The sequence below is a fragment of the Accipiter gentilis genome, chromosome 22, assembly GCF_929443795.1.
Source record: "Accipiter gentilis chromosome 22, bAccGen1.1, whole genome shotgun sequence".
NCBI lineage: Eukaryota > Metazoa > Chordata > Aves > Accipitriformes > Accipitridae > Astur > Astur gentilis.
The window spans coordinates 14,765,567-14,837,655 of record NC_064901.1 but is presented as its reverse complement, the minus strand read 5'-3'; the positions used below and the strand labels follow the sequence as shown (position 1 = coordinate 14,837,655).

At 41.9% G+C, this 72,089-nt stretch overlaps 1 protein-coding gene across 1 annotated transcript; it reads left to right on the top strand.

Annotated features, from left to right (window-relative positions):
* Window positions 1–26,836: 26,836 nt before the first annotated feature.
* On the top strand, window positions 26,837–71,637 carry PLEKHH1 (pleckstrin homology, MyTH4 and FERM domain containing H1). Its single transcript, XM_049825880.1, has 28 exons — window positions 26,837–26,977; window positions 32,640–32,702; window positions 35,780–35,929; window positions 39,078–39,161; window positions 40,760–40,841; window positions 43,610–44,619; window positions 47,006–47,084; window positions 47,713–47,801; window positions 48,341–48,491; window positions 49,431–49,570; window positions 50,338–50,448; window positions 51,966–52,052; window positions 53,038–53,199; window positions 54,158–54,238; window positions 55,250–55,429; window positions 55,562–55,670; window positions 56,608–56,720; window positions 57,400–57,576; window positions 58,402–58,499; window positions 61,031–61,208; window positions 61,615–61,770; window positions 64,441–64,541; window positions 66,354–66,495; window positions 67,414–67,556; window positions 68,648–68,777; window positions 70,348–70,434; window positions 70,966–71,112; window positions 71,424–71,637. Exons 1-28 carry the CDS (start codon window positions 26,837–26,839, stop codon window positions 71,598–71,600), a joined length of 4,368 nt encoding a protein of 1,455 aa, XP_049681837.1. The 3' UTR covers window positions 71,601–71,637.
* The last annotated feature ends 452 nt before the right edge of the window (window positions 71,638–72,089 follow it).

The following is a 72,089-nucleotide window of genomic DNA, read 5'->3' as shown; positions in this document are numbered from 1 at the left end:
ACCTTTGTTCATTAACTGTACATGCACCAGTCTCTGCTAGTAAGGTGCTGTCCTTAGGATCAGCCTCAAAAGGTTAAAGGCTGGGCAGCAATCACCAAGGTACCCAGAGCTATTTTTGGGAACTCTGGCCTTTCTCTCCGGGATTGCTGAAATCATTCCCTTGCTCAGAGCATATTCTTTCCTCTAGATATGAATTGTAATAGTAAATTTTGCAGGAGAATTTACCTTTGCGCTATCTGCTTTCCTTCAAGACATTTTCTGGAATAGATACCTGCCATACCTTATAGCTTGGTGGGGACTTGGCTCTGAAACTAAATATGGCAGATAGATAGGAAAGATTTATTCCTGAGAGGTGCTACTGAAGTGCCATGCAGCATCTCTTACTGTCAGGGCAGCCTGTTTAGGAAAGCCTTGTCCAGGGGTGTTCCTGTTGAAGGTATCCATGGGAATGAATGTTAGCAAGACATTTTCACAGGGACTGCCGAAGCTGTTGAGTTTCCTCTGGGACGTTGTTCAGGGATCATATCTTTGGACTGACAGATAAATTGCTCAGCAGAGCACTAGCGTCCTCCACTACCTCCTGCCACCTTTGCCTTCACGTGGATTAGGTGCCAGATGGGTCCTTCAGAACAGAGCAGCCTGAGACTTCTAGAACAAGCGGCAGGCAAGATTTGCCAGAGGCATGACTGATGTCTGACTAAGTAAGCCTGTATTTGCTTGAATTTTTAATAAAAATAAATAAAAGAATCCCTCATGTTTTCTATTCTGGATTCGGGGCAGAAGAAAAGCAAATACCATATATGTGGACATTACAGATCCTGAAGGGTTTGGAGGCAACTCTGTTTTCTTTTCTTTTGCCAGGTTTAACAAAATGCAAACGTTGTTTTGGGGAGGGGCAAGCCACTATACAAACCTGGACATGTGCAGTCCAACTTGATCCAATAATATATTTTGTGGAGAAGCATTGCCCATTAAAAATGCCAGGAGACTGGAGCCATGGAGACTTGGGTTGTGTTCACAGACGTGCTTCAGGCCTTCTCACTGCCCTCAAATTCACCTCTGTTTTTCTGTTTCCCCAGCTGTAGAAGAGGGAACACATTTCCTTTGCTAGAAGGCTTTGAGACGTGCCACTAGAAAGCAGGATAAGCAAAGAGGTGTTACATTTGAAAGGTTTCTAGAATGCCAAACAACCCAATGCTAGTATTTCACTGACACATCTTGTAACTCTGAGCTAGCTAAGAAACTGAGACAGAAAAGAGAGAAGGCACATGATTTACCTAAAATGCTTTTGAATGTCAGTACCAGAAATGGGATAATTATAATAAATAATTCTATTTCATATAGTGTCTCTGGTACACATTATACTGCAAAATATAATTGAGAGATTAAATATTTCTGGAGCTGTAGTTTTTATTTATACAACATGCCATGTATGCAGAGTGCTCTGCACAACAGTAACATGACAAGTCACTTACAATACAGTTCTCAAACATTAGTCACGTAGTGATAAACCAGGGAGAGGAGGGGAGTGGATAAGGGGAAATGATGGAAAAGACAAGGGTTACAATATAAAAAAGATAAATGAAGAAGGTTGGGAGCAATTAAATAGTATGAATGAAATTGAAAAAGTGTTCCTCTGAGATTTGAAATGATGTGGAAAGTGGATGAGTCAAAGGAATACATAAAAGCAATTCAGAGCTAAAAATCACGGTTTGACTCTCTACTTCCATATATCAAATATTCACAACAAGGTGCTCGAGAACATTCCACAGGCCAAGAGCTTTTCGAATAACAAAAACATGTGAGATGAACAAAAGCTGTTCACAAACAGTGCTGATGCAGCAAGAGAAGTGGCTAAATCTGTCAGATAAACTGTCTACTATAAATACAAGTTATCTACCCTGCCCTTCTGCATTCTTCATTCCCTGAATTTCCCCTGAAGTTGCATTAGTGATGAGATTCTTCAGTTTTTTTCTTAAACTGTTGTTTTGAAAGACTGCGCTATCAGTAGCACCCATGTTTGCCCTAGAGCTATGGAGGCCTCCAAAGTGCTTTGGGATTATACAGGATGAAAGTTCTCACGGGCCCCATTTTTAAAAAGATTTAGGCACCCAGATATGCAGGTCTCTACTACAGGGATTCTCAAGATCAAATTAGCAGCAATTCATGCTGATTCGTTTTGGTGATCCAAACATCAAATACCACTTTGGCAAAGGAGGTTCTGATATTCAAGCATGGAAATAATGTTAAAAATATTGCCTCCTATAGCAATGTTTGGGGAGGGGGGTTACTTTTCTGGGTAAGAACCTGTTTGTGGTATCTCCACTTCCAGTCATGTCTTCCAAAAATACTTTGGCTGTTTTTGTTAATACGATGTGCACATGAGGCTAGGTTACTTACTTACCATACATGCATGTCACAGCCAAAGAAAGAAGTTTCTAGACAGAGGAACAAAGAAGGGGAAAGGAAGTCACCCAGCAACTTATATTTCCCATCTATTATGCCAGTCCAACTGGTAAAGTGACCATCTACTGGAATTTCTAAAGAGAGAAAATCAGTCATGGACTTTTACAGTCCTCCGGTTTCTTTCATTAGTTATCTTGACAACCTTAATTCATCTTGTTATCATTAAATGACAGCAGTTAAAGGGCAGAACAGAGGGGAAGTTGCATGTTTAGCTACCACTTATTGACATAATAATAATTAATAAATATCTCTCTCTCTTACAGCATAATGGATCTCAGAGATCACTATCACCTAGAATGACCTCCAAGATATCATAGACCATTAATTTTCATGGATATATTCCAGTATTAAATGCTATAACTCATGCTTGACAATTTGTAGTAGGCTGTAGGCTGATAAGAAAAACATCTAGTCTTGATATGAAGACATAAGGAGATGCAGAATTCACCACATTAGCATGTTCTAGTGGTTAATCATTTTCTGTGTCTCATTCTTCACTTGAATTTTTCTGGCTTTATAATTCCTGCACTCAGTCCTCAGACAGTATAACTTAGTCTGCTCAGAGCTCTTTCCTGCTAGTGTTTTATGCCTCCAACATTACCAATTCATTAATCAAACCATAAATCAAGTTATCTCTTTTTCAGTAAGTCAGATAGGTTGAACACTGTAAGTCTTCTACAATAAGGCATTTTCTTTAGATCTTGAATAATTACCAAGGTTCTTTTGCGCCTTCCCCAGCTTTTCAACAACCTTTGAAAATAAATATCCTGCATATGATTAGTCTCATGAGTACCACAAAGGGAAGAAAAGCAACCTGGTACTTCTACTCACTATTCCCATGTTTATGCATTCAAGGATTGATTTCACCCTTTTTGCCACAGTATCTCACTGGAATGAAACTGCTCCATACTCTGACGACCCTGATCCTTTTCAGAGCACTGTTTTCCAGGGTAGAGTTTCTGATTACATATCTCCTAATCTCCTATCTGGTTCCCACATGCATAACTTTGCATTTGGCTGTAGTAAAAGGCTTTTTGCTTGAACGTGTCTGATCTGCTAGGTGATCCAGCCTGCTCTATATAAATGCTTTGCCCTTATCATTGCCATTCCACCAGGCTTCCTAATACCTGCATATTTTATCAGCAGTGAGTTTATATTTACTTCTAGGACAATGATGAAAGTGTTGAATAGCATTGAATCTAAAATTCATCCTAATACTACTTCCATGGCTTTTGCAAAGCACAGGTGACATGGGTTTATTCTGTTCTGCTTTATGGTCAGCAGACAAACTTGGCTGGACTGTTTTTCCTATACTTCAACCATCCCATCTCCTATGTTTCTCTCAGTGAATGAGAGTGATCCAGATACAAAGGTCCAGCACTGCCCCTGAGCTGAATGCCGTACACAAAGAAGCATTCAGTGAGAAAACAATTTAAGAAATAAAGTCAAGCAGAATTCACATCCCATACATAAATTCACTCCTGTCCAGTGAGGAATCTCTGTTGGTAACCATGTCATCTCTTCATGGAACCACAGCGGGTAGGGCTAGAAAAAGCATAAAGTAGAAAGGCTACTTTGAGAGTATCTCTAGTCATCTTCCTGCTCATGGCAGGGATGCTTAAATTATTCTTGACCTTTTTTTTTCTCCAAGATTATTTTGATGCTGGAAAATACATTCCTAGATTTTCTCATTCTTTGTCAGAGGATTCTCTATCAGTTAATTTATGTTTTTTTCCCTGAACTGCTGTTAGCGTTACTGGTGCTCATCTATTGGGATTATTGACTTTGCCATTTTTTAATATTGGCATAGAACAGACACTCCTCTAGTATGCTGATATTTCCTCACTATTACAGGATTTATGAAATATCAATATCAGCAGGCTAGAGATCAGTTAAATAAGCTCTATTAGTATTCCCATGTAAGCTATCCGGACCTGCTGATTTTAAAATATTTACCCCCAGTACATACTTTACATTCCTCCCAGTCACTAATGGAGTGGAAAATTTTTCATCAGCCCATGTGATATAAATGCATCATCTTTCTTCTTTCCAAATGCAGAACAGAAATATTTATTGAATATTTGTCTTTTCTGCAACATTATCATTTCACCATCATCATCAAGCAGCAGCATGTGCCCTTGTTAAGACTTCTGTTGTTCTTAATATACTCTTAACTCATTTTATTGTCTTAAGGCCTGCCAGCCAATGATTTTCCTCTGTTGTCTTTTTTTTGTCCATTTTACATTATGTAACTTCTAATTTATATTGATTGTTATATATTTCCCGTTTTATCTCTTTGCTATGTAGGCTTTTTATTTTCTAACTGTGCCTTCACTTCATACCTTGACTCAGGATGGCATTTTAAAAAACATTGTTCTCTATTATGCTTATGAAATTGAGACTTTTTTTTTAAATCCAGTGACTCTTAAACAGCTTCCGGTTATCTTCCATATTTTTCTGTCTGAGCTTCTCTTCCTCAGCTTTGCTGTGTTTTGTTCTGTTCTCTAATCTGATTCAGTGGTCTCTGAGGGACTTTTCTTCCCCAGTGGTATCTTATGATTTATTATTATTTAGTACATTGAGCCACTATGCAAAGCACCTGTGGATCTGAGTTAAAATAATTCCAAACTACTCAATGGTTGCCCTTAAGAGAGAGCAGATCCTCGTTACACTGTCTCCTTCCATACTCCTTTTTTACTCTCTCATTAGAGACAAACTAAACCAAGAGATTTTTACAGTATAAATTATTGCAGCAGGTTTCAGAATGCTGGTTAAATTAATTTTCTTCTTAACAATGAAAATCTCTAATTTTGTGCTGCTACCTCCATTCTTAGCAGCAGTATATAAACAGCTGAGGAATTCCTCCTTTCTTTGATCTTTGTGACATTGGTTCAGTTTGTCCATAAGCCTGAGTTATACAACAGTTCCACTAGAAATAGGGTCCTTTTGCTTTGTTCATTGAATATCTTTGCTGATATTTCACTGTTACCTTCTTTTTGTTATGTCACTTTCAGACTACATTACCTATGAATATTTTTACTGTTCAAGCAGATAGCCTCAAGCACAGAGAAGTTTGTCTGAAATTCATCACACAGGGCTGAAGATAATACCCAGAAGCCTGGATGAACAGCTACCTAACCTCATCATCTATTTCAGCTGCCATATACATCCATATGATGAAGAACACATCAAAGTGATACACAGGGAGATTACTGCACTTTTTTAAAAAAGTAGCTTTTCCCTTTCCTTCCTTTCCTTTCAGATCTTGTCACTGTCCTGGTAGCAGTCCCACAACAAACACGTGATCTCAACAAATGTCAGCAGGTCAGGTGGAGTAGGAGCCAAATGGTCCCAAATCTTTTTGATGACTAAGAAGAGTCACATGAAAAAGACTTTCTGTCTCTACAGATAACACTAAATAAATAACTACTTCATCAAATATTCATCTGTATCTTATACAGCAAAGCTCCCCATCAGTAGGCATCACCCTAGCATAGACTGCATACGGATGGCGATGATAGTGTCTAAAGAGTAAGTTTTCATTTTGAAAAGTTATTAAGGAGACTTTTTGTGGAGAATTTAATGGGATTAAGTAAGTACATAGCCCTGAAGAATGTTTAGTTCATGACATGTCCAAAAGAAATGAGACTTTCAGTCACATTGTAATCTATAATTAGGTATTTTACACTGGCTACAAACACCAGCTTAACAATATCCAGCCCGGTGAACTTTTAAACCATAATTTGTAGGACTTTCTGTTCTTGAAGACACCAGAAATTATGCTCCAGATACCAAGTAATACCAGTCATCCTGCAAAACTTATAGTTACAACTAATATAACTGGTGCTGGTAATGAGAAATCAACCTCAGAAATATAAGCACAAAAATAGATCAAGTGAACTGGAACTTGAGCAAAGGTCCTGATGCACTTTTCAGCTCCACAGCTGTGAAAGTCATCTGCACAGTTAGTTGTAACTCTTCATCTACAGACTGATCCAGTTCTTAACAGTGCTGCAAACTCAGGGGGTTGTCCCATTTCTTAAAGTGATATACTTACATCTACACCCCAATAACTTCAGTCTGTATTAGCTATTCTCTGCCTACAAGAATAGTGTGATCCTTTGCTTTTGAGCTGCTGTAATTCCCTACTTAGTTGTGAGAGGTAGACACTTCTGGATGATGATGCACTCCATCCTAAGGAGATGGAACAAGTTCCTCTGTCTCCACTGATGATAGATGAAGCCAGATGAGTAGTTCAGGCCCATTTCTTGACTTCTGGGTAGCTGAAGTCAGGCAAAATAATCCCAGACTGATGGCCAAACTAGGTACTTACTGTTTCATAACACCCTGACTAACTACATGAGACAGATCCTAAACTGATCAAATGAGAGTCAGAAAGAAGCCCAAATCAGGCTCTGATGCATAAGTAAATCTCACTTCTTTCATAATTTAACCTCTATCACACCTATGCCATCAAATGCTTTCAGAAGTTTTTTTCATAGTTCTCTTTGCAAATGGGAAGAAAATGGCCTCTTCTATATCCTTCCAAAGGAAAAATACAAGTTAATAGGAGAGGAATTGAAAAGTGCCAGTACTGAATGTTGCTTCTTCAGAAAAAAAGCCATAGTTGCTTTTTGATTCAAAGCCATTTCAAATTTTGTTGCAACATTGGGCATGCTATTAGGGAAAAATATTCTATCATAGTTTAACACAGCCAAAGATGATAACAGCTTATAAAATCCTTTTGGAGTCAGCTACATTTGCAGTAGGCTTTTTTCTTATGGTTATACAAGCAATTAAGGGTTCTTTATTAGCCAGTCTGAGAGGTACAGACTTAGCCATCAATTGATGTTTTTCTCAACGCCCTAGTAAGACCAGAGGACAAAGAAATAGTACATCTTTCCCAGATAAGCTGTTTCTCTATCATGATTCCAGACATGAACCACCACTACTAACTATATTGCTCTGGCTATAAAACATTTATGTGCTCATAATTCTGTGAACATTTAGCTGTTACTTACCTGCACACATCACTGCGGCACAAATAAAACTCAGATAATCTAGGAATTCACAAGACCTACTTCCATGGTCAGACTACATTGTCCCTCACTTCTCCCTTACACTACAACAGGTCCATTACCTTTCTCTCTCTCCCAATTTTTACATTCCCTGTATTCTCAGTGCCCTTGCCCTATGATCAGGACAAGGGAAAATGACCAAAGTTCATTGCCAGGTGGGCAGCTCAGCAGTCAAGTCAACACTTTCTGGCAGAGCAACTTCACTACACTTGTGCTAATTATCTTTTTTTAGGGCATTTTTGGCACAACATCTTCTGGATGTCCCAAGAAGCTATGTTTAAAGAAGTAACCTTCGAAATGTCTAAAACTGATGGGCAAACAACTAGTGAAAAGATGCAGGCCGATGGGTCAATGTGCATGCTGCCCCCACTTGCTGACAGCAGTCCTGTAACCCCAGCTGGCAACTCCTAGGTGCAGACATTGCTGGGCAGCTCTTGTGTCCCTTTGTTGTCCTCCATGAATATTGACACTGTGACACCCAACTCCTTTCTTTCCAAGAGAGTAAAAAATGGTGCTGTCATGTTCCCTGAGGCTGGCAGATAGTTGTATGAAAATTAGGGCAACTGGATATGCCCTGAGGAGTTGTACACAAGTACATCAGGCATCCCCAAGGAACAATCTACGCAGTAGCCCTATATTTCACTGTTTGTGTTGATCTCCCACCTGCTGGATGACAGAGGGAGAGAAGACAATCTGCAGAAAGTTCTTACAGTGTCAGAACAGCTCCTCTGTGACTTTTGTCCATGCTGGTACCTGGGTATCCAAAGGTAATAATTTGAAAAAAAGTACAGGTTACCAGGCTGAGTAACACATACAACTCTGTCACTGACGGGAGCTAATAGAGGTTTCTCTGTGACACTGAATATTTTCCAACAATCTTATCTGGAAGCAACCTCCACCAGCTAGCCCTTATTCAGACCCCAGAGCTGGCTAAGCACAGTCTTTTAGCTCTGTCATCTGAGGCCAATGTAATAGCTCTGCAGAGCTGTCTGTCCTCCATACAGAGCAGGAGGTCAAGGGGTGCACTGATGTATGCTTCATACCTGCACCCTGCATGCCACTGAGTCTGAAAGACCAAAACATGCTGGAATTATCTCAACAAATTTCAATCCCTGCCTCCAGAGCTTTATGGGCACTGGGATCTGAAAAATGAAGCTGTGCTGGATATTACATTTCAGGACCAAGACCAATCCAATTTACAGTGGCTCCAATATCCACTCAAACTTGCAGCCTTAGGTTTATCTCAACAAAGCTTTTTGAGCAAAGTTTTTTTTCAGATTGTTCTATACTTACCTAGAGTGGCTGGAATGTGTCATGTGATAGTGGAGTTTTTCCTTTAAAATAGGCACCAAACCCATTTCAATAAGGGGTTCTTTTGTTCACTTTAAAAGATATAAAGATTTCCTTTAAAGAACATGAACATGTTGGTTGCACAACTTCACAATGTACAAAAAATGATGGAATTCTATATAACCACAAAATATTAGAACTCAAAGCAAATAGACGTCTTTGGGGTCATCATATAGTCTTCATTAATGTGAATAATGTTGTCTAGGGGAGTAGATTTGTGGGATGGAAATTTGGTCAAAGTTTCAAGGACAGTAAGTGAAACAGATTATAAAAAGTTTTCTTGAAAGGCTGAAAAAAAATAGCTTGGCCTTGTCACTCCGTGTATCTTCAGACAGCTTCAGATAAGAAATTTGCCTTGAATCCAGGGACTTTCCTGTAAGGTGAGGAAAATATTTATAGTAGCATAAAAAAAGGACCAAATGCAAAACCGCATGTGTGAATGATCATCATTAGCCATTGGCATTTATGGTGGGCAGAGCTGCATGTGTCATCTGTTTATTTTTTATTCCAGGGAGGTACATGGGTCTTAATGCTTTCTGCAAGTGATTCTCCAGGCCTGCATTAAAAAAAAAAAAAAAAAAAAAGCCAGCCCTATACATTCAGATGGTCACACTGTTATGCCAATGTTTTTAAGGTTTCAGTGTAAGGTCTCTTATTACTACCTCTGCGATGTTTGTGTGTCTATGTGTTCATGAACAGTTTCTAACAATGGATCAAATAAGCAGTCCTATAACTGATTGTGGAAGTTTTATCATCAGAAAATACACTAATGTTGCCATAAGACATGCAACTACAGCTATTTGAGATATAGGGTCAGGTACATGAAGACCTTACTTTTGAGGAGTTGTGTAGTCTTAAACAGAGCTACTTTTGGTACTGAAAGTCTTGGGAGGTTTTGGAAGTTGATGCAAATGCAGAAGATGACTTATTTGTATGTGTGAGAATTGCTTTATTTCATACATGCTCACTGACTCCCCGGTGAGTAAATGATACACATTTTTCTCATTGGAATGAATTTGGAATGAATTATACCACCTGACCACTTAGACACAAGTTTTATGTCTAGCATGCACCATTTACGTTGAATTTATGACACCGCTGATTTTTCCAGAACTTCTTACAGCAGTTTTGTGTGCTTACACTGGGCTATGTTTGGTTAAGTCTTTTATTTCTTGAGTGTGACTTTTACTCATACAGAGTGGCTCAGGTTTAACATACTGGACTACTTCACACTTAAAATAAAAAAAATTAAAAAATCACATTTCACAGAAAGAGTCTTGAACTGCCTTGGGCTTGATATGAAATGTTCCCTTCCAGCCCCAGAATAGAAGGAGCTTGGCATTCTGAAAGTGGTACAAAGTGGTATTGTTAAACAGAAGCTAATTAGGATGGGATTTCATGTTGCTAAGAGCTAAGTCTTTGGTATGCAACAGAGCCAAACAGCAAGGGCAAAGTGTAACTATTTAAGGCTGAAGTTTGCTATTTAAAGGAAAATGTTCATCCTTGCCCATCGTTTGCTGCAGTCAGGAAAGTGTTTCTGTACCAATGACAAGATGACGGGCTGTCACGATTCCGCCCAGTCAGTCCAGATCAAATGTGCTCAGGATATAAGCCAAGAGATTATTTTTTCCAACCTGCCAGCATCAAAAGCACCATCTGTGATCGATTTTGTGATAATGGCGTAAACAGCTACTGGAAATTCAGGGCAGTTCCCAGAGATTTTGGTCTCTGGGAGGTACAAATATGAGCTTGCAGGAGTAACACAGCTGCTGCTATCCAAAACCTGCTGTCTATTCTGCAGAGGTTGAAACACATGACCCAGTCACAAACCCATGTGAGCATAACCTCTTGCAAGCAGGGGGATTTTGCCTGATCCTGTGCAGGAAAATTGGTGGAAGATGTCCTGAATCTTCTCTCCTTTCATGCCTACCTGCTTGCAATTCACAGAGTACCTTTTATGACAGCAGGCTTACCTTAAATATAAATCTAGTCAATCTAAGCCCAGATAGTAAACTATGGGCACTGCTTTCAGACAAGACTATAGATATCTGGAATCAGTATTCTGCATTTCTGTGTGGCTGCAGAGTGCTTTGCAGAGGCAATGTAATGCTAGCAGTACAGGCTCAAAAGCTCTCCTAGATTTAAAAGCAAAAGCAACACTTTCTTGCAGTAATGGTGCCATTATTTCTGCTCATTAGAAGAATCACATTATAATTTTGATCCAGCAGAGAAATATGTTGTTAAAGTTCTTGATTTATAAAAGGTTTAATATAAGGCTTTTGATTTCTGTGATGTCTTCTGAGAAGCTAAATAATCTTTGGGCAAACGTAAATGGTAATGGCTCTAATGTTAATTTGTCCTTATGAGAAAAAATCAAGGCTGAGAGGAGACAAAAGTCTTGCACAGAAACATCAGGCTTGAATTTTGACCTGTTGTAAGGGTGGGAGTGGGTCCAGCTTTAACAAAAATTAGAAAAAAGTCTTAAGGTGTTTAGTGGATTTGCAGCAAAGAGAAAATTGTTTCTTTGAACTAATGCCTGAACTGAACATAGCTCAGGTATGCAACCATTGCCCTAGGAACAAGTTTTCCTACTCCCCTGCATGACTGTCCCATGTGTTTGCCTGGTAAAACAATCCAATGCTTCTCTGCTTTTTAGGAATAATCGCCCAGGTGCCCCCTGAGTCAGGATTATATGATAGCATGTGTGTCCAGTGTCTCAGAGACATGGTTCGGGGCTGAGTCTTAGCAGCCCTCCAACAGAGGGCCCATGACAAATCTATGGCCATTAACACTCCCTTTCCCCTCTGACTCCTCAGAACTGTACCACCACGATGCTCCCTAGAACAGCCTGGATGCAGCTCACATTTGTCTGATCCAAAGTTTCTATTTATTTCAGCTGAAGAGAAATCTCTATTAGCTGTAATTAGCAGAGGGCCTAAATGGTGCAGATGCACGGCTGTGTTTATGTCTGTCAGAGGGCAATGACTGACTTTCCCACTGGGAAGTTTGTTTCCCTGGTAAGACAGAACTTGCTAAACTGTAAAGAGACAAGTTGAGAGTTGCCAAGTGTTTAGGCCAGTGGCTGAACGCAATGCCAAGGGAGCGCGAGGGCTCTCCTTGTGTATCACTCCCTTTGAAAGCCAGCTCAGGTGTCATGGCTTACGAGGACACTTCGTCGGATGCAACTAAGTGTTGTGTGGTGGACCTTTTCTGTTTAAAATGAGGCCTCCATAGAGCTTCGTGCTGTGAAATCTTTCTGAGAATATTACCATATAAATCTTTCATGCTTGTAGGAATTTGAAAACCAATTTAAAAGAGTGCGAGCTAGTGACGTTATGTTTTAGAAGAATGACAGAGCTTTGCAGACGCAGGTATGCCTTGGCCGAGCCTGGCAACTACCCCGCCAGAAGACATCTCCCACGGACTCTGCACCCAACTGTCCGTATACACAGCCCATTTTCCCACCGGGAAATGGACACACAGAAAAGTTAAACCAGACAAAGGCATCGCCCACCCCCGGGACACCCCTTTTTGGTGGGTTTCCCGGGTAGATCAACGCCTCGAACAAAAAAACACCCCTGAGGAGAAACCCGCCCGCCGTGCCGCCGCCAGCCACCAGGTGGCGCCAGAGCACAGCGCCGAGGGGCGGCGGGGCGGGGCGGGGCGCGGCGCGGCGCGAGCGGCCGCCGGCCGTTACCAACCGCCGGCCCAGCGCGAGCTCCGCGCGGTAACGATCACCGGGAGGGGCTTGTGTGCTTCTGCGTGTTACTGTGATTTTTATACAATACACCCACTACCGTAACAGTTACGCAGTTACACAGATGAAATGTATATGTATGCATGGGTAGGTACATTATTTTATATATATATATATATGCGTACGTAAATACATGGTATTATCAGTGTATTTTTTAGTAACTGCGAATGTAAAGACGCTTCCGACCAAGAGGAAACCCCAAAGGGAGAGGTTGAATTGAAACCACCCAATTGAACTGTTCAGAGAAAGGCCTGGCCGCTGGGCCAGCTTTGCCCACGGCTGCCCAGGGAGGGTGCCAGGGCGGCCAGGCAGGTGTGCCGAGGTCCCTCCAGTGCAGAGGGGGCTCGGTGGCTCCCCGGCTGAGCTTCCCGTACTTCTTGTCCTCCTCCTCCTCCTCCCTCTGGTCCAGAAAAAATCCCCGGAGTTTCATTCACCCGCTGTCACCACCGTCGTGATGCCAAGTACAAATCCCTCTCCTTCTCCTGCTCCTCGGCCAGGGTTTCCAGAATGGCTGGAGAACTCGCGCTTCCCAGCCGACTGAGCATTTGCGGGCCGAGTTCTGACCTACTGCTGTGTGCAATTAACACTAATTAAACAAATAATTAAAAATTATCCACGACATCCTTTGCAGAAGGTCCTAACGAAGTTTTGTGTTGGAGCTGCTGGAGCTGTTTTAATTATCCGTCCGTCTAGTGCTGTTCTGCATCCTGGCGTGGGTTTCTGAGGGTGCAAGGAGACACAGTATGTCTCTACACCAGGACTGAGGTTACAGGGCTGCCCTAGGGCAGGAGAGGCAATCACTGACAGAGGGAGAGGCCGGGCAGCAACCTCAACTTCAGAAGCTCCTTTGCAGGATTGCAAGGCTCAGGGCAAGGGAGCACAGTGTGAGGAAATGAGTGGGAGTCTCTCATATGGCACCAGTCAGCGCAATGAAATGCAAGTGCCATTGAAATCTACAGCCGAGGTGACAGGTTTCTCTTACAACTATTTTTGCTTCAGGCAGTGTGTAGAGTGAAAGACGAGTTCTAGATCAATCCCATCAATCCCTGAGCCTCCCAGGGAGTGCTCATTGATAGCAAATTACAAAATAAAAAAAAATTTAAGATGACATTTTCAAAATCAGCATCTTTTTCTGGTCATCCTGTTGCAGGCACCCTGAGACTGGTTTTTACAGATACCCAACCCTTGAATTTATCAGCACCTTTGAAACTGAGCCAAGAACATTTTGCCCAGAGGTGGAGGCACAAAAAATTAGGTTTCCTTTTTAAGATACTTGTTGGCTGTGTTTGAAAGCCATCTTATCCTTTATCAATTTTACCCCTCCCCTCCTCCAGAATTTTCTGGAAGTCTTAAACTGCATCACAAAAATTATGCAGATCAGAAAAGCCACCCCTCCACCCATTCTCTCCATGTCCTTTCATCCTGGCAGCTGTTGCTGCATGCAAGGGGGTGGGTGGGTATCAGGCAGGCAGGCACCTTCAAACTGCATGGGCAAGAGTGTGCTGAATAACACTTACTGCTTTTGTAATGGTGAAGAGGGCAGGTTGAGACCTTCAGGGCAGTGGGTGAAGAATTGGTGACATGATACTGTGGTGGTAAGACTATAAATTTTTTCCTTGCACATGGATAGTTTCCCTCTATGACCAAGATGAAAGATCTTGAGATTTTGTCCATGTGCTTTGAGATGTGACAGAAAAGAGGGCAGTGTGCACATTTTCTCTGTATGTCATATCTGTGTGTGTGTGCTTGCATGCTGAGCTACATGGTGGCACATCCTGGGCTCCTCATCGGCGCTTCCCACTAACCCCATCCAGTCAAAGTACTATCAGACACTGCTTGCTTAGGCTGCCTGCTGACATTTGCCGGTGCTGTCCGTTAAAACCAATGTGCAATACCATTTGAACCTGCCTATGGCCGCTTGTATCACCTAGAAGTGGGAGTTACTGCTTTGAGCTGCTACTAGCCCTTTGGGAATGGTACAGCAATCCTTTCCTTGCCAACTTGGCAAGCCCCAGGACTGACCCCAGAACTCAGTTTACAGTATAAAAGCAGGGTTGTCCCCCCCCTCTCCAGCCACAGGCACTATCACATCCTATTATTTGTCTTCCAAAAGAGGTCTGTGCTTTTCTGCTGGTTTTGTAGATCACCATGGAAACTGGCAAGAACAGAGCCCTGCCAGGGAAGCTCAGTGATCGCTGCTCTCAGAGTACTTTGGTGATCTTTCCTGCAGAGACATGGAGCCCTCTCCAAGGCTGCTCACCTGCAGGTGACCCCTCCTGGGAGAAGCAGGCCGGGGGATGTCCGTGGGGGCTCTTGACATCTCCACCTCCCATGTGGGAATGAAATAATTCCTCCCTTTATGCAATGCCTTGACAAGCCTGAAAGATCCCAGAGCAGAGATCACAAACATCCGGGAGCTGTGTGCCTGGCTCCGGTGTAAGACCAGGAAAAGAGCCAAAAACCTCTCCAGCTAAGGTAGCCTCCCTCCTTTGCTCCCATGGAGGACAGCCTGCCCACTGGTTCTAGCAATGGAGGCTCTGCAAGTAGGAGTCCTACACCAGGGATCTGTGTTCTTCTTTCTCCACACCCCATCCTGACATCTGGCAGCTGTAGGCATGACTTCAGTGCAAGACTGGGAAGGCAGCCAAAACCCTTCCCACAGACTAGCCCCATCTCTTAACAAGTGTCTTCTCTCCCCCACTCCCAGCCAGTACAGCCCACCCTCCCGCTTGTGGAGAGGAAGGGATCCTCCATCAGAGCACAGTGTTTTGTGCAGCCTCTCCTGCTCTGACCACAGAGCTGACTCAGGTGCCCATGCCAAAGTTCTCAGAGCAGGACTCAGAGGGCAAGCTGGGACCTACTTTACTGAAAGTATTGATTTAACAATTCTGGAAATGGAATTTCTCCTCAGCTCTGCCACAGGGGTACAGCAGGGACAAGGACAACCCCTTCTCCTGGCCTACTCAAACCTCTCCCATCCAACAACTCTTTTCACAGCTCTAGTGGGGATCAGACATGAGTTCACTCCCCATAAACCCTTGTGATCTGAGTTTTTTTGCTGAGAAGCTGTTTGCAGTGATGGGTGGATGCAGAACTATAATCAACAATAGCAGTAATAGAGGTCTATGCTATACTGTAGAGCTCCTCTGGTGACCTGCAGCACACAAGTGCCTCCTAGTAAACACGTCCCTCAGACAGCTGATGTATAAGAACTGGGCTGATGACCAGTCTGTCCGTATAGCTGTGTTACTGGAATTCCAGTAATTTGCTGATGACTAAAGCCAATCATCTTGTGAACTTATAAACAGTGGTCCTAAGTGAGGCCCTATCAGCTCTCCTTGGACCACAGCAGGCTGTGACCAGCATCTCCCTCTGAGGGGGATGCCTCTCAGATCTTGCAAACTCTCCAGATTGTGAAAATCAGAGGACTGTCACCAAAAGCTGATGACGGGACCTGGGCTGATACCCTTCACTCCTTGAGGGTCAACCCTTTGCCTCTTGAGAAAATGCTGAGACATTTGATGTGAATATTTCATTGAACTTGAGGAGAAATTTTAACAGGTATACCTTTGTTTATATATATATCTTAGTGTCTGTGTGCATGTGTGTGTAAATTGACCAGGGTATCCAATAGCAAGTAGAGTATAAATATTGCCCTTTCAAATTTATAATTCTCACTGTTGTGATTGTAGTAAATTCTATTGAATCACTTTGTAAATGTTAAAATGAACAAGTTCTGCTAAATCTTGTATTCATCTCAAACTGTGAATGAACCTCAGACTGCTGCTACACACATAATCCCTTTAGACATAAACCGTTGCCCAAGTCTCAGACTAGGAGTGGATCCAGGTGCACCTAAACTCCATCAGGAGTTTAGAAAGCAAGGGGGTCTTCTCTGAACCTTGTGACTCAACAGGAGGGTCTCCCCTACCTTTTTACATCTCCGATCTCTGTGCAAACCATGAAAAATCAATTCTAACTCAATTTTCCTTTGTATGTTTCTCCCTTACCCTTTTGCATCTTTGGTCTCTGTATAAATCATTCTAGTTTTATTCTAACTTGATTTTTCTTTTTATACTTCATCCACATATTAAGTAATAGAGTGAACCTTGCCATTAAACTTTGTGAAGTCATGCTTTTATAAATTCCTATTAAATCTCTTTTGCTAATACCTTTGACAGTGATTCTTTAAGCAGTCCAAACCACTGATTCATGACAAGCTGTCATTGCTGCTGCTTGTCAGAGGGTAGCAGGTTTTTATTTCTATTACTTGGCCTGCATTCAAACAGTAATCTATAATCTGTTCCCTGCTCCCCACATGGTTTGTGTCTCTTTCCCTGGTGCAGCTTTTTGCACTGTGTTTCCAGAACCAGCTCTGTAAATAGGTATTTGCTTGGCATTTCACAGGGAACCTGTGAAAGCAAAATGACCATAGGCTGCTGCCTACTTTGCCTGAGCTACACTCCTGGGAGGCCAGACATGCTGCTGCCATTCAAGGAGAGGTCGAAGGATATGGCCTCTCCCTTGCAGCAGCAGAACTGTGGCCATCCCTCACATCACTGGGGCTGCAGGAGCCACAGGTCCAACTCTCCAGTGTTCCCCCTGATTCCTTCCAGCACCTTGTCGCAACTCCACCCTCCCTCTTTCTAGACCTTCTTTTCCTTGGCAGGAGCAGCCAGGCCCCTCATCCTTAGGGCAGCAACATTGAGTTTTGCAAGTGCTGTTGAGCCAGCTCTGTCTGCATAGTTACAGCATCTGGGCTTGATACAGTTTACCTGTGAGATACATCATGTATGGCATCACTTGCACAGCAGTTAACTGCTGTAGCCTGTGGACTCAGAAAAAGATTCAAATTGTGCTGTGGTATGTGGGAACCTTATGAGCTGCATACCAGCCAATGCCAGACACAGAAAGACCACACAAAACAAACACAATTGCAAGGACTGTTTTCCTTCTCCTCAGCCTGAAGACTCCCACATGCTGTCCTCCTTTCTTCTCCCCTCTGGAACCAGGGTTTAACAGACACACACAAGCATGCTGATAACAGCCCCAAATTTACTTTTTAAGCTCCAGTTGTCTAATCTATGATCTAGATAAACCTATGAGAACACAAGCACTAGAACACCTTAATTATTGTGAGAGATGTTAAATCTGTGTGTTTTACAGAAGAGAAAGTTAGGGGGTTTTGTCACAGACTACTTTGACAATGGTTGATGGTTTCTTAATCTAGCAGAAAAAGACTTCATACAATCTGGTACTTGGAGGCTGAAATTGGAGAAATCCAGAGATGAAACAAAGCGTGAGCTATTAATACTGAGAATAACACTGGAGTTACCCCTGGGATAACTCCCTAAGGAAAATGTGAATTCTCCATTGTTTTGTTCTCTGCCAGTCAAGACTGTATATATAAAACATATGCTCTCGCTCAGGTTCTGGTTTGAATAGTACACATGAGTGTCTTTATGTCTTGTATGTGACGTGTGATGAGATGACCCTAACATGACCAAAAACAGCTGACAAAGGTACCAGAGGGCATTGGTTTCTTGGCCCTCCCACTGGGTCCTCCCACAAGCAACTGGTTTATGCGGTGAGGTGATCCACAGCTGCCAGTCTCTTATTTTCTGCTCCATGAACTTGTCATTGCTGATTAGAAGAGAAGCAAGGCAGCGGTTTGCAGATCTGTGTTGTGTCTGTCGGCACACTGCAAGCCCAGGAGAAATAGAGTAAAGGAACTAGGCACAAAGGCCATTTTCAACATCTTTAAGCCTCTAACATAGGTGGAATTTAGAGAACTACAGTATGAAGCCTAAGTTCCCTGTGGAGATAGACAAGTACCTCAAACAGGTGTTTCAAGGTACTGTCTTGTTTTTGTGCAAGCTTTTTCCCACATAGGATTGAGCCTTCAGTGGTCCTCTGACATACGGACTTGGTCTGGCTGGTGTCCTTGCCCCTTTGGTAAGTTTTCAGCAGCAGTGTGTCTGGAACATAATGCTCTCTCCCGCCTGCAGTACTATGACAAATTTGCTTACTAGAGAAAGAGTTTCTTCTGCTCTCATCTTCTGACACCTTGTTCTCATTTATCTTTTTGTCCTTCTATTTAGGTATCTTAGATATGGTGCTCTTAACAAAGCAGTCTGTGCTTGTGTTGTGATAACAATAGTCTAACAGTGCCAAGCTAGTTCTCTTGGATCTGCCAGAGAGTTTGTTTTGTCAATAAGATATTTGCTGCTTGTAGTAAATGCTGAGTGATTTGTCTGCAAATTGTAAAGAGCTGACATAGAGTGCTTGAGCAGACATATTAAAGATAACTGCCAAAGGAAATCACTTGGGAACCATAAGATACTACTGGCTGTTCTCATAACCTTCTCCCTCTGAAGTCAAAACTATTTTTCTATTTGCATTATTTAATGGAAGCCACATTTTTCATTAAAATTTTTTAAATAATAATTTTGTTAAATAATTTAACAGAAGTGACAGAAGGCATAAGGAGGCACAGCTTTGCAGAATAATTGCATTAAAGAAATGGCAGCACATAGTAGTATGAGTGCTGATGTGGTTCTGGGCCTCCAGGGGTTAAAGCAAGGTGTGTGCAGGCAATTCTTGGGGAGGTACTTTGTATAAAGTTCAGTGGCTGAGGAATGTCCTGGCAGTCAAGCTTCATTGCCTGGGAAAAACACAAGGCCAGATTGACATTTCAGTTAGTGATACAATCCTGTTGGCTTTGCTGGTGCAAATGAGAGAACTTGACCAGTGCCTTTAAAGAAGAATAAAAATACCTCATAAAATTCAGATTAAGAAATATTGTGGTTGCACTCTGTGGCTGAACAGAGTCAGGAGTAGGATGGGAGACATGAAGGGAATAGCTCCTTTTCCCATTTTGTCTTTGGCCAGCCTCAGTTCAGGAGGGGACTCTCTAAAGCATGAAGCTACCTTTTGCCCTCTGAAATACATACAGGAGGCCACAAATTGTGTTGGTTCTGGTTATTTATTACTATTCCTGGATCATTGGGAGTAATGATTAATACAGGCTCACACACAACATACAGGCTGTAGGCAACTGGAGTCCCTTGCCACTAGGAATTGCTGGAGAAATCTCTTTGGGTGACACTGTCCCAACAGCCAGCTCCATCTCTGCCTGTATTCCTGCCTGGCCTTACTCTGCTGGCCAAATGGGAGAGCTCCTTGCTAGATGTCTCTTTCTTTTCAGTTCCTTGCCGTTCTCCACTTGGCTTTCTGGCCATCTCTGCGTAGTGCTATCCTGCTCTCTGCCTGAACCAGCTCCGTAATGCATGCTTTGTCTTTTAGATAGAAAGGAACAGGCAGCTTCATTCAGCCAAATTCCCATGAAACTGGAAACGGATGAGAAATCTAAAGCGAAACAATCTGTAGGGAACTGCAATGTCCACAGAGTCTTTGGAAATCTGACTACTTATTTGGATAATGAGATTTCAGAGTCTGCCTTTAGTCACTCCAGTGTCCAAATCTTGACCTTATGTTTTAGTTATATTTCTATATTTTAACCACTTAGTCACATCAGTCTTTTTATTTGTGCATAGTAAGTGATTTGCTACCTATTGTTTCTCTGCTGAGGCACCAGTGAAACCACACTATCAATGTGAGGAAAGAGTTTACAACAGAAGTTTAATAAACAGCAGATCTCAGACCAGGCAATATTTGTGAGCCAGGTAACTGTACTTGAGGTCTTGTTTAACCATGCCTAGTGAATAGTGTTGCTACTGTACTAGGAGATAATTTTGTTCCATTCTCCTGCCTGCTTTCTCCGTAGATTGTTGCAAGCCTGTTTCAGACTGCCCTGTTTTGCGTGGGTAGCCTCAAAAAGAGCCAAAGCAGTGTTTCGGAGCATTCATGGATCTCTCATAATCACTCAAGACATCACCTTTTTGATGCAGCCCGTCCTCAACAAGCCACACTCACATTCTCGAGATGAGACCACCTTTCATGGTGGCAAAGCAGGCCATGTGAAAGGCACATGTAAATTGGCCAGAGAGATACATATCGGCATGACTGTTGTTATCCCCACTGAGGAGAGCCTCATAAGGAAATTTTTAAAGTATCTCTGACAGAAGTAACGTGCCTGATGATGGAGTAAGTAACAGGTAGTTGCTAAACCTGAAGCAGAATTAATGACTTTTTGCTTTGAAACACACTGGTCTAAGGCCCAAAGCCCTGGGGGTGTTTGGTCCTGCAGCCCTCGTCTGTCTCCAGTCCCTTTCGCTTCCACGTGCCCGTGCTGGTCTGCTCAATATTAAAAGGTACAGGGAGGGCTCAGCCAGGTCGGGGGTGGCGGTGGCTGGCCCACAGCAGCAGGCAGCACAAGGCTGCGTGCGCACACTCGCTCGCTGCGGCCAGCCTTCCTTGGCAGCGGGATTACCAGCTCTGCTTGAGTAACACAGGTAATCTATATTCATATAAGTCACTATATATTCATGTAAGGGATTGCTGTATGTAAAGTAGGTGGTGAACCTATCACTGAATAAAATATTTTGTGTGCTGGCAGCTATCATTAGAAAGGCTTGAAGCCCCAGATCTGTTTGTCTGGGCCATTTTGCGTGGGAGATGGCCCAAGTACGCAGGGCAGGATGGTGTTCTCTGGTCAGGACTACACTACATCATTACACTAACTTGGTTTTCACCTCTATCCCGGCACCAGCCCCATGCCCTGGGGCCGCCTACAACCAGTGGAGGGTGCTCCAGCTGGAGCCTACGACGCTCCACCGGCCCCTGAGGGTTGCAGTGGGAGGTGAGGGCAGCCGGGCGCTGTGGGTGCCGGCTCCCCGCTTGGCTGCTCCACAGAAAACACGGCCGCGCCTCAGGGCAGGGGGCGGCTGGGGGACGTCAGCTCTGAAGGCTGCGACATGACTGCAAGGGGGATCTCAGGAGACGAGGCCCCGACACCAACGCTTCCCCCGTTTGGCAGGCCCGAGGAAGAAGCCTGCGGCCGCCAGCGCCTTTGCCCAGGGGGTCCTCCCGCGCCACTCAGCTTTTGCCCAACGGCGCTTGGCAGAACAAGATGGCGGCCCGGCGCAAGGGCGGGAGCAGGAGCGCTCCCCCTCGAGGGGGCTGCGGGCAGGCGCTCCAGGCGGCCGCGGGCAGCCCGGCCCGGGATGCCCCGTCAGCACCGCCCCGTTCTCCGCACCCCCGGCCTCAGCGGAAGCCCCTGAGGGCGCAGGGTGGGCGGGGAGGGAGATGTCTCCGGCAGACTCCTCTCCTCCCGGGCCGCCCCGGCACCCGGGGCAGGGCGCTGCCCGCCCCACCTGCCTGGCCGCCGAGCCCGAGAAGGGGTTAAACGCCCGGGGCGGGTGATGTCAGTTCCTGCGCTCCTCGGGGCGGGGGGGGGGGGCGGCTCTGATATTTGAGCCGGGCTCTCCCGCTCGAAGGAAAAGGGAGAGAGAATGGGAAAGTGCTGAATGGGACAGAAGCCGTGCCGGGCACCTGCCTGCCACCCAGCGCCGCGCAGCCGCCCGCGGCGAGGGCTGGCACCGCCGCGCTCGGCTCGGAGCCGCCGGGCGACGCCGGCTGCGCCTGTCACCGCCCTGCTCCGCCGGGGAGAGACCCCCGCGCCGGCCAAGGTGAGCGCGGGCGGGGAAGGCGCTCCGGCGGCCCGCGCCCCCTCCTCGCTGCCGGGGGAGGCGTCTGCCGGCCGCGGAGCCCTCGGGGCTTCGGGGGGGAGAGGGCGGCCGGGGGCTTCGGGGGGCTGGTCTGCGCGGGGCTGGCTGTCGCAGCTTTCCTCCCCCCTCTTTTCGTTCCTCAAGGTGACGGTAAGGGGACTGGCGGGAGCGTTCTGGGGGTGATGTTGTGTCATCTCTGTTAATCGAGGTTTGCGGCTTAAAATAAATAGGTTTGCCTTCGGGTCTGGGACTTTGGTCCCGAAGCTGCAGGGGTGGGGAGAAACGGCCAAACGAGGGGGAAAATGCAGTCCAAGGGTAAATACGTGTAAGTCCTGCGGTCTCTTCTGTCTTCCTGGTAAGCCTAGGTGTGCAGGGCAAGACCTCTGGAGGCAGAATGGCACAGCCGAGAGCCCTCTTCCTGCCTTCTGGCACTTTTACTAGCCAAGCCACCTGCACTGATGTAGAGGGGAAAAAAAATTATTCGCCTCCCCCCCCCCCCCCCCAGCTCTCGCCATGCCTTGCCCTTCCCGTGGCTTGTCATGTTATTTTTTTTCCTCCACGCTCTGCACATCCCAGGCTGCACTCGTGAACGGGAAATGACTGTGTGGCTGAACAATTCCAATGGCCTCAGGGTTAAAAAGCCTGGGGGTGAAACTGGTAATGAAGTGGAAGATGAGGTGACTGGGGGCAGGGAGTTGATTAATAGTACGGGGTTTCCACACTGAGTTTTGACCATCACCCATACTGCTGACCCTCTTGGTGTTGATGCACTGAGATGGGAGGAAATCTCTCTCCCTTCACATGTTACGCTTACCACGTTTCTACTGATTCCTTTTGTAGTAAGATGGTAGCTGAAAGTTAGAACAGTATTCAGCTCCAGTGTTCCGGCAGGGTCTGGTGCATTTTACTGGCAGGTGCTACGAACTGCATTCCTGGGCTGACTGAATCCCCTATAACAGTCGGGGTAAAATGATTCCTGAGCTGAGGAGACACTCACATTTGAAATACGGAAATACTGTTTCACTTTTCTGCATTGTTTGCACTGAATGAACAAAGCTGCAAATGCTTTACTTGTGTTTATACCTGCACCTGAAAGTCTTCATGTTGATTAATTGCTTTTTATTCTCAGAAGGCTTTTCAGGTGGAAATATACAAAGTCTCTGAAGTGTTTTGAATTCTATTCTGGATCCACCGACATCTGGGACATCAGCTGATTCTGGTCTGAAAACCAGAAACAATTCCATGACTTTCCAGTATTAAATTTTAGCTTCATCAGAATTACAACTGGATATAGGCATTCCAAGTAAATATATTCATATTTATTTTGCATATAGCATTTAGTGTCAGAACTGTCACCAATGTTGATCAAAACTTACAGATACATTTAAAACTAGAAGTCTCATGTTTGCATTTAGCAGTTGGTTTGCTCGTTGCCCCCCCAGTAAGTTCTAAGGACTTTGTAGCTCCTGTTATCTTCACTGGAAGTTGTTTGATACTTAACACTGAAAATCAAGCTGCTCATTGAGAAGTGTCTGTATGCATTCAAAAATGAAGTTTTGAAAATCTCAGCTTGTTTGAACAAAGTGGCTGCCTCCTATTTTCCAAGTTCCTAAAGTAAGATTACTGCACCGGAAAGTGTCTGATTCCTAACTTCTTCATATGCAAAGGGAAAAAAGAACCAGTTTTATATAAACATATAAATATGGTTCATATAGCCATATAAATTCTTTATCTGATATGAAAAGGACCAATATCTAGCAGAGGGCAGGAGGGGAATAAAAGAATTTAGTGGATTAAGATGGTTAAGAATTATAAAAAATGGCATGTGAAATGGGAGGTCCCGTAGCAAGGATTTAAAGTCAGTGTGTCAAAGTTTATATTGTAATTCATAAAGTACAGATGTACTGCTTATGTATAGGAGAATGGGGGAAAATGAATGATGCATTTAACAGTAAATGAGAATTCAGAATAAATTTGAAGTTGTAAATAAAGTTGTAATTTAGAAGTAAATATGAGACATTGTAATACAATGCCTTTATCTGAAAAAGGATAACGTTTTTGCTAGAGAGAGGAAAAATGGTAATTCTAATCTCTGGCATTCAGAAATCATTTGGTGTGATGACACATGGGGAAGTTATTATCTTAAGTGGAGGAGATGGGGATTAATAGAAGAATTATAAGATAGACAAATGACAAAAGAGAATGTGACAACACTGTGCTGAAGGGGGGGACTGTTAGAAGATAGGCATTTTACAGGAAGAGTTGACTGACCCAGGGGATTAGTAAGGATGGGATAAACTCTAATGACACAAAGTAAAATCAGATATTAGAAGTAGTAATAAAGTGGGCACAAAACCTGGGAGAGCACTTTTAGAAATGACAGAGGAGGAAAAGATCTGGATATACTAATCAACCACAGGGTAACCATGGGCCCATTAAATTTTGCAATGACCTGTAGTACGGAGTTTCTTGATATGTGGAGATTTGGCACAGACCTGTGCTTTGTTAATCTGTTCCAGTATCATTGTAATAGGCCCCCTGCACTCCCATGTCTGGCATTTGCAAAGGCAAAGCCAGCTGAGATTCCTCTGTCCTGGTTGTGTTGGCTAGTCTGTGAATGTTGACCACCAGTGTAATGTGGTTGTAAAAAAGGCAAATGCAATCAGGTGAGGTACCCCTTAGGAGACTGAAAAGTACTAAATGCCTTTACGCAAGGCTTTGGTGAGGCTGCATGCTGCCTTTCAGATGCAGTTGTGGTCACCCATGTCTGTGAAGTTGGGTTTTATCTTTCTCACTCCCCTCTTTTATATGATGTGCACTGAAGCTCGAACAGGTGCAGAGGGAGAATGGTGAGCTTTTCTTCTGAGACTAAAACAGCCCCTTATCTCTAGTCTTGCAGAGTGAGGTCTTTAAGGAGAAGCTTTTGATATTTATACCAAGGGGTAAATATGAGGGAGGGAAAAACCTAGCTAAATTGAAGGGCAATAATCTACAAGAATGAACAGATACAAGCTAGTTATGATTATATTTATGCTGATAATTAGAAGGCAGCTCATTAGAGGGGTGAGGTTCTAGAACAACAGGAATAGTGGGAGCAAAACTGCCTGCATGGTTCTAGGGAAGGGCTGTGTTCATTTATGAGAGGGATTATATGATGTGGTTGTCTACAGTGAGAAGGAACAAGACTTAATGATTCAGGACATCTATCCCAGTCTTACACTTCTTAAAATAGCTCACAGGTAATGTTTGTAGCTAAAGGGTATAAAATGTGTCTTTCTTAACTCAGAACAGCAGATAGATAGCTGGATAGAGTGGCTTGCTGTGTTATGTATATTTACGCTATTATGTATACTTAGGGTAACTTGAATCTTATGTGCAAAATACGAGCCAGGTGTCCTGGCAAGTGGGTACAACTAGAGGGACAACCTAAGCTTTTCCATCCTGCAAAGGCAGATGAAAAGGCAATGAGGCTGAGTGACTTTATTGCTCTCTCCCAAGTCTTCATCTGTTGCTTTGGTCCCAGTTCAGGAAAGCACCGAGTTTGCCTGTGAGCAGGTGAGCAGTTCCTTTAAGTACAGATTTCAGTGTTTTGATGAAGCTGATGAACTAATAGCTGTTCTGGCTTCGTAAACATTTGTTATTGTAGGGTAATACAGCTGGCTGCTGGACTGCACACACGGAGTTGATATTATAAACCTTTTTGTGAGCATTCACAAACGCCTGAATTTGATTAAGGACACCTATTACCTACATTTTACATATCTTTTACATGAGCACAAAGTATCTGAAGTGTTTTATTTTCTTACTCGTGAACTGTTTAGACAGCTTTAAAAATCACACCTTTTTCAACTTTGTGGAGTTATGCATATCTCTTGATGTCTGCAAGGACTTCAGTAGACCTGCATGTTTTGTCTTCAGCCCTAGCTTATTCCTGCCTGAGATCTCTTTATGTTTTAACAGTGCAATTGTTTAGATACTGTGGTACAGCTACTCTTCCACTCTTATTATGGACTGACTGTATCTAGTTGGGGATTGGGAATTGTGTTGCTTCCTACATCGCAGTATCTTAACACAGTCTGTATGAGATAAGGCACTGGTGCCTGAAGTTAATAATGGGTGTGTGACCTGAGTTACGTTTAAGAGGTTTTAGTGACTTGAAAGTTTACAGCCATACTGGTACAAAGGAGGCAGAAGTAAAAATACTCCTAGTCTATAACATGCTGAGCAAGGCTGTGAGGATGACAGTAAGGCTGTTTGTGGAATATATAGTATGATGCATTAGTAAATTATTTACTCACTGTAAATGTAAAAGTTTATTTGAATATTTATCTGTTATCCATTAAAAGAGTGACCTCTGGCAGGGGGCAATATCAATATCTTGGGATAGTACCATTTCATCTTCTGCTTGCAGAAGAAATGGCCTCTGTTGCCAGCCCTGTAAGATGGACCAAGGAAGACTAGGCACAAGGGGTGAAAAGTTTGCCTCAAATACTTCCCTCTTCACCACCTTCTCTTCCACAGGATTTTTAGAGCACCTCAGACAACATCCCAAATGGATGATTAACTTCAAAATGGCAGAACTCGCAGTGGAGAATGGCAGCTGTATGGACTGGCAAAAGCGATGCCTTGTGTTGGAGTCCCAGCTCTTCAAATTCCGCTTGCAGGCAAGCAAGATCCGAGAGCTGTTAGCTGAAAAGGTGAGGCGGTGGTGGCTTCTTCCACTTTGCACTGAGTTATAGCCTGAAAGCAAAAAAATCCCTAAATGTTGAGCTGTCCAATAAAGCTGTTACTTGCAGTGAGGATTTCTTCCTTGATTACAGTATGTCATTGCACGCTGCTTATCACTTGAGATACAGAGATGTGCCTGTCAGGGTGGTATAAAGCGTCATTAGTGAAAATAAGAATTTGGCCTTGTTTACTGGAAAATCACCAGATATTTGACTTTACTGGAAAACACTGTACCAGCAAGATTTTGAATATCTAAAGCGACTGAGGCAGCTGCGAGCAAAGATGGATATTTTGGATAAGAACAGCAGGCTCAGGACTTGCTGGCAATAGAAAAGCTTACAGGAGTGCAACTTATGCTGTACTGTTAAGAGACTGGACAGGGGTACATGTACTGTCATAGTGTTAGAATAACATTGCATATCCAGTCAAAACATTCTGGGGATCCTGAAGAGCAGGACTAATATACTTTGAGATCTGGATGTTAGAAACTTGCATGGCGTCTGTGGTTTTAGAGACATCTCCTACTAATCTCTTTCAAGTCCCCTAAGTAAACTCATTTGCAATCCTAAGGGAGAAGACTGGCAAAGATTTGAGGGTTTTGTTGTGGGTTTTTTGTTTGTTTGTTTCCATCATGGTGTGAATTTTTAGTGTTTTTTCTTTACCTTAATTTGACTTATTTTTCAATTTTAATTAAAGCTTTTTCACTAACCTCTAATTTGCATAAAATCCAACTTTGTAGGTTGCTGTGGGGTTCCTCCTTTGCTGCAAAATGTGGCTTACATTATCACAGTCCAGTCCAAGGTTGCTCAGACCATTGGAAAGTGAGAACAGTTTCTTTCAGTCACAGTTTGCTAATGAAGTTGAAATCTTTACAGCTGACTGCAGTTTACTCCAAATGATTTTAAGCTGTACCTGATGACAGATATGTTCTAAACTCATTTTTGTGCCATTTTGTTTTATGTAACTTCTATGTGCATGTTCTTTTTTTGTTGTTGATTTTGGATGTAAAAATCAACCAAATGACATCCATTTCAGAGTGGAGCAATTTTCATCCTTGCTGTCACTGTACTTGTGTTTCCACTAATGCTATATACTGCATGAGAGATGCATTCCACCCTTCATATTCTAAGAAATCATGCAATTCTAAGTACCCTCTTCATCTTTTCAAGGTAGCTACTGAGATGGACCTTAGTGATTATTTACCTTGGAAAACATTGGAAGTGGTTGTAAAGTCCATTTAGATAGAGGCGCATTAAAAATATCACGTGGCACAGGTCTGGTAAAGACAGTACTCATGCAATACTCTGTTTGCTGCATTATGGAATCTGTGGCCTCATGATTTTTTAATTTCTGCTTTGAGAAACTTCCTGGCTACCCCCATGCAAAACAAAGAAACCCACCTATCAAACTTTCTTTTTGGAGAACAGGCTTGCCAGAGATCTTTTGACTATCTCTTCAGGGAGGTTTGTGGGCCATGGCAGAGAACGAAATTTTCATCTGCTTCAGGGGGCTCCTCAAGGAAGGGGCCTCACTGCCGTTAATCCAGCCTTTCAGTCAAAGCGATGTTCCCTTTGTTAAGATTAAGGAGCAGCTTGGTTCAGTGATCAGGTTACTCTGTAACTACTCATACTGTGCCGTCCTAGGCTTACTTGAAGGGTCAAAGAGCCAGCAGATTTGCCGGTCCCTACTCTGAATGTCATGTGGGAAGGGGAGAGCCTCGGGGACCGTGGGGCAGCTCCAGCAGGCTCTCGTGATGCAGCTGGACTGGAGTCACCAGAGCTGGTGCTCAGCCCACAATACTGAACACCGCTATTGCCAAGTGTCCCGTGCCTCAGGTTCCTGGCAGCACTGCAATGACTTGCTCAGAGACCCTCCTTCCCTCCTCAGTCACCACAGGGCTCCCCAGCAGTCACAGCAACTGGGGCTCCTATCCACGCTGCATCCTTCTCCCCCTCAGATGGGCAATGATGCAGAACCAAAGGAGGCACCTGCTTTATGCATATTGATGCCAGCTCCAGGGATTTTTATCATAGATTTTATTGCAACTGTGATTTTCAATTTATTTTTTTTTCCTTACAGTTCTATCTGTGAGAATTAAGAGATTCAGACTTATTTGAAAGAGTATTGCATTTTCAAAAATGTTTTTTGGAGGAGTGGGGGAGATCTTGAAAAATGTGAAGTGGGCACAGTTTGAAGCTATGTTGCCAACATGTGGTGAGCATTGCCCCTGAGATCCTCTGATATGGTTTGCAGCAACAGGAAAATCTAAAAAAAATAAAATTATTTGCCAGTGAAAATGAAGAACAATGTTAACAGCGGTGTGATACTTGTTCACCAGCTAGGTTGTCTCAGGGGTCTGGAAGCTACTGATTGAAAGGCTTGGAAGCCTAATTCTCCCCACGTTTAAACAAAAATACCCCAACCACTCATGCCTGGCATTGGTAGCACAGTGTGCGCTAACAGTTTAAATACTTCAGATTTTTAAAATCCGCTTAGATTGAATAATCTAGATCGCTGTTCAGAACATGAGGAATTTAAAACTCAATGGTTTAACTGCCAGTGCCCTAGTTCACATGGTATGAACTTCCACATTGGTAGCCTGGTCTGAGCTATCAAGCGGTGCCGCCCAAGCTGCGCAGAGCCTGGCTGCAGGTTGGTGTGGCAGACGGACCCCAGACCCTGGCCTCCAAGAAAAATCTCTGCCGTCCTGCTGGACCCCCACAGACCACTGGATCCCTGGGTCCTGCCTTGTTGTGGATGTCAGCAGGGATCTGGTCTCTTTGGAAACGGGCACTTTCTGACTTTCTTGTACGCGCACAAAGAAAGGACTAGTCCTCTGGTGGTGAGCGACATAACAGGCTGTTGCCTTGGCAGCAAGATGACCTGGTTAGGAGTGAGCTCTGGAAGAGAACAGCAGTAGGAAAATGAGGCTGAGACGTCCAGGAACTTCTTTCACTCAATTTTGTTTAGTATGTTCTGAGCCATCAGGAGGGAAAGCCTGTGTGAATGGTTGATAGGAAGATCTTTGGCAGATTTTAGGAGGGCCATCTGGGTTCCTTTTAACCTGCTTCTGTCTTACTTTAATAAACAATGAACACTTGGAAAAAGCCTCTTTTGTCTCATGCAGGCATGGCTATACAACTAGGCCTGCTTGTCTCTATACAAGTTGTCTGTGCTAATGTTTGGGAGAAGAGTTACTTGAATTTGGCTTGGTCACTAAGGTTTTTTCTGTGACCTGGGTCAAGTTGCTTAGTAGCATTTGTCAAATTATAAAGCATTTTGAATGAAAGGACCCATGTAAATACTAAGCATTATTATTATTTCATTGAGGGATTTGAAAGAGCCTTACAAGCATGGATGTATTAAATCTGAATGCGCTCCAGTGAGACAGCTGACACTGGGAGTGGGTGGAGTAATCATTTTGTGTACATGAGAAACACGGCAGTTATTTAACAGTTCATAGTAGGACAATCCAACAATGTAGTACAGGAAGTTAAGAAAAGTACAAGTTCATTTAAGGCTATGGAGGGAATTATGGTGACAAAAGTAATTGATTTGACTGGAACTTAGCCAGGTCACCCTGCTTGCACAAGAAGTTTCATAACTCCTTACTGATCGGGAGTGGTCCCAACATACATTCTCTGTCCTGATCAGGATCCAGGACTGCTAGTCAAACTGTCATGAGGCTGGAATAACAAGGAGTTTTTCAGTCAGAACAGTGCTGTCTTCTTAAAATAACCCGAGTCTTTCATGGAGATCACCTACCTTGTGGAGGATTGAATTATTAGTCTAAGAGAATAACTTTTGGGAAAAGGCCCAGAGATTCATCTAAACTCTGTGCTGTGAATGTAGACCCGGTCAATTCATCAGAAAACTAGCAGAGGCCATTCACTCTGAAGCTACTGTCATAAACAGCCTTTGTTTCACAAGGTCTATTATGTCTCCAGTTAGCATCTCTCTTTCCCCAGTATATTTTGCAGCTACTGTGATGACTATCCAGAGACTAATAGATAAATGCATGGGTAGATCACTGTTCCTGATGGACACAGACTCATGTCGTAACCCAGACCACTGCTGCTGGTGTTAGATTACCTTGAGCTCAGACTCTACCAAGACTCTCAAAGACTGGGTCTTCGGTCAGAGCAGCTTCAGCTGTCTGTGCAATCTTCTGTGGCATGTCTCTGTTCCTCTGCCAAAGAAGTGTCCTTGATTTGGATATTAAGCTCCATAGACTGTGATGTCTTTGATTGCTCCACTGAAAAAGCAAACTTGAGAGGTATCATACTAAATGTGGCATGTTCTCATCTTCATGGTTTGAATTTGTTACAGCATGGCTTTTTTAGTTATATAACTGTTCAGGTGTCTACGTATACATACCTTTCTGATATGTTTGTCAGTAGGTGTCAGCCTGCTCTTATGATCAATGTGTATGTATGAAAAGAGAGTTGTCTTGTTGCCATCTGAAGGAAGGGAAATGGAAACACAGGAATGATGTCGTCTCCATTCAGGGTGATCAACCCAGGAGGAATAAGTCCCATTTTCAGAAGTATTAGTTTGGTCCTCATAGTGACCAACCTGAATACTTCGCTCCAGTGCTTTACCAAGAATCGCGAAATGCATTGGAGAGAAAAGGAGCCCAGTTCCTTTTATAGTTTGTTTTCTGCTTGAAGCATGATTCTTTTAATCTTCTGAAGCTGCTCATATGTTATTCCTTCATTAGTCAAACACAAGTAAATACTGGAAACTCTGTGAAGCATTCCTCAAATTTTGCAGTTTTGTGGATGAAACTTAGTGTCACTGACTTCATATTACTGGGCTTAAATCTGAGACCCATCGAAGCAGGGCAGGTGGAGGAAGATGACCTTGAAAGCACTGAACGAGATCCTTAGTTGCTATTTGAGGGAAGGAAGAAAAAAAAAAAGACTGGGCTCTAGTGGTAAGCTGTTAGAGGAACCCCAGGTACATCTGCATTTCACTGAGAATGAAGTGATCTATATACATTTAGAATAAAATTCTGTTCAGTGTCCTTTGACTTCAGTAGCAGCAATGCTCAGATAAAGAATCACAGAACTGTCCGTTTGCAAAGCTCTTTAAAAAGAAGAGAAGCATAGGAAAATTAAGGTCATTGTTAATCTTGTCAGTTATGAGCCTGTGATGCTTTTGAAGTCAAAACAAAGTATTCATTGGTTATAATGTGACATCATACAGAACCTGCTGTGAGATTTACAAGATGTATTCATTTTTATTTACCATTGTGAATGAATCCTAGCTGAAATAAAGCCAGGAAAGAATGGCACACTGTAGACAGGCTTCTTGCAGGGACAACCCATGGTGTGTAAATTGTAGAGACAGGGTCAAGACTTTGGGACTATTCCCTTGACCCGTGTAATGAATGATGAAGCTCACTAATGAGAAAACAGTTCTAGTAAATTCAAAGTAGGGCAGAAGACTGGAAAAGGTCAAAGGCTTTTTTTCCTGGTCAAAGCTGTCCAGTTAACCCAAAAGATGCCAAAGATCTGTAGACCTGCACAAGAAATGGAAGATTCCTGAGTAAAACAGGTGAATTTCCAGGTGATGTTAATTTCTTTTCTTTCTTTCCTCCTCTCCCCTCCTTCTCTTCTGGCTCTGAAGATGCAGGAATTGGAACAGAGAGTGATAGAAGCAGAGCAAAGAGCTGAGGATGCAGAGAAACAGGTAAGAGATTCTCTTATGGTTGCTCTGGTACAAGCCCAGCAGTAACTTACTCTAAATTTCCTCCAGTCTAGCATACAGACAGCACTCTGCAGTGCTGTTCTCTGCTAGGGAAACATTGGTTTACAGTGGTGAAGGATTTTCTGGTCTAATTCCCAGTCTTTGAGCCTGAGCTGTGAACAGGCACCTAATTAGCTTCAACCCTAAGTGAAAACCAGCACCTTATATCTGCCTCTGGGCTTCACAGCCTTTACCCCCTCATCCATGATAGGCATGCTTGGTTATGGAAAAGGAAGGGGATGTTGTACCTCAGGATTAAAGTGCAGAGATAGAACTGCCTGGCAGATCCTCAGAAAACAAATACTTAAGAGTACTGGTAAAGACTTGTCTATAAGTAGAGGAGGTTCTGCGAAAGAAGTAAGGGTGTGTCTGCAAAACCTATCAGTTGTTTTGGACTTTCTTTTTAATAATTACTGCCTGGCTCGGGAGCCCATGGAGAAAAACAGTAAGAGCTAGATTCATTGCAGATTACTGTAACCATCTAAAAATTAGGCATATTGTCTAAGCTAGTCCTTCTATGCTTCTTGAATAATGGAGAAGGGGAGAGAGAGACTTCAGCTTCTGAACAGGCTATGAAGAATAATGGACCTTTAAGAAGCAGACTGTTGTACAGTCTGTGCTGTAAGGAGTATTATAAAAACAAAAGAGTCAGGAAGGGCCAGATGGTCTGAGCTCCTGCATCACTGCAGACCACTGCTGAAGGGAAAGTTTGAAGTGAACCAGCTCACTCTAGCTGGACAAGAAAGCTGGACGATGTAGCATTGAGTCAGAGATTAAAGTCCAGAACTAAAAGCTGTGCAAGATGGCCAAGAATAGCTGTCAAAGATTCAGTAGTGAAGGACTGAAAAGGCAGTGTTAAGCACTGGGAAACATACTGCCTAAGAATCAAGAACTTGAAGTACCTGGTAAGGTATTCTGTCTGCAGAATGTACTATTCCATGTCAGTTTGATACTGACATCAAGATTTTTTTCTGACCAGCTTAAATATAGGAAAGATGCTATGTCTAGTCACCATGCTGTTGGCCTCTATGCTAGATCAGCAACTGCCAGCCAAGAGTTGTTCTTGAGAATGATATCAGTGAGTCCACACCTGACCAAGACCAGCAAAGGTAGCATTGTCACTGTGACAGCACCGGCAGGAAATAGAGTTATTGCCACAGGCCAATGAAGGGGGTTTCGTACTAGCAGACACCTCAACGGCAGAAGTAGAGTGTCCATGATATGGTAAGATGCAATGACAGCAAGAGAGCAGATGGAGAGCAAGTCAAATCCAGGGCAGAGAATGGGCAAGAAAGGGAGAACTTCGCTGAGAAGGTGTAGAAGAAATGAGGGTTGCCTTCCCTCACCTTCCAACAGCAGAAATGACGGTTGCCTTCATTCGCCTGCCACCACCAGTTCTGCAGCCATGTGTTGGCAGATCCTAAAGACTAGCAACCCTCAAAGTTTGCCTTTCCAGGAGCCTTATCCATATCCAGAGATAAGTGTTCCTAGAGAAATACTTCATTGCTACCTGACAGCCTGAAGAAGTGGCAGCATAGGAGTAGGGCCATTCCTTTCCACTAGCAAGTATATTCACCATGAATGAGAAGCAGCTGACAAATGAGAGGGCTCCACATCAAGTACAAAATCCCTTGTTATCTTTCTCTCCAGGAGTCTGGGGGGTTGGATTTGTTAATTCAATGGGCTCCCTGTAGCTGCCAACCTCAATTAAGGAAATCACATGTTTGCAGTCCCCTCTCTGAGCCTCTAGTACAGAGTCAGCATTTGGGCATCAGACAGAAAGGGGGGGCCATTTCTTTTTACTATAATCACCCTAAACTCTAATGAAAACACATCCGACTCAGCAGGCTTAGTTTTCTGGCTCGGATGTTGGGCGCCTACCTTTCTGATTCAGTATGAGGAAGAGGCAGTTTGCTTCTCTGCCTAATGCAGGCAGACAGGAGGACAAAACACAGCTTCTGCAAGTATGAAGTGTAGGCTGTTCGACAGAGCGTGAGTAACTGTCTTGCACAGACTCTGTGAAGTGCTCAGATCATTGCCTGCATTCTGCCTTCCTGGTTCCAAATTCATGCCAAATTAATGGTATCTGGAGTTGGTTTCTTTGCAGATTTAGTCTCTCTGGGTTGTATTGGAACCAGATATTTTCCCATCATTGAATGTTGCAATTAGCAGGTTTGAGTTGACAGAATTCTATTTACCTTTAGAAATGAAGTCTTATAATCCATTGCAATAGGATGAGATAATGATAAAACAGACTGGCATATCGAGAGACATAGCTTTTGAAGAAAGCAAAGAGGTTTTAAAAATTTGCCAAAAACCTGAAAGGTTTCAGCAGTAGCTAGATTTTAGTGCATTGAAACTTTGTCTGTAGCGAAGGAGCATTACACTGGTGCTTTTCCTGCTGAGATGAACAACTGTTGGCACTGGCAGGAGCTCAAAGATAGGCAAAGCTTCTGAAATATCTAACACAGTAACTGCTTAGCAGGTCTGGAGAAAACACACTTGTCTGAAAGCCAGAAGTTGCCAAACATTGTCTAGGCTGGGGATAGAGGAGGAAGGAACTCCATAGTACATTTCCCTATAGAAATCTTGATCTGAAGCATATGGCCAGGGTTTTGCGGTATATACCTTGGTAGTGAATGAGGTAAAAAGCTGGCCACAGTATTGCAAGGGAGGAAAATGTGGTGTATCTTGCCGATATGTCTATGTAGACTATGGTGCCCGTATGGTCTCTTTGACTAATAGTGTGCAAATATTTCACAATCCACAGTGTGTTTATCTGTTCATGGTTCAGTTTGCATCTGTTACTGCTTCAGCATTACAAATGAATGGACAATGTTCTTTCCACAAATGTGTATATAAACTGTGACCTGAAGGGTTTGGGTTTTTTTTCTTCCTTTCCCAACTTCAAAAATATGAAACCTGCAAATACTCTCAGTTAGGGTCTGACCACTAAACAAGTAGCTCCTTCATTTGCATTGTTTTGGCTTTTTTTAATCCCCCTCTGGTTGTCATTACAGGTCAGAGTTATGGAAGAGAAGATAAAACTAGCCAACGTGAAGACCAGTGAATCAGACAACACTCTGCACAGGAAATACCAGGAGCTGATGGGCACAGTGCAAGGGAAGGAAGCTCAGATCAACAGATTGGAGACACAGCTAGCAAAACAGGTACAGATATTTTCTACAGGGAGACCTATAGCTTCCTTGAGTTGGAGGGACTCTGTAATGTATGTTTCAAAGGTACAGATTATGTCTCCATTACATATTAGCCTCTCAGTTGCTTTCAGATCAGCTGTAAAATGATGCCCTGTTCAGTGCAAGATCCTCTCCTTCCTTTTTTCTTTTCAGGCAAAAACATCCATTCAGCCTCAGTAGCCCTTGCCTCTTCATTATAGGAGATTCGTCAATGTCCTTAAAGGGCTTCCCTATGTTAGTGTCGAGTCAGTGTTGAGACCCTAAGTTGTAATGCTAGAGTCTGGTCACAGTATTTTTCTGGCTTCCTAGCATATAGATTGCTCTGCAAAATCATTATATATCCCATCTCTGACTCTGCATATGCTGCTTCTTGGGAAGGGACTTACCCCAGTCTTCAGCAATCCTTTAGCATAGTTCATCTCTTGTCAGATGTCCTCATTATAAAAGATCAGCTGTTTCCTGGTATGGATAGTTCTTAGTCTCTTCCATTTTCAGTTGGTGGAAGGAAGGAGATAAATCTACAGCGGGGCTTGTATTTCGGCTCTAGTAAAGGCCTTGCCCTGTGGTCTTTATAACGTGAGTAATGAGGTATTCTTCTATGTTGCTAAGTAAATTACTTTTAAATGGAAATCACTCCCTAGAATTTTACACAAAAAAATACTTTTCCATTTGAGTTACATTTTACATCTAACTGTCACATATTTCAAGGGCAAAATAGATTCGTAAGCTGTCTGAACTTATTCAGACCATGTGTAGTGTGGACATCAGGCATCAGATTTTTTGTAGTATTCTGGGCTTCAGGTCACTTTCCCAGGCCAGCTTGCTCAGGCAGAATGTAGATGAATTTTCTGCATTTTGGAGGAGAAAGAAGGTATTCGGAAGGAGCTACAATAGCGATCAAGGTCTGGAAGACCCTCTTGCAATCAAAGATGGAAGAAATTCTGGTTTACCCAAAAAAGTGCTGTGTGATTTGATTAAAGTCAACAAACACGAGTGGGGAAAAATGTTCTATTAGTAGAAATCTTTTTATTCTAGCAACAAGAGGCAAAGTGAGATTCTAGAAATGAAAGCTGAAGCTTGACAATTTCAGACAGGAAACACTCTTTATTAGGGTCACCAGTTTAGTTTCAGAATTGGATGGGATGGTGGCAGTGCTGGAAGGTCACTAAGGGTCCCTGTAAGGCATCCTAATTTTTTTCACTGGGATGGGGAGAGCTGTGGAGTTCAGAGCGTTAATAAGAGAACACTGAGATCATGTCTGGACCACACAATAGCACGGGACACAAAGAATCTCTAACTGCTTCTGGATCTTAGGCAGAGCACCCATAGATGCAGTTATTGTGCTTTGAGTGAATTGGTTCTGCTTAGAGGCAGGGCTTACTAAGCTCTGTGACAATGCTGACGTCATGTCACTATTCTACTTTAGGACCCTAAATAAAATCTTGGCATTGAGCTTCACTGTGTAACATAGCAATATTCTGAATCTTTTACCTCTTGGTCCCTGATCTGAGACAAGTCCAGGTCATTAGGCGTTCAGAGGCATTACCCATGTGATGGATATTCAGAGGACTATTGTAGATCTACTATATGGGCCAGGTCATTTCAGACCAGTAGGCACATCTAATTCTAACCCCAGCAGAGTATGGTGCCTGATGATTAGGAACACACACAGCCATATTCAAGGAGAAAAACGAAATAAATATTCCTCTTGAAGCATCAGATTTGTTTACTTTTATTTCATTATGCTCAACTACGAATGTTACTGCTACCCATAATGTTGCCAAGGTCTATTTTAAAGTCGGCAAACTTATTTGAATAAGAGCTTGTAAATATGCAGTTGTGGTGATGAATAGCACATGGTGATTAAAAGCAATGTGAAGATGTGGGGAATTTCCTACAGTCTACTATGTATTTATATGGTATTCATTAAGTGAACTTACACTCTTCAGTGTGAAAAGTGTCAGTAAGTACTGACACTTTTATTATCATAATTACTGGTGTTTGTTCACATCTGGGAAAAAAAAAAATCTAGCAGGGAAACCACCAATTGCTACCAGAAGGTATTACTTTTGTCCATTTAATTAGACAAACCAGGGCTGAATGTGCTATATAGAGTATATTTCCCCTTCCCTCACTCCTGGAACTGATTTCTCCTTGTAATTGTTTAAATCGTTATGTACATAGAACTTTCAGTGACATTGCTTCCCATGAAGCCACACAGGAGATGAACAGAAGGCTTCAGGTGATTGTAGTATCAATCCAGCATCTTTCAAAGGAAATTTCCAGAAAAGTCAAAAAAAGCATCTGAGAAAACACAGCTGCAAAAATGATGATGTAGCAATATTACCCAAGCAGATACTAGGGGAAAAATGTTCATTGTACAAATCAACAATATTCCCATAACACCTTTGTGTGGACTAGACCCTGTTTTAATGGATATGTAAACATACAACCACTTAGACCATCTCAAAACCTCCTAGCAAGTCTTGGTGTTTCAAGGTCAAGTTCTGGAGCTTTTTTTATGCTGAGTCTGCTGTCTTCCCCCCCCTCCCCCCTCTTTAATTTACTTTCTCAATGAGAATATTGTGTGTTAAATATGTTGTTGTTATTTTCCATCTCATGCACCTTTAAAGTCTATACTCTACACCTGTGCTTGCAGCAATTGAATCCCTTTTGCTTGGAGTTATTACAATGTTTTGTAAATCACTTACAGGCGCTGCTTAATTCTTATTAACTTCAGCCAACAATACGTGTCTGTAGGCTGGGGGAACACTACAGGTGCTTAACAGCAAACAGCAACATTGCAAAACCATCTAAACCAGTAAAAGTTGCAGACTGTACTCAAAAGAAACTGTGGTAGGTGGGCAATCGTTACCTGAGCTAGATTTTGCTATTCCACAACAAACTCTTGAAACATCCCTCTGAGTTTGACTCCAGGGACCACGTAAGACAACTTAAAGCTTGATTTTTCAGAGGCTAGCTAAATAATAATATCCAAATAGCAGTCTTAAATCTTGCATCTGGAATGGGAGCTTCAATGTTTAAGTCACTCATGATGCAGTGACTTACTGAGAACAATTAGTTGTACTCTCCTAATGCATCTAATCTTTTTTTGGCACAGAAACAGTTGAGGACTGAGGAAGCCAAAATTGTTCAAGAAAAAGCTGCCAAGATCAAAGAGTGGGTAACACTTAAGCTGAGAGAGGTGAGTCTCTTGCTTGCTGCCAGGTTTCAAGGTCTATGAGTAGGTACAGTGGCTGCACTGCCAATGGGCTCCTATGTAGGCCAATAGTCTGAGGACAGTTAGTCTGCCACAGAGGTTTTCTGCTTTTTTGGCCCTACACATGTGCAGTTGCAGAGCTAGGGTTGTCCCTCTTATTGAGGGCTGTTTACTGCTTTGGGCAAACTATAAATGACTGCAAAGTCACTAATGCCTGAAAGCAGTTTCTGAAGATGTACTGGTCACAAGTGGCTTTCACCTAGCTTTCCTCTGCCTCTCCCTTTTTTCTCTGGGTGCAGTTTCTGTCTCTCTTTCTGGCAAAGCAGCTGTGACACAAACACGTCCTTTGCTCTTCCTCAATTTGCCATCTCTGACTAAGGTTGTTTTCCTGCTGCCCAGCATTTTCTCATGTCTAACCTCTCCCTCCTATCCATCCTGTGGACTTATGCCTCTATCTGGGCCTAATTCAATACCCTCTAGAAAAACTGAGAGAGAGCAATGGGTCAGCACACAGTTTTAAAGGTGCAGTAATGGTTTACAGCTGGGAGTGGGGCACTCTGGTCTTCCCCTTTTATTCCAAGTTAAAGCTATAGATTTCCCAGTTTATGCCAGAAAGGGAAATTGTTGGAGTTGGAAGAAGCAGTCTTTGTGGGCACTAATTTTGTTGTGATGTGACTTTGTAATCCCATTAGATTGCCTAGGTAATTCACAGAGCTGCTGTGCTTCTCTTTCATTTTCCTATATGAGATAACTTAAGGTGCATCTACATTACTGACTGGTGCAGCATAAAGGAGGAAGCACAGGGGTTGAGTTCGTGTGACCTGCTGTGAATCCAGGACCCTGCGTTCACATTGTATCTTTACTGGTAATGAAGTTGGTTCCAGATGCTGATTCTAGGTACATACCGTGCACAAGTGAACCACTGCCAACTGAAGGACTTTGCATCTGTGTTGCAAATGGGTTGCTCTAGACAGCACACTGGGTGCAATTACAACTTTGATTCCATCAAGAGGCAAGCCTCTTTGGATGCACCACTGCTGTGTTTAATAATGTATGTTGAGATACTTCAAGCAAAGGCGTAAGGCAAATTTGCAAAGAATCACTTGTGCACTAATTGCAAATGTAAATGCACCCTTAATGGTTTGGTTTGTTTTTTTGTTTCTTGTTTGGTTTTTTTTTTTCATTCCTTTGGTTCTGTGGGGGATCTCCTTTTACCACATACAGGGTAAGAGGGAAAAATGCTCCTCCTGGATGATAGTTTTTTGATTGTCTCTTATGTGACAGTTCTCTCTGGAACAGGAGTAAATGATAAACAATAGCAGGGAAGGAAGTTAAAAGACCTGTTTGAGAAGTTCATACAGTATATACAGAGGCTATTTGAGAAAGCGCAGCAAAGTGTTTAAGTGGGTTGTCCAGTGGAGCTGCTGAGTAGAAGGATTTCAAGGTGACTGGCATACTCACCCATCTTTTTTTCCTTTTCCTGTTAAGATACTTGAATTTAATAAAGAAGAAGACATGTTCTGTATCGTGGAACACACACAGTTTTGCATTATTTTTCAGTTTTTATTATTGTTGTTTCATAGCTTGAGCTAGAAAATTACCACCTGAAAAACTGTAATCAGAGGCTGACGGAGCAAATTGAAGCCCTTCAGGATACATTGCAAGGTAAATGTGTTCACCTGGCACTGTAGCCTAGTAACCACCACAGGAGTGGAAGTCAGCATTCCTGGGTTGTTTTCTTAACTTTGTCAGAAATTAGCACTTGTGACAGTGAGCAAGCAGTAAAATTGCTCTGTTCCTGAGTGGCCCATTTTTAAGATGGGAATAACATTGCTTACCTGCCTTAAAAACTCTTAATTGGTTTCCCACCTGTGACTGAACACAGACCCTTTTTTCAGAGTCTGCTTTTGCCATTAAAATAAGCCGCTGAGTTCCTGAATTAGAAGCACTCTTTGGAATACATAGCAAAACTCTCCATTCACTTCAGTGGTGCAGGGTAGAAGTCCCTGAGGTATTTCACTTTACTTCCATGTGTGAATTATTCTCATCCCCACAGAACCTCTGCTGGCATGTGAGCTGAGTAACTGGGGACTGAATGGGTGGGCCAAGGCAGCAGCTGTCTGGTCTGCCTTTAGAAGCTGGGTTCCTCTGTTCTATCAGGTTGGGTTGGAGAAAGCTGCTTACGGTGCTTGTGCTTTTGTGGTTCTTGTTTGATGGATAGATGGAGAACTTTGGTCTCCAGGGCTTGAAATCAGCACCTTTCATCGCAACACATTTTGAAGAGGAAATTCACTCTTAGCCATTTTCATCCTGTTTTTTTTCAATGAGCTTGGTTTGGTCACAGTAGGATGACCTAGTTTCCAGAACTTCACTGGGCATGTAGGTAGGGGGCATTTCTTTCCTTCAGAAGTCTTTCTGGTATTCCTATCACTCTGCAGCAAGGGAATAGGGCAAAATTCCTTCTAAATCCCACCACGTTTCTGGCTAAATGCTTTATCACTGGGTTTTTCTCATCCCCTCTGGCTCTGGCTGTTTACAAAAAGAGAATGGCTGGTAAGCTGCGTTAATAATCTGGTATTAAGTGTTCCCTGGATCCCAACTCTCTGGGCAGTAAACAGCTCTGCCCTCTCTTCTTATTCTCCACTAGTCTCACTGTGCCAGCCTGAATTCAAAGGCCTCTGCAGAGAGACAAATCTTTTCTTGCTTGCCATGCTGACAATAACAGCCTCCTCTGCTTCATGTCCTGTCACAACTAGGAAGCTGCAAAAATATCAATAATATTTAAAATGAAGGGCCTCTTATCAGTCTACACTAATGATTTACCTCAGGAGCAGAGCAAAATGTGTGCCAGGATTTGTGTGTGCCAGCATTATGTGTTAGGAATAGCTTTGTTAGCATTCAGTTCCTTGTGACTCAAGTGCCAAGGTCAGGCTCTCATGGTTGTCTTTTTCTCAGCTGTGTTTCCGAGAGTGGGTTTCATCCTCTCCACAATCAACAGTGATTTATTCTGCTGTTTGTCCTTCCCTCTGTTACTTTGTGTCTTCAGTTTGTTTCTACTTCCTTGTAAATCCCATTAATAGTTAAGCAATGCCTGTAGAGTTTCATGTTCAAGCAGCATTTTCAGCAATAGGTGTGCAGTCACACTCACCCATATTTATGCAATTTCCAAAGCATCTTATGACTTGGTTCTTTTCAGTCAGGGAAGATATAAATGCCAAGGTCAGTCAAAATCATAAAGTGAAGTAATGTCCTCTGCTGCTCCAAGTTTTCTCCACGCTTTCTCATACCCTAAAGCTGCTATTCAGCAGAACCTGTAGAACTGAGATAGTCTTTAAATCTCTAGTAATTATGGAAAGGAAGAAAGTAGAATAATTATAAAGTGTAGGTACTAAATAGACAAAGGACAATGGAGGCAATCTAGGATCTCTTTTTTATGTCATCTTCTAGTATAGCAGCTGAAGGGGCAGAGAAAAAATAAAGGAAGTTTTTACAGCAAAAACAAGTAAGTAACTTATAAAACTTGCTGACAGAAAGCACTGCTTGGTCATGTAGCACAAAAGGATAGCAAAAAGCTCTAGGGAAATTCTTGAAAAGAGAGTAACCTCACTGGTTAGTGTGATGGTTAAGAAGGTCTCCATACATATGCTGGAAGCCTCATCTAGCCCCTAGGAATGGGAGGAACTATATCACCTTATTTGATAGCTTAAATCACTGTAGGCCCATTGAAGTCAGAAGCCATGCTATGTGGTGTTCTGGGCACTTAGATGGTTTTTGACAAAGTATTGTGTGGATAGGTGCACTTCCTTCTCATGGCTGTTTTAAGAGAAGAGACATAATTGCGGATAGGTAGGAGTAAAAAGTGCTATATTGTGAGTTAGGCTGAAAGCTTGCCTAGACCAGTATCCTGTCTGCTGGTTGGCTGTGGATGTTTCAGGAAAGAGTGTAGAAAATATTGCAAGTAGAGCTGTCCTTCTCTGTGTACCCTTCCACCTTCTGCTTTCAGTGTTTTAGGAATTTCCTAGGCCAGAACTTCTGTCTAAACTGTTATTTGTACCACTGATAAATTACTTTTTCTGGCCTATCTTTTGGACACTGCATCATTCTATTTCCTTTTTTGTCTGACACCCCCCGCCCCCCTTCCTTCTGTAAATTCCAAACACTTTGCCTGATAATTTCATTAGGCACCCCTTAATTCCTCTTCTGTATGAAACAGCGATTATTCATTTCCTATTTATTTTTTCTGTACTATTCCCAATTATAAATATATAGTGCTTCTGTTACAGCTGTGCCCAGCCATCTCCTTTCCATTCTATATAGTCCTAACCAGGCCAGGGTGCTATTAAAATACAACTGACATGAACAACTTATACTAGCAAGTAACATTTTAGATAGTATAGCATTTGAATGCTCTAACTATATGTTCTCCATTGTAGATATGACCACCATTCCTCCCTTTGAATCTCTTTGGAGCTGTAATTCTCTGAAGGCCAGAGCACCACAGGCCTCTTTTGCTGAGAAGATAGACCAGAAATCTGTGCTTCTTGCACCTGGTTTCAGACAGCTGTGCCAAACAGGACCTGCCAAATGTGTCCTCTCCGCAGCAAACATAGTCCTTGCCAAGGACACCTTTTCTGAGGATGGAGAGGATAAATCTCTGCTTTCCCAGAGCACGCTGAAGCTCATGTCTGACCCATCAAGCTGGAATCTCTCCACAGAGAAAGATGTATTCCCAGCTGTAAGTTCTGAGCACAGGTTAGGGTGCTCTGATGCCACATCACTGGACCCTCCAGCTGAGGCCACAAGAATCCTTGAGGCTTTGACTTTCCAGTCGTCTTTGGAAGGAAACCATAGCACTGTGAGCACCTTGCAGCAAGTGGCTTTGGACAGCACCCGCTTCTCTGATGATCTGAGTGCCAGGTTCCACTCCCACCGGCTGGACTCCTCTTCCTCAGCAGAACTAATGAGCATGCTTGAGGGCCATCCCCAGACTGCTGAGCCACCCCTGGTTGTGTCAACATCAGCTGTTACAGCACATTCCTTCTGTCCAGGGAGGGAATGCAGCCTTGGCAGTAGTATGACCTTTCCAAAAATACGAACTCCTAATATGCCAAGAGACAGTATCCAACTAGCCAAAAGACATTACAGCCAACCACAGCCAGGGGCTAATTCTTTCGATCGTGTAATGAGCTTAGAGGCTAGCACCTTCCAGCCCATAACAGACTCTCCAATCTGCCACAGGCAAGTGAAGGAGACAGACATTGATGATGATGGGGTACTGGAGACGATGGAGACAGAACGTGGCCTGATGAGGGAAGAAGCTGGAGCATGTGAGGAACGCAACCACTTATCTGCAGGGCAAAGAGAAGCTGTGAGTTCTGAAGCTGGTGTACTTGACCCAGGAGGTAAACCTCCTACACCACCACTGCACAGATTCCCATCGTGGGTAAGAAATGCAAGGACAACAGTCTGAGAAGTGCTGCTTATCTCTGAATAGTGCCCAGTAGTTAGGCTACATCAGCTCTTGGTCTCAAGCAATTGTTTCCTGTGGACATCGGTCACATTTCTGAAGCACCTAGTCTCACAGTTCCCGATCATGGGGCATGCTGGTTCCACTCAGAATTTTTTTCTTCTTTTCTCTTTATAAGAAAAAAAACTCATGGAAGAAAATAGTGCTCAAGAAACATAGGAATAAAAATGAAAGTCAGGAGGTGCTGCATTGTGGTTTATCCTTATGGGTCATCAAAAGTTAATCCTTAGTTCTGTTTTCATGTGATTAAGATAGAATAGTGAGTCAGAAATGCAAGTGAATGGACCAGACCAAATAGTTTCAGAGTCAGAAAAACCTGTGAATACTAGAATAGATACATGGATTAGATCTCAGCATTCCTATCTCATGGTATACTTCTGCTCCCAGGAAAATTTTGTGAAAACCATCAGTAAAGTGAATATACGTGTCCAATTGCTTACTTCACATGAGAGAGAAGTTTGTTATTATTACTTTCAGTTACTTCTTAGTTCAGATGGTTAGATTGTTTGTTAATGTTGCAATCTAACTGAAACTTGGTGAAAATCAGTGTAGTATCAAAAGAGATCATTCCATTATTTTCAGTTTGCTTTTTTAAAGGCATAGGCAGACAAGTGGTTTATTGAAGGTGCAAAGTCAAGCACTCAATTGTTAATCCTCATGTTTTATAATTTTTTTCTATGAAAACTGCATGTTATTTGTGATCTTTGGCTGTGTCCTTTATGATACCAATTTAAACCCTAGTATAATCACAGCTGTTTTGCCAAAGAAATGTCTTTTCAGTCCATAATATGGAACTGTGCTGCGGATGAAGCTGGATAGTGTAGTAAAAGAAACTGCAGTTTTTAAGGTGTCTTTGTATGCTGCAGAAGTCAGAAAAGTGTAATGAGCAGTGTACTCACTTGGAAGAAAGGAAATATGTCTCAGAGATTGGCTACTATTCCTTTCTCTGATCTAGAGTTCCCATGTAAGATTCTTCTAGTCCCTTAAGCTAAATTTTTCACAGGTGATCATCAGCTCCACATACACCTTTTGAATGTCTAACTTGACTTTAGTAAATAAATTTGATTGGTGAAGTGCTGAGCATTTCTCTTATGCAACTGTATTCAGTTGTTTTCATTACAAACAATGTTACATGATGCTAAATTCTCAAGAAGTCAGGTCTTAGACATCTTGAAATGGGTACTCCAGAGACATTGGATACTTCAGAGAACCTATGTCTGAGTTCCTCTTCTGGAAAACAGTGATAGCACACATCAATGTCCCTTCCAGGGTTTTTGTAAAATTTTTGTGAATTTTTTTATTAATATTTATGAAGCATTGCAGTACTATAGTTGGGAACACCACATGAAAAATTCATTATTTTGTTTTCAGACCAGAGTCAAGTAAGTGTATCCAAGTAGGGCAAATTTGAGCATATCAAGCACTAAAGTATGAATAGAATATTAAATAGCAACTTAATCAGTGAGGGATGTCCATTATATGCCCTGAATAGGAAGTGTTGGGGGAAAAAAAATGCACATAATATTTCATTAGAGACTAAATCACAATGCATATACGTACAGAAAATATTAATTCTGTCATTTCTTTTTTTGGTGTACTTGACTGTCCAGTCTTAGGCACTTTCATGTATATGTATTATGTGTATTATTTGATAGTGATTGGTTGTATGCTTTAAGGAGCAGCAAGAGGATTCCTAGCTTTGATTTTTATCCATTTTAGACTGGTTGATGTCTTAGTCATAACATTGCATTTAGTTACAGGTTTGGGTTCCCCCCTTGAAAGTTTTATCAATTTGTGAAGCACTTTGGAGATCCTTTGAACTGAAAGCTCCATATGTTGTTATAACTGAGACATAGGCTTACTGAGATCATTCCAGGCATTTCTTTCATTCCCTTATCAGAGAATGGGAATCCTTTGCAGGTGGTGCCTCAATAAATTGTCCTGTTTTAGGCCTGTTCTTGATTCATTTGAATGCATTGTTAATAAAGTGGAAAACCCAGCTTTTTCCAAGCTGTGATATAGTAATTTATTGGTAACTGCAAGTAGGTGTTCCAGTCTGTGGATATTATCTTTGTAGCATTTAAAAGCCAAATCTGCTGTGATTCAGGGAACCACACTCAGATGCACATTTCCGCTAATGGTCGTTCGTGCAACATCTGGTGGAACAGAGCAATCTTTCTTAGAGGGCCCCTCCTTCCTGCCCAAAGGTGTGATTGTGATGTGATTCTGTGACATGAGCATTTCTTTTTGCAGGAATCGTGTTTTTGTTTGACCATTGCTGTTCATGGTATTATTGTTCCAGGAGAGTCGAATCTATGCTGTGGCCAAGTCTGGCATGAGGTTGTCTGAAGTGGCCGTGGTGAATGATACTTCCAGCTGCTGTAAGTTCTAGACAAGATTCATGCTTAGAGGGAGTTTACAGTGACAGTGTGGGACCTGAGCTTCTGGCTGTTCACATTTCTTCATTTTCTTGGTTGTTTCCAAAGTAAATTTGATTTTGCAGATAGCCACAATAAAGGAAGGAAGGGAGGAGGATACCTCTGATTTCAGGGATGGTTGGTGCTGGGCTGTTTGAGCCCCTACATTTAGTGACATCTTTGGGGACTCCATTATCTCCTTCACCAGTTTCACTGACACTCTTCTGCCTCTGCATGTCTATGGCCTGCTTTTAGTTTTGTGATTCACCATTACCTTCTCCTGTTACGGCTTTTACCTGTTTGGACATGGTGCACCAGATAGCTGTTGTACCATGGGGAGCAGAGGGTGGGTAAGATGTCTTACAGGCTAAATGGAGGGAGCATTGCAGCTGTCTCTGGGAGTTGTATGTAATTAATAACATATCCCCTGGCCTTTCTGAGGCCAAACTGTCCAGGATGGTAGTCCTCCATTATTTGATGTTCCAAGAAACTACATAAGTTCTTACACAAATACATGTACCTCTCCATTAAAACCTTCTCCTTTTCACCAGTTTGTATTATTTGCTCTCTTGCTCTCTCTGAATTTTCCCAGTTTCCAATTTCTCGTGTTCAACTTCTGGGCCATTTACCTGTCTCATCTACAGAAACGTCACAGTGCCTGTCTACACTACGCTGAAGGGGGTAAGGAGTTACCTCACTTTTCCTGTTATGAAAAGCATGGTCCAGGGCTGCTAGTAATTTGAGAGAGGAGGGGATGAAGCTGTGCAGTGAAGGAAAGAAAATTAGAGAACGCTAGGAAGTACTGGATGCCAAAAGAATGCAGGAGTAGCAGATGATAAATGTATTTAGGAATACAGAACATTGGAGCAAATTTTGGTCCAGGAAGCTGCAGGGTGCACTATGAGGCTGTAGAAACCTAAGGGTGATAGTGAGTGTAGCCTAGAGAATGAAATGGAAGAGGGCTTTTCAGAGTTTATGGAGAAGCACAGGGCTTGTGGAACAGTGGGAGGTTGTAACCAGAGGAGACCCATCAGATCAGAGTAGAGAGTCCAGCTTGGAAGGTCTCGGACTAGAAAGGGAGGAAATGAGTAGCCCTGGGCACAGTAGTGGGCAAGGCAGTGTGAAGGGCCTGCATTGATTGCTCTGTCTCCTTACTAAGCAGGGACTGTCCTGGGGAAACTCTTCCCCTCACATGCTGACCATACAGGTCTGTTTTCCAGAAGGCCACACAGATCAGCAACGTGCCTTTCTTAGATGAGTCTTCAGGCTCTGATGATGACTGTGGCTCCCATGCCAGCTTCAGGACTTCTACTGCTGGATCTGAGAACAGGAAAGCTAGCATGCCAGGCAGCCCTCGTGCAGTGAAGAGAGGTAAGGCAGGAGTATTGCTACTGGGAAGCATGAACTCTGTCCTCACTGGTGGGGCAAGATGTCCTGAACAGCATCATCAGTGACAGGCAAATGCTCAGCCTTGGTGATGCTAATAAGGAGTTCTTCCAGAATGTGTGCAGACACCAACAGCTACTCAACAGAAACCTGTCCTCTTAGATGGCTTTTTACTGCTGGTAGATTTCCATCCAGGCAATTGCTAAGCTAAGATTGTGGGAAGGATTGATCTCCCAAATTCATCTCGTATCCAGTGAAGCCATCCGTACCTTTTTCTGTGACTTCTCCTTGTAAGCAAGCTAGTACTGACACATTAAAGAAAATGTTTTTTGTCTCTGTCACTGGCTGATAATTTCTTGACCAGTAAGCAAACCTTTCCTATCTTTAAGAGGGATCAGGTAATTTGGGTCCTGGCTAGGACAATTTTTCTTGACTGCTAGGAAGGTTAAACTGGATCCTTGAGTAGAATGCATTGACTGATTGTGCAGCGCCATGGACCAGCAGTGGAAGATTCACAGAAAGTAAAACCCGATTGCTGGTGAGGGAGCCTTTTCTTTACTTTGAATGAGAGGAGCTTGAGGCTTTATAATGGATGTTTTCAAGCTGAAAACAGCATGTCTGTGCCTTAGATAACAAGTCTGATTTATTTTTTTAATATTATTTTAATCTCTGTTTATTCAGCAACAAATTTATTTCACTGTCAGTATCCAAAATTCACTCTCACTACTTGTCTTCCTAGGGAAAAAAAAAAAAAGGACTTAGAAGTTTGGTTAGTGGAGTTTGAGTTTCCAAAGTCTGATTTGATTTGTTCTTCTTGAACAAAAAAGCCTTAATAGTGAACTCAGAAACTTTTTCGGAGTGTGCAATATTCAGTGCTTGCTTCTGTCTAGCCATGATTCTCATTCTTTCCTTTATTTTGAACAGGTGTATCTATGTCCTCACTGAGCTCTGAGAGTGACTATGCCATCCCTCCTGATGCCTACTCCTTGGATGGTGACTATTCAGAACCAGAACATAAGCTACAGCGAACATCTTCCTATTCCACTGATGGTGGAATCTGCACTGTAAGTCTTGCTGCCTCATGGTTGTGAAGGGATGCAAACAGAGCCTTGGCCTTGAAAGTGAAAACGTGTAACTACAATATATTGAGTTATCTTCTGCAAACAGATGGTCTAACAGACTGGGCTGTTGGTCCAGCTGGTTTGTATCAAAAGAGACTATCTGATGCTTTAGAAGGTGGTGCAATTTCTGTTACGTAGTTAGATAAAAGTATAAGCACCAAGGCCTATATTCATTCCTGATAACCTGTACTGGTTTTCTGTACTTGTATTCTACTTTAATGATGGTCTTACGCTTTTGTGACAAAAAAGTTTGGAAATTCAGAGGAAGGAGGGAGAAAGGATAGAATATTTTGGCCTAGGGAAAAACACTTAAACATAGGCAGCATTAAATTCAGTACTCTTGAAAGCAAGAGATCAAGCAGATAAGGAACAGGAGTCTAATCATGGCTTAGAGCCAGCCTTCACTTTTGTTTGGAAAATCACTGCTATGGTAGGAAGACAAGTTTTCAGTGCATCAAACAATCAGTGAAATGATCTTCAGATGCATTCTTTACTAAAGCAACGCAATGTGGTATTTGCAGCTACACAGATAGTCTAGGACTCTCTCCAAGTTGAGCAGAGACCTTGGATGGCTGCTACTCGCATCAGGCAGAGTAAAGCGGAAAATGATGGAGATGCAGCAAATGTCTGAGCTTGGTTTCAGTAGTCTTTCATTTGTATTTTGAGAAGTGCAAGATAACCTCCTCTCCCCTTTGCTTTTTGCCCTCTAGGAACCCATGGAGAAATCAGGTTACTTGCTGAAAATGGGCAGCCAGGTGAAGATGTGGAAGAGACGATGGTTTGTTCTAAGAAACAGACAAATCATGTACTACAAGTCTCCGGTGAGTCACTGGGATACACTTACTCCTGTGTGGAGGCACAGGGGAAGGCTGTCTGCAGAACCAGTTCCAGTCTGATATCACAAGCAGAGTGGGCAGCCACGGGCAAGCTTCCCCCAAAATATCCTGCCAAAGAGCTTTATGTCTGACCCACAGGTTCAACTGTGGGTCTCTGCTTAGGCAGGGAAGCTCCTTGTGGAGTTTCCAGGAGATGAAAGGTTGTTCACAAGGACAGAAGCTTGATGCCTCCTGGTTAACTTCGTACACATGATGAAAAGCAGAAGGCATACCATGGCCCAGCTTTGGTTATGTTTAAGATGAAAATAAAGGAAAAATAAATTACAATACCAGGAGGGCACAGATACATACTCATCAGTCAGTATATGGGGCTCTGAGCAAAACTACGATTTTCAGGGGAAAGCAAGCTGGATTCTTTCATTTTGCACCCTCCTACATGGACATGGAAGTATTAGAAAACTAGGGTAAAATTGAAAATAAGCTTTCATGCAAAATCCTGTCTTAAAATGACCAATGAAACAATATTGAGAGCACATGTTTGTGCATTCAAAGCTTTCCAAATATTTTTTTATAACTTACAACTGTTTCAAATGAAGTTATGCTATTTCAAAAATTCTAGTGGTATGCACTCAAAATTTGTATATACAATAAAATACATTTATTGTTGGCCTTGGTTATTCTGCTGTACTTAGCTACATTACAGAGAATTATATTCAGGGATATTCACCTTCCATATTTTTTTCTTCTGGACACAGTACTTTCTTCCATACCTGCATAATTACACAGTATTTCTGTGTATATACATATCTTTGCTTACAAGTCAGGAATATTGAGAAGATTTATTTTCAATTTTTTTGTTTTTTCAGTTGTCATATTCTGACAGGACAAAAATATACCTTAGGGCACAATGCATCTTTATTTCTGATACTAGGTTTATCCGTCAGAATTCACAAGCAAATTATACGTATATATTATATACATACACATAAAAAATATTTTCATAAATATGCAGAATTTAGACTGTTGGTTGGAAGGGACTTCTGGAAGATCCTAGACCAACTGATACATTGAAGACGGACTGTCACCAGACACTCATGGCTTTGTCTAGCTGAATCTTGAAAAATTCCAAACGTGGGAATTCAGCCACTATCTGGGTACCTGTTTGGTGTTTTATTGCCTTCCCAGTGAGAAAGGATTGGTTGTCTGGGGTTTTGGTTTGTTTTGTGCTTTTTTTTCCCTAATGTCCAATCTGAACTTCCTAAGACCTTACTTGTTGCCATTACCCTTGATACATTGTCTGCCACTACTGAGGAGACTTTTGCTTCATCATTGCAATGGGATCACGCTGTCTCACATTCAGCCTGGCAACCGTCAGCTGTCCTTTCCAGCTCATGAATGCAGACTCCAACCTGCACATGCATTTTATGCTTTATTTAAGTACTCCAAGACCCATCTGAGTTTCTTTTTCCTACTGAAAAAGTTGCTTGCTTTTCTTTCCTCAGAGTGACGTTATCCGCAAACCACAAGGGCAGATGGAACTGAATTCTTCGTGCCAAATTGTCAGAGGTGAAGGGTCCCAAACATTCCAGGTAAGCGTTGCTTTTTCATCCTGCAGATAACCACACACTCAGTGGCTGGGTGAGAGAGCACTTCAGGCTGAGTGGTACTGTATGTCTCAATTGATGTGAGCTAACTTTATCTGTCCCCTGTGTTCCCTGGCACAATCCAGGCAGTTAGTTTAATAAATAATGGGGAAAGACCTAAACTGTAACCCAAATACAGCTTTTTGAGATTGAAAGTGATTCTCCTTTATTTTTGTTTTGTTTTACACTATAGCACTTTCCTTGTTTGCAGTTAGGATGGAGAGCTTGAAATTTGTGGGGAAAATTGATTCTTATAACAATTAAAACCTGATAGTACCTAGGATCTTCTCTTTCTGAAACACTCTTCTCACAAGATCTCTATCCTGACTTTACACATCTGGAGGGTCTGAACAAACATCTGAAGTGTTGGATTCCTATTAGAATTCAACTTCTGAAATATTAGAAGTTAGCCCATTGCAGGGTTCAGTTTTAAGTCATTATTGTTAGAGGACTTGATTATAAAGGTGGCATTAAAGTTTCTCTCATACTCTGAAAGGCACGTGGCCTGACCTGTTAGGTACCTTCTGCCCCTACAGAACTGAAGTTGCTAAGGCTTAATACTATTTAATTCATAGCATCTTTCCTCTCACAGTCACAAGCTATTGAAGGCAGCATGCCAAGGAAAAAACACCATTTATTTAGTAACCTTTAAAAAGAAAAATTAGCAGCAGCACTGAGAAACAAGAAATGATGTGAGAGGACACAAAGCCACAGTACCTAACAGAAACAGCAGAATGCTCATTAGAATTTGATTCATCTGAGTTTCAGTTCTTTCACTTGGGCTTTGAGGGTTAGCACCTTTTTTCTTACCCCCAAAAAATCCCTCCTGAACCACCCCCAAAAAAATCTGTATGGGATAATGAAACTCAGCAGCTGAAGAAAAGATTTGTAGGTGTGCAGATTTATACTTCTGCACTCCTTTTCTTTCCAGCTCGTGACAGAAAAGAGAACCTACTTCCTGACAGCAGACTCTCCCAACATCCTGGAGGAATGGATTCATGTCCTACAGAGTATCCTGAGAGTGCAAGTGACTGGTCCTGTTAGTGTTCCTCACAGTGATGCTAAACCTACTGTGAAAGGTTGGCTTACCAAGGTAGAATACTATTTCTTACTTTATTCAGTTTAGCTTAGTATTGACTGTGTACCAGCTTCTTGGTTTGCACAGTAAATGTCAGCAAGAAATTAGTATTTTAGTACTGCCTAGAAGAGTGGGGAAAGAAAGAAAAGTAGCAGTAGATCTCTGTATTTGAGAGGAACATTTGTATAAATGATAAGGAATGGGACAAACAGGCCTACTGAGAGATACTGACTTTGTCAAATAGTAAGTTATAACTTATAGCTTATGTATGCTTTTCTTCAACAGAATTCACAGCATGTCATAGTAAAAGAAAAAACAATAGGGAAATGCTGTTAAATGTCACATTTAATTGATCTTAACTTGGTGATACAGGAGAATTTCACAGAAATGGCTTGTATGGTTCTAGGTTAGCATTTATTTCCATCATAACAGACTGCAGGTGCATTAGTGCAATGTACAATGGCTGAAAATTCTTATGCTTTATGCCATTTCCATAGATCAGTTTTGCTTAGCAAGTTACTATGAATTTTTTAATATAATTCTGGTCAGCATCTAAAGATGGCTAAAGACAACCTGCATCCAAAGCTTGTTTATCTGCAATAGGAAACAGCTCCCTAGACTACATGTTGACCGGTCTTTTCCTGCTGAGATTAAATGATTTGTTTTTATAATCTTAAAAAGTTTATTCTTAATATTGTATTTCAGGATAAAGAAATGCTGGCTTGTTATGAATGAGTAAAATACTTAACAAAACCTTAGACCCATTTCCATAAGCACCGGTGTCCCATCTACTTAGGTGGGATGTACTTTTCTGCTTTTGGAAGTGGTACTCTGTATGTTTTAAGAGGAACTCCAGTTAGCATAGAACTGCAAGATTTTAAGGGAGAGTTGAATTGAAAGTTGAAATCCTAGAAAATTGTTCCAGCAAGAAAACACTATTGATGTTAAAAACATGTATTTGCCCTCCTTACAGGTCAAGCATGGTCACTCTAAGCTGGTCTGGTGTGCACTGATTGGAAAAACTTTCTACTACTATCGAAATCATGAAGATAAGGTAATTCCTTTTCCCCTTTTGTTCCTGAACCTTCCTTTCCCATTTCTCATTAAGCTTTCTTTTCTTTTACTGCTTCTGTGTCTCATGCTTCAAGCTCTGCCTTGGTTACACGTCTCCTCTTCTAACAGCGTCTGCTCCACAAAAAGAATCAGTATTTTCTCTGTTTGTTGTTTTTTTGTTTGTTTGTTTTTTTAAAAAGCTAAAATGACAAAAGACTTAAAAGGTGAGTGACTCTCTCAGTTCACTGTATATCTTGTTTCTTGCTTTCTCCATTTGGTCCTGTGAAGCCTTTAGAGCAGACTTTTATACAGCAGCTGATATATTCTGCATACTGTCACAAAAATAAGTAGCAACAACAATATGGGAAGAGGGAGGTCATTTAATCAGTGTAACGTGTTCCCGTTTCTGGAAGCTTGGCCCAATGGTCCATTTACTTTGTCTTGGTGATGTTGAAACCAAGTTTCAGAATATGAAGTAATCTTGTGACTCATACTTGGGATTGACCTCCAGAGTTAGCACAGCAGATATCCTCTGTTTGTCTGAATCTACCTATTTATGTAATTTTAAATGTACTTATTTTCCAGTAGCAAGTAGAAAGTCTGACCAGGTTTGGAAAACAGTGGCTTAGATACTGAGCAACTGACCATCAGAAAACACATCCTGCCTTGCAGAACTAATGACGTAAACACAACTGAGAAGTGTAATGGGAAGAAAACAGTACCTTATGGGAAAGACCATCTTTTTATTTGCATATTCTCGTGCTGACCTGTAGATGGTCTCCCAAGAAAAATAATAAAAGTAGTAACACAATTTGTAAGTACTTTAGTTGATGAAAGAGAAAAGATTCTATAGAAACGCAAGATTATATAATTACATTAGTTAGTGATTTATAGTTTATTCCTTACATTTTACAGAACTGCTAATGTTTTGACCTGGCTTTTCTTTCCCAGTGTTCCCAGTCCATAGTGGAAGATAAGCTACACTTCTATAACTTGCTTCCCCTCCTTATAGTGTCCCCTAGGGCATCTACCTATCCGTGAGTCCAAAGTGGAAGAAGTAGACCGTTCCTGTGACTCTGATGAAGATTATGAAGCCACTGGTGGAGGACTTCTTTCATCCCACTGTACGTTGGTGATTCACCCACAGGACCAGAGTCCCACATACTTGCTTATTCGCACCAAACAGGAGAAGGTATAAAAGGCAGTCTTTTTGGAGAACAAGAGTCTTTTTTTGTATCAGTGAACAAAAGGGGCACACAGACTGAACCTGTTGGTAGAAAACAAGGTCTGAACTGACCCATACTGTTCTCACCCTTATGCCTAGAATACCTGGCTGTACCATCTGACCGTTGCAGCTGGTAGCAGTAATGCCAAAGTGGGCACATCATATGAACAACTCATTGGAAAACTATTGGACGCAGAGGGAGACCCTAGTAAGTAGAAACCACAAACTCTTTTCCATGGTAGCAAAGCATAAGGAAGGGTAATTTCAATTCCCAGTTTTAATCCAGCAAAAGGTGAGGGAAGGGGATTCTCAGTAGAACAGCATACAATATACTGTCCTTCTCCCCTAGTTCCTCATCAACATCTCCAGAGATGATACAGGCATTGTAGTGAAATTAGACAAGTCCATCACATTGTTACATCACTTATCAAAGTACCTGAAATGTCTGTAACACCAATTCAAATTAAATTAAAGAACTGGAGCTTTAATTTTTCTTGTTATTGTTGGTCCTGATTTTCCTTTCCTGAGAATCTTGACCATACAGACGCATGCTCTCACCTCTGAATAATCACACACACTTGCCTTCAGATCTTTTCCTCTGTTTGCCTGTATAAACCCTCACACATACATCCATGCTCATCTGTTCCTCCTCATCTTTCATACTTGCTCATTCATGTATTTTTATGCACCATGTTCTCAAATGTGTATTAACATATGCATTCGTATTTAATACTCTTTTCCTGCATACTCACATATTCCTAGACCTATATGTGAACCTTGCTTACTGTTGAATAGTGACTTGCACTAACAAAGACCCCCATCGCAGGCGGCTGCCCTGGCAGAGTTTGTGTCTTTTGTTTGCACACGCAACTGAGCAGTTTCTCACCAGAATCCAGCTGATGAGAAGCTCTGACATAGCAGGATTGAGGATGGCAATACTTCTTTCTGCTGATGGCTAATGCTGCTGGTGACTCCTTGTTCATGGCAGGCTTTGCAGAAATCAGTGAAGCGACACCAAAGATATATGTGGCCTAGTGCAGTGCTGCTGCCTCAGGAGCTTTGCCATTTCAGTAAGGCTCCTTTTCAACATGGAAAATGTTATCTTTTTTCTGACACTGTATGTTTTTGCCCATCTGCTACCTCAGATTCTCCTCTGTGGAAACATCCTATGTTGTGCTACAGTAAAGATGGATTGCATGCATCCCTCACCACCCTGCCATCAGAGGCTCTACAGACTGAAGCTCTGAAACTTTTTAAGGTATTTAAAGGGACATTGCATGGTTTTCAGTTATTTTGCTCTTTTGTTGGGCCAACAACAGTGTTCGGTCATGTGGTTTGTCACAATGTGTACTGTCACCATTGGTTGCTTTAGACAGGCCTGCTGGGTCATTTAATTACAAAAGGACAGTCTGATATTAGGTGTTATTCGCTCTCTGGAAGTTTAACTTTTCCTTGTAGGGAATCTGGATTTAGGAGCAATGTCCCTCACAGGCTTTATGCTTCAAAGTTAGCTTTGTCTTCCTCTTCCTCTCTAATAGTTCAAGGAACAGAAACAATTTACTGGCAAACTCAATTGTCAGTAAGACCAATGGTGAAGCCATTGGAGTTTTGATTCTTGCACTCTACAAGTGTAAGATCAGCAGTAAGCCTGGACAGTCTTAGCAAGGTAAAGCACAGGCATGGAAGGCAGGAAGCCCATTTTCCCCTCGATTCTCTTGCTGACTTGTGAGCTCCTCAGGCTGGGGGAGGTTGAGTGAATTTCGCAGTTGTCACAATAAAAGAGGGATAGGAATTAAGTATTTATTCTCCTCCCTCCTCTCAAGGTTATTTAGAAGAATTCATTTATTGTCTGTAACACATCTGGGGAACCTGGCCTGGGAAGTACCAGGGAAGAGTCACTGTATTTATGGCATTGACTAACTTCCAGTCTTTTACAGTCCTGTCAGCTGTTCATCAATGTCCCTGTGGAGGCATCCTCTATTGATTACCATGTGTCACTTGCCCAGACAGCACTGCAGGTCTGCTTGACACATACTGAGCTGCAGAATGAAATTTACTGTCAGCTTGTTAAACAGACCAGCTGCCGACAACCCCAGAACCAGTCAGTCATTCAGGTCAGTTCCTCTTTTGTCACATCCCCTCTGCAAATACTTTCTATTTAATTCCATGTTTTTAATAATTAGCAATGGGACCAGTTCTCATAAAATTGTGCAAATGCTAAAGGCATGGTGGAGGAAAGAGAGTCTTGGCACTGATGTGCAAAGAAAAACATTGAGAATGTAACTGCTTGCAAAATAATTTTTAGTTTGAATTTAACCATTCACCAGTGGCAAATGGTCTATTCAGACCATATTCAGAATCAAAATTCATAGCTCATGTTGGCTAGCTATAATTGTCAGATGGTATTAATTTTGTTTTCCATTTTAGTTAATCAACAGCATGCACATAATTAATATTACTATTAAGCATGACATCTGATTTTTGCGCTATAATTACTGGGTCAATCAAATGAATAAGTTACAGCATGAATGTACATACTTGATTATATTCCTAGCTCAAATGAGAAAATAAAATCTGGTTGAAGAGTAATGGTTCTAATAGGAAACAAAATTCCCCAGTGTATTCTTTGTTATGATTTGCAGTTACAAATAGGAAAAAGTATTAAGTCTTAATCACTCACTCAGCTCTGGTTACGTTAGTCAAGATTTTCAAAAGTGACCAGTCATTTAGAACACCTCTTCTTAGACTCCAGGTTGAGCTATTGAAGAGCAGTCTGTCTTCTGACCATCACTTTCATTTGAAGGATCTTGAACTACATGTCTAAAAATGGTCACTCCCAAAAGTACTAGTCACCATCCAACATTTTGGATGCAGTATTCTATGAAAGACAACAGGCAGGAAGTACAGAACAAGAATGATGTCCAGTTTTATGTTCACAGTGCTGGCAACTCCTGGCTTTGTGTGCTCCTCTATTCCTACCTCAACATCACTTCCTCTGGTACATCAAACAGCACTTGCAGCGACATGCAGACCCAAGGTAAAGACTGCAACAGCTTTTTCTTCTGTTAAGCTGACTGCCTTTTGCATCCACTGCCGATAAAGATGGAAGCAATTTTGTAACTCACACTTGCAAGAAGAGGTTGAGGGAGTGGACAGAAGGTTCCCAGTGGTATCAAGATGTCCCCCCTTCAGTCATTCACATTAGTCACTTAGATTAAGCTAGTTCACAAAACAGAGTTGACCTATACCAGCAAAAGAACTCCTTGCAGATATAACTGGAGCTACAGAGGGAATTTTTTTGCCAGTGGAGCTACTTTCTTTTATTGATAGAAAGACACACCAAAGTAATTATTTAGAAAGAATTATTAGAATTTTAGGTGATTACATTCTGCTGTCAGGTTAGCAGGCATACTGACAGAACAAAGGTGAGGCAGGGAACATCTCAAGGAACCATAAAAACTTAGGAAAAACTAACAAATCTGAAATATGCTAGTACTGTTTTCTGTTACCTCTTTGGTGTGTAACACTTTCCCCTATAAGAAAACAATGCAAGATCTACTGTAATGGCAATAAGTTGTTCTCCAGCGTTCATGCTGTGCTTTTTGTTTGTTTCCATGGTGATCTGGTCTTCAGCATATCTCACTGTCCTTGGGGGGAGGTCACAGCTAGAGATGTCTAGTTGTCTGTTGCAACAATATACTGTTGCTAAGATGTAAGTAGAACAGTGGCTTCATTTCAAACAAATATTCATATTCAAATACTCAGCCTAAGTCTGCCTTGGAACTCAAGCTAAAAGTCTCCTGGTATTCCAAAGGAACTCTGTGTACTCCTCCTATGAAGTTTGGGTTTTTTATTTTCTTACATGCTGCCTCACATTTGGTATTTCTTCTCAGAAGCAAAAATACAGATATCGGGCACTACTCGATGTTCAGGCTCTCTCTTCATTGGCTAAGGCAACATGTTAGAGATCTTCTGGCTAGTACTAGAAACCATCTCTTCAAACGTGCATTATCAGCTCCCAAACTGGCCCATCCAACTCAGTAGGGAGCTGCTCTACTGTTAGGGACTACTGAATTTCATAAGGATAAGCTGGGCTCTGTGAAACTGTTTTAATCCATCAGTTTCAAGCACTACTATGCTGTTTGCCAGGTTCTTAGCATAAAAGTAACTTTATCAACAAATAAACTTTAAGCAGAAGCAAAGAGGAAATGTATTGATACAATCCAGCTATGAAACAATTATTAGAGCTAGAAAAAAACATACAGAAGTTACAGCAAACTGCTTATATTCATCTGTAGTTTAGGTTAGATTTAGAGCAGTTGCTAAATGGGACTGAGCTTAGCTCCTTCTGCCTAGCTGTAGGAATACTTATGTCTCTTTAGGTGGAGTGGATACGGCTGTTTCTTGACCAGTTAAATAGATAGGCTTTCCCTGTTTCATACAGCAAACAAGACACTAGAATGTTTACACTGCATAATGCCTATGGTCTAGATTTCCACTAAATCTTCGTTCCAGGTATTGTTTTTCATGAAAGGTGACCATAGAGTGTGTATCCAATCTCTAAGAGAGGAAGAAAAGTGGGGCACAGTTCTAGGTTAGAAGATGCAGGACTCGGGATCATTTGGAAGCCAGACACAACAACTTCTTGAAGCAAGATTCCCTATTTGAAAATTGTTCAAATGCATTACCGGGGAGGTGAGCAATGTATTGCTACAGTGAAAAGCCAGAGCTCCTGACTTCCATGTTGCTTGCAGGGATTTAACTGGAGGTTTAATCAGGTACTGAGCTCCTGAAGCCATGTTGAATGGAATTAGTTTCCCCTGCAAAGTGATAGCACAGTTATAAATCCGTATAAATCCTTAAATTTCAGAACTTATTCAGTACACGCATTCTTAACATTTTAGCAAAAGGTGTAACTGACTGTTCCTGCCTGGCTTTAGAGACACTTACATCCTTTTGGTGCTGTTCAGTGGAGCACTCTCTTCAGTAGACAGTAAACTGATATTAGTAACTGTCCAATACTGTATTGAACTATCAGCAAATCTGAGCCTGCTTTGAATCTCTGTCGAGTCTCTTGATTGGCAGATAGGGTTAATACATGGAAACTTAGAATTTGTATAACCATGTAAGTTGATAAACACAATTTACATAATCCTGTGAGACTAGTGCATTACAACTATTAATACTTATCAGGACTTGACATGATAGTTACTAAACTGCTGGCATGACAGCGAGTTTGAGGGTGAACTAGCCTTGGTTTAATGGATACTATGATGGCAACAGGGTACAGAAGAGGATATTCCTATACTACATAGGAGCAGGGAATGGTCTTGCACTTCCCAGAGAGTCCATTGTCTACCTTAATTTTACAGATTCTTGGAGCTCAGGTTTGTGTTGTAGCTTTTCACTTGAGCTGTTAGTCTGTTGAGATGAACTACGGTATCTGCACAGAGATGTATCTTTGCTTGAGCAAAAGCCTGAGGGAGGAATGCTTTGTCATGGCATGGGAAACGGAAGAGGACTGGCATTTGAAGTATGTTTGTGACTTACCTCCATCTCTTCGCCCAGGAGTGAAATAGGGAAGTATGCCATCTACTGCCAGAGATCAGTAGACCGCACTGTGCAGACTGGCGAGCGGGAAGCCAAGCCTTCCCGGATGGAGATTGTGTCTATCCTGCTGAGAAATCCCTACCACCACTCACTCCCCTTCAGCATCCCAGTGCACTTCGTGAACGGAACCTACCAGGTGAGCCACCACAGCTCCCTTTCTTCTGGGCACTAGAGGACTACACCATAAACCTGCCTCCTTTGTGTGTGGGGGTTGCACCATGGTGTTTATACGTATCAGATATTAGGAGGTAGACATTATTTCTCCTCCTTGCCATTTTTTCCTAAGAAAATGAAAGGAATCCAGCCCTAGCTCTACAGGTCTTAAGAAGAAAAGGTAGCTGGGGAAAAGGGAGAGGTGTCATAAGTGTCTCGGTATGAGAAAGAATGCAGTGTGAAGGGAGACAATATGCAAGTGCTGACACTGGAGCTGGCAGTCAGTCCTGAGACACCAATCTGTAGGAAACCAGGCTTCATTAGTTGTATTACCCATCAATGTCATGTTTCTTGAAAGTTATCCTCAATTAACTCCTTTTTCATTGCAGGTTGTAGGTTTTGATGGTTCCTCAACAGTTGATGAATTCATCCAGCGACTGAACCAGGAGACAGGAATGAGGAAGCCATCCCACGTAGGATTTTCTCTGTTCACAGATGATCCTTCTGGGAGGAATTTAGAACATTGTCTGCAGGGCAACATGAAGGTATCTTTTCCCCTCTGTTACATTCAGCATACACCTCTGAAAAGCTGTTAAATGGCTAATAAATTTTTCTTAAAGCTTCAACATCAAATACACTTGGGTATTGTCTATCTAGATTAGTATTCAGAGACGAGATATTAATTCCTGCACTTGGGTCACAACAACCCCATGCAATGCTGTAGGCTTGGAGAAGAGTGACTGGAAAGCTGCCTGGCGGAAAAGGACCTGGGGGTGCTGGTCAATGGCTGAATATGAGCCAGCAGTGTGTCCAGGTGGCCAAAAAGGCCAACAGCATCCTGGCCTATATCAGAAATAGTGTGGTCAGCAGGACTAGGGAAATGATTATCCCCCTGTACTCAGCTCTGTTGAGGCCGCACCTTGAATACTGTGTTCAGTTTTGGGCCCCTCACTACAAGAAGAATGTTCAGGTGCTGGAGCATGTCCAAAGAAGAGCAACAAAGCTAGTGAAAGGTCTAGAGCACAAGTCTTATGAGGAGCAGCTGAGGGAACTGGGGTTGTTTAGCCTGGAGAAAAGGAGGCTCAGGGGAGACCGTATCACTCTCTACAACTACCTGAAGGGAGGTTGTAGCGAGGTGGGTGTTGGTCTCTTCTCCCAAGTAACAAGCGATAGGATGAGAGGAAACTGACTCAAATTGCACCAGGGGAGGTTTAGATTGGATATTGGGAAAAATTCCTTCACCAAAAGAGTTGTCAAGCACTAGAACAGGCTGCCCAGGGAAGTGGTGGAGTCGCCATCCCTGGAGGTATTTAAAAGATGTGTAGATGTGGCACTTACGGACATGGTTTAGTGGTGGATTTGGCAGTGCTAGGTTAATGGTTGGACTCCATGATCTTAAAGGTCTTTTCCAACCTAAATGATTCTATTATTCTCTGATTAGCTCAGTCTACTCTGAGATACTAGTTAAGACAAAGCACATTCTGTTTTAGTAGGTGATAAATTGGTCAATTTTTAAAGTCTTTAACTCAGATTTTAGCGTATATTACATTCTAATTTATCTTGACTACAAAATTAAAACATGACTGAGCTAGCTAGCATGATCAGATATCACAACTAACATCAAATGTGACAGTCCTAATTGAGACAAATTTATACTAGGCTGTGAGTCTCTTGGCATGTCTATATAAATCCCGTCTATCGGATTATGAAGCACCTCTCCTTGCTATCTCCAGATAACTTAGGCTTTCATTGTTGATGAGTGTACTTGGGGGAGAAAGCTCTACTGAGTATGCCTTCATTTTAAAAAGAGAGGAGTGCCTCAGATCAAGGGAAAAGGAAAGCAGATAAAGTATTAACATCTGTGTCTTTCATATGGAGATTTTTACCCATGCTGCAGCTGGATGACTGCCTTAAATGAGCAGGCTAGCAGTCATGAATGAGACACATCAGATTTTGGTACAAATCTGGGAGAATAATTTCTTGTACAGCATTCATAGAGGAATAGTGGTAGTGGCAACTTTGAAGAGGCCCTGGTACCTGTAAGGAACATAAATGTTCAGTTTTACACAGCATAAAATTTCACATTGGGCAACAGAGGGAGAAGACACCAATAACTTTAAATTAGACGGTTTGAAGAGGAAACTACCACAGACAGTGCCAAATTACATACTTTGCTTTCATGGCCTGGTACAGATCAGATAATCTGGAGCTTTGCTGGTAATTGAACCACCGTTTGGAGAGATGAGATATTAAACGAAGGAGCTTGAGACAATCAAAGGCATCACTTTTACTGGTTATTAAATGGTTATTATTCACTTGTTAAGGCAACCTCAATAGCTTCTTAAGAGAGGATTAGGATATCTGATTATGTATTTCATGTGGCTTCTTATGTTCACATTCCTTTTTATTGAGATGCTATCAAAAGAGAAGCAGGGGCCTTTATTAGACCACTTGTAAAAGGACTGGAATAACCAAGAGGAGCTGAGTGGAACCAGAGAAATTAACCATGCTATTACTAAAAATATGTCTGAGTTACAAAGTTGGAATCTAGGACCAAACATTCCCAAAGTTTGGACATTCACATCCAAGAGTTTGGTTTAGCCATGCATGTAGATAGCTGCTATTCAGAGAATATGTTAGTGCTTTAGTTTGGCTCAGGAGGGCATTTCTGAAGCAAACCTACCAATCGTTCCTATTAACTATGCTTTGATTCACATTAAGGAGAAACCTTAGAGAGCATGAAATGGATTCTTTTTACATGAAACATGAACTGGAAGATGTGTTCCAACGTAGTAGTGGGCTTTCAGGCTATTCGATTAGAGTAAAGCTTAGTCCAAAGGAAAACCCTTTGAAACTCATACAGTGTGGGCATAGAGTCTTAGGAACAGGTGTTTCACTGTGCAGATCTGCTCTTCCTGGGCTTTGCTACTTGCTAACATAGACATAGCCAAAGAATTGCTACTAGACCACAATGTGCTTACAAATGTCCCCCTGCAGATTAGAGCTCGAGTTTTCAGTTGGAACGCTGTAATTTTTACATACTGTGTAATAGAAAAAGGAATTGTTTTGTTGCTTTTGGCTGTGTTTATGCTGATCCAGTCTGTTTCTTTATCTTCTGTGTTCCACACTACTTTTTTTCACTTATTTTCCTGTGAAGACTTGACTATACATTTCACCTTAGTTTGTCTCTCCTCTCTCTATGATATTTTTTAAAGATCTGTGATGTCATTTCTAAGTGGGAACAAGCCTTAAAAGAACTGCATCCTGGGAAATATGAAGGTGGCACAAGAATTGTGAAGTTGACCTATAAGAACAGGTACTGTGCTTTGTTGGTTGGCCTAACTACTGCTGTTAATTTAACATTTCTAGACTATGTATATCTCTGTAGCTGTCCAGTAATTTATAGTACTGTTAGTGCCAAAACTATTTTAGCTGAGATGCGTTCAAATCCTACACGAGATGTGATGACTTTTGTGTGTAAAAGAGAGTATATGGCCTAGAGGTAAAACCCAAAACACTTTGCAATAGCAGAATAGACTTAAAATTAATTAAGAACTAGCTGTAGCACAATAAGACATACTTGGCACAATTTCATTTGCCTAGATCCTAAAACATAATTAAATAATGCATGTTAGGTGAGAGGAAGAGAGACCTGAGGGAAAAAATCACCAGTGAAAATGAGTATGCTGAAACTTGCAATTAAGTGAAGAATCAAAAGATGAAAAAGATACAAGAACAATGTTCTAAATAGCATGAGCTGTAGAAGAGACATGTAGTAGCAGTGCCCAGACTTTATAAAGAAATGTTAAAAGTTAGATGAGGAGAGATGGTAGAGAAAGAAAGTATGAGAGAAAGATCTAAACCAAAAATTGGAACAAGTTCATAATTTATAATACAGACAGGAATTCTGAATTACAGTGAATAGAGAGCTGTGTATGAGAACAAGGAACGGCTTTCTGCATGTGAATTCTCTTTGCAGACGAAACAAAGGCACCCCAAAACTGAAAAGAGACAAAGTTCTGTATTGAACGTATGAAGATTTTGTTGACTGTAATGGTGGAAACAGATTTCTGTCAACTTTGTTAGTTGGTATAACAGAGGTGAAAGCAGAAGTTAGCGCTTTTGACCCAGAAGGCAGTATTTGTTTCAGGACTGAAACTTTGCAGTATTATTTTGTTGGACTGGAATGTGCCTAGACTGGACAGCAAGGATGTTTTGATAAGGTCTTTCCAAGGTTGGGCTGTTCTAACATCAAGGACTCTGATAAGACATCTGTAAGGTCAATATGGTCCTAATGGCGTTGTTAATCTTACTTGACATGAAAATAAACAAACTGATCCACTGGAATGAATATCTTGTGTAGTACTGTGGAATACATAGTCATAGATGCAGCTTTAAATTAATATTTGAATTAGATGGTGTTGGCTCCAAATAGGCATGCGTGAGGAATCGTTCTGGGAAGCATTCCCCAAGTTGGTGTCTTCAACCCCCATTAGTCATCTTGCTATGCCAGGTCAAAGAAATTGCAAGTGTGAAGGGAATAAATAGTAGTAGGAAGCTTTGATTTACAAGAATGCTTCTTCAATCTTTTAAATTAAGCCTGCTGGTTTGGTCTCTTATTTCCTGCTGAAGCAAACTGAAGACTTTTTTAATAACAGTATCAGTGTAAGTGGTTAAAACAAAGCTGGCAAACATAACAAGTCTACAAGGCTGGCATGTAGAAGTTTATAAATGTAGAGCAGAGGTAGTTCTGTATTCCATGATAAGCAGAGAAGGACATATCTTAAATATTGCCTGTCTGTGCTTGATGGGGATGGATCAACACTGATTTACCTGTGTTTAATAAGGCTTCACTGTCTTGAAGAGGTTAGCTTACAGAATTCAAATGGCTTCCAAAGCTAGAAAGCATGTTTTGACCCTTCTTGCCCAACTTTTGTTCATAAGGGAAGCACCTCAGCTTCCAAGTCTCTGTCCAGTACCCCCACAACACACAAAGTTCACTTTGGAGAAGGAGGAAAAAAAAAAACCAACCCCCCAAAAAACCACTTTTACACCTTGAACTAAAGTTCCCATCTCTACTTTCAGTTCACAGTATCTTTTTACCTCCACAATCTTCTCTACTTTTTAGGCTATATTTTCGGAGCCAGGCCAAAGGTGAGACAGATCGGGAGCGGTTGCTACTGGCCTTCCAAGTCAGCAATGAAATAGCCAATGGAAGGTTTCCTGTTAATAAGGAATTAGCTCTGGAAATGGTGGCTCTGATGGCTCAGGTGAGTATGGCTATGGGCAGAAATCCTCCCTTTTGTGCTCCAGAGACTTCAGCTGTACACTAAATATCTTTGACTAAGCAGCTATCTTTTACATCAAAAGTGTTTTTTCTTATCAAACATACAGTCTGAGATGTACCATGCCAAACACACTGTACCAACATACATATGTTGTTAGAACACTTATTGCTGTAGGGAAATTTGCTATAGGAGTGTCTCTCCTTTCCTTCTGAAGAAAAATAGTCTAATGAGGCTGGACTATTCCCAGAACTGCTCCAATTAGTGCCTTAGTAGAGATATGGAAATAGTACCACTACTAGAATCCCATTAATAGTAAAAACTTTCCCTGTTGCACTGCCAATAGATTCTTACTCAGGAAGATCATCTCCGTTATTCCTCCTCCCAGGAAAAAGATCTTCCATTATACTTCCAGGCTTGCATTTAGCATTTTATCACATAAAACACACAGTATGAGTTGTCAGCATAATAAGCAGGATAATAGTTTCTTACTGAGCTGAAACTGATTGTTGCATTTGTTAAAGTAATGTGAACTGAGATGAAGAAGCTGGGGACATTGTCCAAACTATTTACAAATACACTGTTGTTTTAATTGGCCAATTGAAAATAAACCCCAAAAGCTTAGCAGTTATGTAGAAGTGTCTCCCTACAACAAGTAGCTGGCTGGGATCTTGTTTCGCTTTCTTAGATCAGTAAAGAATTCTTTGGCAGTCATGTCCTCAGTGGTTGCTCTGTTGTATACATTTACTATGGTAAATGCTGTAGACAAAATTCCCCAGCCTAATGGTGTCTTTTTGCATGACTAATAAACACAGTAGTTATTGGTATAGGAATTCAAGGAATGTTCTACTGCACTAAACCCCCCCTAGTTCTGTTGTGCTATAAACTGTAACATTGTCTTAGGTGGAATATGGGGATTTGGATCGACCAGGATCTTCAAGTCCTGGGGGAACATCACAGTCGAAAATGCAGCATCTTCTCCACCAGGTCTTAGATAAGTTCTACCCCAAACGCTACAAGCAAAATATTACTCCTGAACAGCTCAGGTAAATTGTTTGTTCTTCTATACTTTGCACTGAAAACAAATTTTACTTGCAAAACTCTGTCTCTATATTTAAGAAGTTTCAAGGAACCCTGTCAAGATTATTTGATGTAGAAACTTAAACAAAACACAAGTGTCAGGAAAAGGTTCCTTTAAAAGAAAATAGCAGTTAACTAATATAAAAAGAGCCAAATCACCAACTAATTTTCCCCTAGACAAGAAGTTTAAGCCTTTCACTTCCAAATTACGCATCTTGGTTCCAACAAACTCTAACCTAAGCCTAAGATGAATTCTGTTTCTGAATTTTTGTTTTACCCTCCCTGAAGTGTCAATTGAATCCAGATGCCTAACTTTTGCAACGAGCCATAAAGCCAGCATGTATGAGCTGCTTCAAGTCATGCAGTAATTCTGGTAGGACATATTTTGGCAGGGCTTTTTGATGTTCTGACTTGGAAATTCTGACGCACAATGCAGAGATCTCAAGTACTTAAGTACAGAATTCAGATGCTGCCATGGATCTCAGCTCTAACTGTTTTAAAGAGAGAATGGTCATCTTCCAGATCCAAAGCTACTTAGGGATGCAGTGGTGGAACTAAGATAACTACAACCTGTTGGAAGCAAATTCCATCTGTGTGTAGTAAGATAGCTGCCAAACCATCCCTAGTGAGCCAAATCAAGAGTGAGTTAATATATATTGCCACTCCATACAGAGCATACTACAGACAAGTTAAGATGAAGGTGAGAATATAATTGAATGTGAAGACAAGCTGGGCAGGATTTTACTGTAATAGCTGCCTGAGTGTTTGTAGTTACAGTTTTTTAATATATACACCAGTGAGCAATCTGTATGTCACTGGGATTCCTGGGCACTACAGTATCACTAGTAGTAAAATAATTGTGGAAGTAGAGAAAATGCTGAAATAAACTCGGGTTGTACAACCCTCCTAACTGACAGTGCTAACAGCCCTGTCTGTAGTGCTGCATAGAACAGCCCTTTTGGAATAAGAGGAACATTTATTAACTGTTACAATTTTACTCACCTTTCCTTGGAAGACATTAGTAAATGATGCTGTCTTGTGTCTTGGATTCTGAAAGGCAACTGGTTGACAGGCTGGCAACAAAGTGGATGGTGCTGCAGGGATGCTCTCCACCAGAATGCGTTCGAATTTATTTGACAGTGGCTCGGAAATGGCCTCTCTTTGGAACCAAAATATTTGCTGCTAAGGTAACTGAAGCACCTTTTTTCTGTTCTCGAGAGCAGATAAACCTATGATCTCTGGTAACACGGGTTGAAAATGCTTCTACTTCAGGAAGGGAAAAAACTGAACAATGCTTTGTTCTGAACAAACAGGTCTGTCTGTACCACCTAGGTTTAGAAAGAAGGACAAGAAGTATGTTGTAAACACTAGGGGTTGCTAGCGTTCAGTAAATAAATACTTAAGGTTCCCTGTCTGGATCAGTTGATCATAATGCAGGGTACTATCTCTCCTTACACACCTTGCCAAAGCTTTCTCAGGTGGGAATTTCCCTGGTCATCAAGGCTGCAATGATATTTTTAAAAAAACTGTTTACCACTGGGAGGGTGGAAGGGAAGAGTGCCTCATAAATCACACCTGGCAGCTGATGCTAGCTAAAAGGGGAACGGGTATTTAAGTCCTGTTCTCTGCTTGACACAGAGCTGGCTGCTCTCCTTGCCACACAAGAGGGGCAAGCACTGCTAATGTCATGTTTCAGAAGCAAAAACTAAAGTGCATATTGGGTAAGCTGCCAGCCCACAGGCATCAATGGGAGAGCAAAGAACAGCTGCAGGGTGTGCTTCTCCCAGTAGCTTGTACCATCCTTCAGCCCACCTCAGGCTAGAGCTCTGTACCTATTACCCTTGCCTAAACTAATGTCTTAGCACATAGTGGCTGTCTGAGAAGTCTTGTTTTGGCATTAACCATCTTCCCCAACCCAGCCTCCTCTATTGAAAGCTTGAGGTAGGTCTCACTGATGGTTACATGTCTCTTGCTTTGAAGTCAAAGCTGCTGTAGTTATGGAATAAAGTCTAAGGATGAAAAGGACCTCTTGAGTAAATATACAAGAAGTTTTCGAAAAGACAATTATTTCCACTGTCAGGATTAAAAGCAGAAGAGGTTACTAGTATTTAAGGTTACTGACACTGAAGAATCAGAATATAGGATAGTTCCATCCAGAGTTTAAATAACATTGATATTTCTGATGATTAATGTAATTTATAACTTTTCAATAGTTAAACAGCAAAGCCTATAGCGTTAGCCATGTAATAGCAGATTCACAGGAAAGATTCATGTCATTAGCCATAACAACACATAACTCATCTTTAACAGATAATTGATGCACATTTGTCAAAATCTGTAAGAAAGAAAATTGCACTAATGTAATGCACTAGTGTTATAGAAACCAACAGGCCTCACTGCCTGCCTGACTGATGGGAGTAGTGTAAGAACCAGAGCAGAGCAGAACTGAACTGCCATTTTGTTGCTCTGTCCTAGCATTTCCTTCAGTTTTAACTACACTGATGGAATTTAATTAATCTCAGAGCCTTCATTATCATTGCATCTCTTGTGCCACTAGTCCCAAAATTCTATGTAAATCTGAAAATATTATTGAGATTTTGGGAAAAGTCCTCTTAAAAATCAGACCAGGTCAGACCAGTAAGCCTATAGGATTCCCTCTCATTTTCACTTTATCCTTAAAACCCCAAGATTTACATCAGAAACATCTTTGTGTGGTGGTCAAGAAATACCTAAATTGATAATCGTCTTTTTCTCTAGCCTATTTTGCCTTCCTCATTGGAAGACTGTCCAGTCTGGATAGCTGTGAATGAAGATGGTATCAGCATACTGGATTATAACACTATGGTATGTTGAGGAACACTGTTTAAGAAAAATAACTTACCTCCCACAGAAAGACATTCCCCTGAGTCCACTTAAAGTCACTAAAAGTTTGTGTTTAACTTCAAATGGATCCAGAAGTTAATTTGTAGAAGTTGGAGATGAGGGAAGTCAGGACTATGTTTGAATGCTACATAAACAAAGGAAAATTACAGCTACAGTGTAAGGTAGGGTTTCATGAAATAGCTAACTGCCTCTTTGATGGGCAGCAAATGTGCTCGTGCATCTTGCAAAATCTCAGTGGTATGTGCTTTACTACCACCATCTGGGATATAACAAAGTTTGGACTATTGCTCTGAAGCGGTGAGGCATCGAGCAAGCTAGCAGAAAACTAGAAATGGAATTCTTGCTTGAGCTTTCTCTGCCAGCTGTTACCTATAGAGCCTATTACTCCTGGAGATCTGGTGTTCTTCCAGTAAGAAGCAAATATATTAGTTTAAGATGGCCATTTTTTCTTTTACAGAACTATGACTCTTTCAAACTCTCTGTTGTCTGCAGCACTTGAAGGTCTCTTATTCATACTCATCTGTGCTGACCTTTGGAGGCTGTCGAGATGACTTCATGATTGTAGTCAGTCAAATGAAAGAAAGGAGTTCTGGAAAAAACAGCACTGAAAAACTTCTTTTCACAATGGCAATTCCAAAGGTAATTACAAAATGAACAATGAGTTTCTTTTCAGCTGGCAGCATCACAGCTGGGCATTTTGTAGAAGCCCTGGGGACTGGTACTTGTGGCTGCTGCACTAACTATATACATTCAATAAATCTCGTGTAAGCTGGAACCTTTAATCAAGAGACTTACTCTACCTAATTTTTAAGGACAGACCTTCATTTCAAAACTGAACAATTCCATGTGAGAAAGCCATTTGCAAAAGTTATGCAGTCAATAGGTTCTAAAAATCAAAGGGCACTCTTACCTCTAATTGACTACAGTTAATCATTTTCTTTTTTCCCTAGATTGTTGAAGCAACACTTCTTATTGCCAGCTATATTAACTACCGTTCGACACCTTCACTCCTATCTTCTACGCAGCCCTCCCGAAGCAAAACACCTGCTAACAAGCTCTGGGAGACTGAAAGTCGGTGCTTTTTTCCTTCAGTGCCCCGAAGCACTAAGGGGCCCACCCTGCTCTGAGGGCTCATTCCAAAAGACTTCGGGGGTTTTGGGCAGGTTTTTGTTTGCTGCTTGGGCGGGGGGCAGTTGGTTTTTTTGGTTTTGTGGGGTTTTGGGGTTTTTTTGCACTGCTCTGCACTGAATTGCAGACTGCTGATTTTGTTGGTTACACGCCTTACTTTAATGCAGGCTCTGATGCCACAATAATAGACAAAGTTCCTTAGTGTGGGTAGAGGCAGTGTCCTTTCTCTTAAAAAAAAATGTTGATTTTGGGGACTGTGCAGGAGTTTCCTTTCCATGCCACACTCCATCCAAAATACCATGCCTCAGGTCATTTGCCTGCACAGTGCTCCAGTCACATCACATCTGCTCTTTCCTTGCACCCATTCTTCTTTCCATCTCCTGATCTTACTGCTTTGCTTACAAGCACATACATTGTCTGTGATCGCTCCCATTTTCAGCTTTGCACCTGCCTTCAGATCACTGCACACCCTGTGCCTGGAATCTCAG

Coding starts and splice junctions, on each gene's coding strand:
- PLEKHH1 (XM_049825880.1), top strand. CDS start 26,837: ATGATTAACTTCAAAATGGCAGAACTCGCAGTGGAGAATGGCAGCTGT. Junction 61,209..61,614: donor TCGTGAACGGAACCTACCAG/GTGAGCCACCAC, acceptor TTTTCATTGCAG/GTTGTAGGTTTTGATGGTTC. Junction 67,557..68,647: donor ATTACTCCTGAACAGCTCAG/GTAAATTGTTTG, acceptor GGATTCTGAAAG/GCAACTGGTTGACAGGCTGG.